The 54,108-nt window shown below is 46.5% G+C and overlaps 1 protein-coding gene across 1 annotated transcript; it reads left to right on the forward strand.

The window, feature by feature from the left end:
- The first annotated feature begins 9,737 nt into the window (after positions 1–9,737).
- Positions 9,738–48,440, forward strand: LOC146337909 (IgGFc-binding protein-like). Its single transcript, XM_084815443.1, has 11 exons — positions 9,738–9,815; positions 12,462–12,515; positions 19,412–20,650; positions 22,004–22,629; positions 27,244–27,808; positions 29,514–30,109; positions 30,689–31,259; positions 33,899–34,098; positions 43,569–43,949; positions 44,406–44,692; positions 47,110–48,440. Exons 2-10 carry the CDS (start codon positions 12,464–12,466, stop codon positions 44,685–44,687), a joined length of 4,512 nt encoding a protein of 1,503 aa, XP_084671569.1. The 5' UTR covers positions 9,738–9,815; positions 12,462–12,463; the 3' UTR covers positions 44,688–44,692; positions 47,110–48,440.
- The last annotated feature ends 5,668 nt before the right edge of the window (positions 48,441–54,108 follow it).

A 54,108-nucleotide genomic window follows, 5' to 3' on the forward strand; every position in this document is an offset into this window, starting at 1 on the left:
AAAGGAAAGGGGGGAAATACATGCTCTGAAGTGTTGAACAGCCTTCCCCAAGCTGGCAGCTTCCAGATGTGTTGCACCAGAGCTCCCATCCAGCATGGTCAGTGAACTGGGGATAATGGGAATTGTAGCCCAACACATCTGGAGGGTGCCAGATTGGGGAAGGTTGGGCTAGAATATATTAGTGCTGTGCTGAAAATGTCTCCCACATTTTTTTGACCATTCTCATTTAATTTGATAGAAGACAAAAAGACAGTCAATGGTGAAGAAATTTCAGAGAAATTCTCATGGGTTGGGCTTGGGGTCCTTGGGCTTACCTTACTTAGGAGGTGGCTGAGGAGTGAGCACAAGTGCCCTGCTTTTCATTGTACGATCATCTCTCTGGCAGCCTGTAGCCTCCTCAGCTTCCCACACCTCAATTAAAGCCCAGTGGAAGGTACCATGAGGTAATTCCTCCCACAGGGCTTTTTCAGATCAGGATGTGCAGGCAGCCTGGGATGCTAGCTGTTATCAGGTAAGCTCAAAAACACAACAAAAATAAATGATAAAACATCCCAGCTGCAGCGTTGGACATTGGAAGCCTCTTTTGTGGGGGGAAGACTTTCAGTAAATTGGAGGACTAACTCCACCTCATCCCTGGAGCTGGACACAACACTGCTTCCACCTGCATTGCAGTGGCTGCAAAGTAGAGGCCAGCCTGCAAGTACAACTGATGCTGTTGCAGCATGAAGACCCCCAAAACCATTAGGAAAAAAGAAAGCAGATGTGCTACAAGCCCTGCGAATGGGGAGTCCTACTGGAGAGAAATTGTGGAGAATTTCTCCTCCCCCTGGATAAATTCGGTGCAATTGTCTCCCAAATTTCTCTGCCCACAAGTTAGGTCAAAAATTTCAAGAGGCTATTTGCTCTAGAATATGTTGTGACAGGAATGCTATCTATTGTACTGGATCTGTCATGATGTTTATTCCAGGACTGTGCACTGCTTCAGCCCACAGCCTGAACCCCGAGTCAAAGCGGGTTGCTTTGGGTCACTTTGTGCCCCTTCTGAGGTGAAGCGGAGGGGGCACAAAGCGACCCAGAGCGGGTTGGGGGCTCACCAAAGCACTCGGTGCACTTCAGAGCTTCAGGACCCGGGCCAGCCCCCCTGCTGCCTCCAGGTCCTTTTCCACCGCCTCTGCCTTCTCCTTACCACACCGCCACCTTCTCCGCCTTCTCCTACTTTTGCCACTGCTGCCGCCTTCGCCACCGCCAGCTCCTGAGGCCTGGACGCGTGGCGACTCTTCTTGCAGGGAGTAACCATTTTTAAAATGGCAACTTCCTGGAACTTCCAGGAGGTTGCCATTTTAAAAATGGCAACTCCCCGGAAGAAGATGAGTCGCCGCACATCCAGGCCTCAGGAGCTGGCAGTGGCAAAGGCAGTGGTGGCGAAGGCAGTGGTGACGGCGGTGAAGGCGGCAGCAGCGCAGCAAAAGAGAAGGCGAGGGCCACGGTGGCAGCAGAGGAGGAGGCAGCCCAGGTAAGGAGATGGGGGGTTGCATGGGGGTGTTGAGGGGACCCAAAGCGGGGTTCGCCATCCATACCCCAAAGCCGCAAAGCCTGCACAGCCCTAATTTATTCCCCTAAGACACTTCCTTCATGGACATTGTGGGTTAGAAGCCACTTGCTTGGCAGCACAGCCCTATCCTTAACATGCCTGCTGGAGTGAGCCTGGGATTGCTGATAAACCGGGGGGTTGAGGGTCCTTGGGGCCCAGCATCATGGATCAACATCGACATTGCACCATGGCAGGACCAGTGTAATAGTATAAAAATATGACATTAGTATGTCGCTGCTGGTGCACGGGGCAAAATGGGTGGAGTTTGGGAAGTGATGGGGAGGGCAAGTAGGATGTTGGGGGCATAGGGATGTCCACTGCTGGGATATCCAGTCCTTTTTGGGCTCAATGGAGTTCTATGGCATACCCGACTTGGTTTGCATTTGCAGGTCGAACAACGGGTTTCCTCCAAACCTGGGGAACTTTCTGCATACTTCTTTTTAATGTCAAGATTTGCACAGAATTTTGTGGCCAGCATTTGTGCAAACTACACACATTTGCACAAAGTTTGGCCCTAATTTGCATAAATTAAAAAAAAAACACGGAAAATCCACTAACTGGCCATGACTTGCTGCAGACTGAGTTGGGCTCCATAGTGGAAAACAGGTCGAAGCCTGGGGGGCCGAACCAATGAAAGCTCATCGAGCTCCACCACCCAAATGGATTCCTCTGCCATCCCTATGAGGGGACAGTGACAAAGACAGCAGGCATAATCACACTCCCCCCCTTGTGCATTCATTGAATATATGGGGAGGGGATCATCTGAATGGCCCTTAACTCTGCTGCTAGTCATGGTACAGCACCAGGGAATGCACATGAAGGCATGTAGCATGGTGGTGCTACATCATTCTATTTTCATGACTAGGGAATGTAATACTACTAGGGAAAAGCTGGTGATGGGAATGGAAAGGCAGCCAGGACAGTCTGAGAGATGGGGAGAGGGATGGCACAGCCACAGTCCCCCAGTACTTCTCGGGGCTGCTTGCCCCACAGCCAGTCACAGCGCTGAGAGAGGGGAGAGGAACTGGGGGACCCTGGGAAACATCAGTCCTGATGAGCAAAACCTGTCCTGTGGACTCACAAGTTCTGGCTGCAGACATGACGCCTAATCCATTTCCGGGGTAGGGGTGTGTGTGTTTCTGTCAAACCATTGTACAGGCGGGAGCCAGCACCAGCTTGAGGTTTCTTCTGAAGAGGGTGAGGGGCACAGAGCAATGTCATTTGGGAAAGAGGACTTGGAATTAGGAATGCCCTTATTCTAGTGCCCTCCCCTCGCATTTGTGAGGGGAGCAGGGAGGCCCAGCTCACAGTCTGCGGTGAGGAGCCAAGCATGGCCCTGCTCACCTCGCAAACCTCAGTGCCCAACGCTACCTCCAATCCCAGCTCCAGGGTTTTGAGGGCCCTTGGGCAAGCCACCTTCCATGGGCCTCCTCCCAGTGGAGGCTGGTGGCTCCAATGTCAGTGGACCTGTGAATCCGCTCTGGGTTTCAGTCAGAACCAGTCAGAACTCTGAAAGAGCTATGAAAAGTGCTAAACCCTATCCACAAAATGGGTTCAACACCTTGGATAGCTCCTTTAGAGTTCTGGCAGGTTCTGACTGAAACCCAGAGCGGATTTACAGCCCCACTGACATCGGAGCCACCAGCCTCCACTGCCTCCTCCCTCAATAAGCCTCAAGGTTTTGTGAATGTGTTCCTCCTGGAATGCTTACAAAAGCTTGACCACTTTGTGGGGGAGCAATGGATACCGGTGCTGCATCTCCAGATCCTGCGTTGTTTGGAGCATTCCCATACCTGCATCTGTGTGAGACTTGAATCTTTCTCCTTAGGGCAGTGTCTCTCTCCAGATGTTTTGGGCTACAGTTCCCATCGGCCCCTTCCAGAATGCCAAATGGTCAGCAGTGATGGGAGTTGTAGTCCAAAACATCTGGAGGGAGCCAGGTTGCGGCAGGTAGGGATGGACGAAAGGGACTTACCTTGTCCCGCAGCTTGCTTCGTGGTGGGGGGGAGGTGCTTCGGTTCTCCCCCCGAAGTTCAGGCGAGGGGGGGAGGCGCCCTGCCTCGCCCAGCCGAAATTCAGGCCCGGGGGGGAGGTGCCCCATCCCTCGCCGGCAAAATTCAGGCTGGGGAGGAGCGCCCCGTCTCCCCGGCCGTGAAAAAAAAAGTAAAAAAACACCCAAACACACACACCCGTGATAGGCTACGTAACGATTTGCGTAGCCTATCATGGCTAGATTTCCAAAGTCAGCCATGACAGGCTATGTAAATCGTCACGTAGCCTATCACGGGTGACTTTGGAAAAAAAAAAAAAGCGCGTACACAAATGGGGCGCCACCATTTGCGTTCCTTATTTTTGCATGTCTAGTCTACGTAAAGATTTATGTAGACTACGGCAAAAATAAGGGCAATGCAAATAGCGTTCCCTTATTTTCGCTGTAGTCTACGTAAATCTTTACATAGACTACCCCTGTCCAAATAAGGAAAGCAAATGGCGGCGCCCATGGGGCGCCGCCATTTACGTACGTGCTTTCCCCCCCCCAAAGTCACCCGTGATAGGCTACGTGACGATTTACGTAGCCTATCACAGCTGACTTTGGAAATCTAGCCGTGATAGGCTACGTAAATCGTCACGTAGCCTATCATGGGTGTGTGTGTGTTTTTTTTTTACTGTACTTTTTTATTTTGTAATGGTGGCAGCGTCAGCCGGTCAGGAGACCGGCCGCCGCCCCTGCCGAACCGCTGCCGAACCGCCGCCGGGACCCACCGCCGAGAGGGACATTCACCGAAGGTAAGTCCCATCCTGGGGGGGGGCCGGCGGAGAATTTCCCCAACACTTTCAGGGGGCTGAATGCGTCGGCACTCGGCCTCCCAAAGATTCATGGAGATATTCTCCGCCATCCCTAGCGGCAGGCTGTCCTAGAGGGTGGGTGATTCTTATATCTATACAGGTTTCCAACTGTTGTGATGCAATCATTAGACTTTGCTTTGTTGTCTCTGGCTCCATCTTGTCCTGGGAAGTGATGCTCTTGGCAGGCTGCTGTTATGTGGACTTCTAGGCAGTGGTGTAGTGGAGTCAGAGGGGCTGCAGGGTTGAAGCCCCAGGACGTTTTGATTAGCAGGGATGCCAACATCATCTACGACCCCACTCGGGCTTCTCTATTTCCCCTTGAGTTTAGCTGCAGTCCTCATACTAGCTAGAATAAAATGGATTTTCCCAGCAAACATATATTGTTGTGAGCTATCCCTATTGTATTGCAAAGAATTTTGTGGGTGGCTTGGTCTTGAATGAGCAACTGAACCCCATTAGCTTCCCCTGATGGAGCAAAAAATGGCCAGAATTGGTTTGTTGACTTTGAGACAAAATTTTCTTCCTGGTGCCGAGGAAAGAAACTCCTAGAAAATCCTAGGCTGGTGGTCTTAGGTTGTTTGGGGACAAGTGGTGTGTCCCTCTCTTTCCCTTTCTCATGCAGTATCAGGTCTGTCCACCCAAAATCTAACATGTTAACCACTACACTCCCCTTTGCCAGCTCAGTGTTGTATGACTGTCAGCTGATCCTAATAAATTGGATGGATGGATAGATAGATAGATAGATAGATAGATAGATCACCACAGCTGCCTGCATTTTGGGAGGGTGCATGGCTATGAGGACTGTCGTGATGATTGCACTACAAAACCTTTCACTATACCACTGCTAGTAGGCAATTGCAGTTTTTGTGCCAGATTACCCACTGATGTGCTCTTCTCTGCTCTGCACCATGGTGCTTGTGCAGGATGGTGGTGCTTGGGTTGCAAGTAGGGATGTTGGAGGAATCCACAATGGAACCAAATGAGTTCAGATTTTCATGAATCCGACTGGCAGATTCCGCAGCGGACCAGCTTTTCCCCTGTCAGGCGGATTCTGCAGACATGTGGTCCGGTTTTCTAACTTCCCCGAATTTTGCACAAATTTTGTTGTAGAAAAATACGCAAAATAAAAAAGGCCCCAAATATGGCCTTTATTCCCCAGTGGCTAAAGTGTGAAAATGCACATTTGGGGGAATTTGTGCATTTTTTGCACTTGTGATTTTGCGCAAATACACATTTGCACAAATTCGGAAACAAAACAACCCCTCCGATTCCATCGATGGGCAGACGATGGAACAAAAGGTGCCTAACAATCCATGAAACACAGACGGAACAGATTTCACACAATCTGTACATCTCTAGTTGCAAGTATGATGCATTGTCTGTATTGCAGAGGGCAACATCATGAAGTTGCTCAGCTGTCACTTACTGGTGCCTTCCATGCATATGTGGTGCGTGTGTGTGTTTGTGTGTGGTGGGGAGGGTGACTTTGTGATTGATTGGTGCATTGTGGCAGAGTTGCCATGGATGCTATGGGAGTGTTTGTCACTGTTGCTATATTATGTCTTGTTTCTATGGGTATTGTTTTGTTTTCTGCTTTATTAGTGGAAGTGCATGGGATGGCAATTATATTATCCCAAGGGTACACCTGCATTGGCTTGTAGGACTGCCCTTCCTATAAACAGTTATCATTTTTGGTGGCTGGTGGCTGCAAGCCTGTGGTGTGGTGGAGGGGAATGCAGAGGAACAGAGCTCCAGGACTTTTTCAGAGCAGAAGCAGTGCTGTCATCTGTAATTGACAGACCCTCCTTGCTCTGGCGAGCGAATGAGGTAATAACAAGGCCTACGAGTTTTACTATTGTTTGTGACTGATTTGCACAGAAGAAGTTAGAGAATGAGGGAAATAATTAAGCAGAGGCCAGATATGTCTTTCCTTTGCTTTGATGGGGTTCCTACCTCACACTAGCAATTCAAATAGTAACACAACTTTCTGAGCTTGTTTGCACATCCAGTTAAAAGCTCACGATTGCATTTAAGATGGCTGATGTTCTTTTGTCAAAGCTCAAAGCGTTTTACAGGTTGGATCTACTCAGTCAGATGAAAGCACCATTGAGTTCAATGGAGCTTACTCTCAGGTAACTATGCATAGGATTGCACTCATGCCTCATGAACATAATTGTGAGATTTTTGTTTGTTTTGCTTTGGATGTCTGTGTTTTATAATGAATTTTTCAACCAGAGTGTTAGGTCCTTTGAATATAAAACAAAGAAAAGGTGTGTGTGTGTGTGTATTATATAGAGGTAGGTGTAAAGGTGAACTGAATAAATAATAAGTGGAACAGCAACCAAGCAATATAGAATAAAATGAGGATGTGACTATGGAATATACTTGAGGGTGTGGCAATTTGGACTGTCTCAAGCTGAGTTCTTTCACTTCAATTTATTATTATTATTATTATTATTATCATCATCATCATCATCATTTCTATACTGCCCCATAGCCAAAGCTCTCTGGGCAGTTTACAAAAGTTAAAACATTAAAATACAATACACAAAGTTTAAAATCCATTTACGGACAGTAAATAAATAAATAAATACGGACAGTATATACAAACAACATATAACTAAAAACAACATTGAACTAAAATATTTTTTTTTAAAAAATCCAACAATAAAACAACACAGCTTAAAAACAGTAAAGAACAGTCAGCAAAAGGAACAAGAGTTCTAAAAAGGGAAGGCCCAGACCTCCCAAAGTTGCCTACCCCACCATAGACCTGACTATTCTGAGGGAAATAAGCACTGGGGGAAGCAAAGGGACTAGGGGAGGAGACAAGGGAGGGGAAGTAACTAGAAAGCATGGCTTAGTAGATGGTTATGCTTGTCCTGAGACTCTGGTGATTGCCTCAACAACACACCGTACATTCTTGTACCATTGCACTCAGAGTCAACAATTCATTTGGCACCAAACTCTGTAAGGCACCAAACTCTGGGCAAGCAGGTCTGCCATATATGGCACCTGGCTGGAGAGACTCAATGGGTGCTTCACCAGGGGGTGGAGTATACAAGGCACCACTGATCTGTCTGGGCAAACAAGGCAGCAAGGTGGCTCAAGTTGAAGGGAGATAGAAAGACCCTGGCCCTGGAATGTGGCTATGGCTGGGCAGGGCTCAGCCTTGTGGCAATTTAGGGTCAAATCCATTTAGCGAAATCAGTAAGTAAGCAAAGGGTCAAAGCACAGGATTTCCAGTCCAGGGGAAAAAAAAGGGAACCCAAAAGCAGGATCTTATCAGCAGTCAGCAGCACAAGAAATCAGTCCAAAAGAAGCAAGGTGTCAAGGGACCGAGAACTGAAAGAAGTCGTTCCAGCAAGCAGCAGGTCTCAACTGAGAGTTTGTAACCAGGAGCTTCCAGAGCTTCCACTGAAGACTCAGTTGTAGCACATCAGAGGCTTCTGGAAGACATCCTCCTTGTGAAGAGAGTCTTATGAGGAGCTTTCCTTTGCAAACAGGGAGCCCTTCTCACAGAGGTTCTTCTGACCTGCCTCTTGAGATGCTTTCAGTCTAAGGAGTTGTTTAGCCTCTGTCTAGAGGCAGAGTTCCCCTCCTCTTTCAGGTATGGACCTGTGGCCATCTCCCCCAAGGGCCCAGGATCCTCCTGGTCTTCTGGCATAGGCTACTCATCAGTGTTGTTTGTCTCCGGGAGCTCTAGCTCCTCCTCTGAAGAGGATTCCTCCCGCAGGGACATGAGATCTAGGCACCAGAGGAAAGCAGGGGTAGTGATGAGAAAGGATCACAAAGGACAGGAGTCAGAGCCAAGTGATCCCAGGCTGACTGTGGAGCTGTGTGACAGCAATTCTGTCCAGGCTGAGTCCCACAGTTGAGAGGAACAAGGACAAGCACTGCTCGTCCAAACTCAAGGGCAGTTATAGACTTCAAAATAAAGAGTACAAAGAGTTCAATGGCTTTGAGGCTGGACTCAGGATGAGATAGAATAGTTTGACTCTGGGGAATGACAGGGGACCTCAGTTCTGGGCTCCTTCACTGAGTTCCTGGCTACTTGACTGAGTTAAAACTAGCTGACAGAGCATTACAAAAGCCAGGCATCTGGAGACAGGTAGAGGCATACAGTCAAAAGGCATCACAAGGGAAGCCCAGGTGGTACTTTCCCCAGCTGATCTATGCTGAGGAGGTGATGCTTCAGTATTGGGCCATGTTACCCACCAAAGCTCTGGACTGGTTAATTTAAAGGTACTGTTGTGGGATATCTGGCTGGGGTGGTGACCTAAACATCAGGTAGGCATTTGCATGCATCTGGAGTTCTATTCGGAGCAGCACCTTTTCATTTAATTTATTCAGGCCTTTTGCTCTTACTGCCTTTCTCAGAACAAAATGGAGTATTTTGCGGTTTTGCCAAGGTGCCAGGGTGATGCAAAACCCATGGCCAGTTGAAGATATTTTGCAGCCTGAGTTGAATGATAAAAGGGTGCCCTCTCTCATTCCACATACAGAAGCAAACCAGAGTGATCACTGAGTCTTGATTCAGCACTGCCAATGGGACAGCCACTAGCCTTGATGGCTCTATGTTGTCTCCAGCATCAGAGGCAGTATGCCTGTGTACGCCAGTTGCTGGGGAACATGGGTGGGAGGCTGCTGTTGCACTCATGCCCTGCTTGTGGGTTTCCTGTGGGCAGCTGGTTGGTCACTGGGTGAACAGAATGTTGGGCTAGATGGACCCTTGGTCTGATCCAGCATGGCTCTTCTTATGCCATGTTCTTATGATAGTGTTCTCCACCACACCTGAGGACAGCAAGCTCGCTTAGGGGGTGCAGGACTGGCTGCATAGCAGCACAATTCTGTCCATCAAGACTTCACTGCCACCCCAGCAAGCATCTGCCACCTGAAGTGGCCTCCTCACTCTGCCTAACGGTAGGGTCGGCCCTGATAAAACCCGAAGGTCATGTGTACAGAAACTGCAGGGAAACCGTTCTTCAAGAGCTCATGGCCAGATGAAATCCTGCTATTTTCAGCAGCAGCAGCAGCTGCAACTGCCTCTGGAAACTGTCAGGTAGGGCCTCAGCTGCTCAAGACAGATGTATAATGCAGCCAGAAGAGCAGGAAGTACAGTGAGATGACTCCTGCTTTTTCCACCCCTTCCAGTAACTCTAGCCGTTCTGGGGCTATTGTGTCTGCTGCCAATAACCCTTGCCTTTTTCTGGAGTGTGATAGGTTCCTGGCCCATTCTAAGGAATTAGTTTGGATTCTTCCATCCTATAAAAGGGGAATAAGCAGCAGAGAGAGAGACAGGGAGAGGGAAAGCACAAGCAGGCTTCCTGGTCCCTCTCCTTCGTCAAGCCAAGATAGGTCTACTAAATAGTCGAAGGTAAGAGACTGCTGCGGACAGCTTTGGCATTCTTATTGTATCTGTTTATTGCATTTGTATCCTAGCTTTCTTCCAAAGAGCCCTGGGTGGTGTACCTCAGGGGTGGGCAGAAGGTAGTTCTGGGTCTACTGGTAGATCTCTAGGAGATTTGCTGTAAACCAGCACGGATTTCTGACTCCCCATTATTGAACCATAACACCTACAAAATGACCCCTGCTCCTGCCCTAAATTGTATTGCAGCCTTTCCCAGCTGAGTGCCTTCCAGAGGTGTTGGACTACAACATGCTGACTGGGGATGGTGGGAATTGTAGTCTAATGTCTCTGGAGGGCACTCAGTTGGGGGAGGGTGTTGCACTGCAGAAATGAAGAAAACTTGGAGATAATCAGGAGGGCATTTTATGTGCGGATGGACTGTGAGCTCCATTCCTTTCCTGGGCTCAGAATTCTTTCATTCTAAGCGTATGCCTTTTCTACAAGGCTCCAGTCAGTGGAGGCTGGTGGCTCCGATGTCAGCAAGGCGGTAAATCCGCTCCACCTTGGAGAGTTCCTTTAGAGTTCTTGCTGGTGCTGACTGTAACCCAGATCAGATTCACCGCCCCGCTGACATCAGAGCCACCAGCCAACACTGGCTCAAATCGGGGGAGCTGGGGGACTTAGTAAAAACAAAAACAAAAGAGATCCCGCAAGCCTGAAGTCTGCCCACCCCTGATGTACGTGGTTTCCCACCACTCCATTTTCTATCCTCACAACAACCCTGTGGGTTGGGTTAGGCAAAGAGAGGGTGACTGGCCCAAAGTCACACACTGAACTTCCTACCTGAGTGGATAGTTGAATCCAGGTCTCCCCAGTTCTAGTTTGACAACCAAGCCACACCACGGCAGTGCTTCCTGACGTCGTGGTCTGATCGGCTGTTCAGTGGCCCAGAGTGCCTTTTTCCAGCTTTGGCTGTGGGCCCAGCTATGCCCCTATCTGAGCAAGGATAACATGGCTTCAGTAGTCTATGCTCTGGTCACCTCCAAGTTAAATTACTGCAAAGTGCTCTGGTTGGGGCTGCCCTTGAAGATGGGTTGGAACTGCAGCTTGTGCAAAATGTGGCAGCCAGATTGATAGCAGAGACCAGAATATCTGAGCACATAACACCAATTCTGGTCTGATTGCACTGGCTGCCTGTATGTTTCCAAGCCCAATTTGAGGTGCTGGCCTTGACCTATAAAGCCTTCCATGCAATACCCGCTGGGGCATCTGTCCCAGAATGAACCTACACATACACTATGATCAGCATCTGATGCCCTCCTCTGAAGGAGGTTCAGAGGACAGCAACAAGGGAGAGGCCCTTCTCAGTGTTGGCCCCCTGACTGTGGAATGCTCTCGCAGTGAGATCCACCTGATGCCAACATTGTCATCTTTTTGGTGGCAGGTTAAGACTTTCCCCTACTCCCAGACATTTGACAGCATATGATGGGGTATTTTAGTTCCTTATCAGGCCCTGGTAGTTTTATTGTCAATTGTTTCTAACTTGTTTTTAAACCATTTTAATATTTTGAATGTCAAAGGTTTATATTGTATTTCATCATGCCATGAACTGCCCAGAGAGTTTTGGCTATTGGGCAGTATAGAGATGTAATAAATGAAATGAAATAGGAGCTGGTGACAATGGTAGTGGGAAGATAGATTTACCGAGGGAGGGGATCCATTAAGGGTGTCTTGCCCAAGGACCCTCCAAAACCTGGAGTCAGCTGTGGTAAACTGAGGCCTGTTTGGCCAGAAAGAGTGCCACAGAATTGTGAAAAGAAATTTAAATAAAAAGGGAGTTGAATGTAGCTTGAGAAAGGTATCGCTTTCCATAGTGTGCACAGATGTTTCTTTGTTGCTTCTTGTCAAACAGGTTTTATGAACAAGACAAAACCTTGCAAAACCAGTTTTCTGAACAAATAAAAGACTGTCTCTAGGCCATACACAAATGTAATGACCCCCCCACCCCCACCCCCTAAACCACAGTGTTGGCCACTCCCTTTTTATAGGACAGAAACTGTGGTCACTGGGACATTTCATATACACATTTTTGCATAAGAATCAAGCTGCTTTAGTTTAGTCTGAAGCCTTAAAGCGGTGGATAGACAAGGTGCTGCACTCAGTTCCAGAGCTCTTGCAAAATCACACTTGAGCTCCGAGAGCCCTCTGGAATACATCCCTGTTCCCCATTGTCTCCTTGAATCCCAAATGAGGGAAACCACCTTTTTGGATAGACAGAAGTTTTCCATCACTGCATCTCCATGCCGCGAAAAGCTTTTCCTGTTGATTTTGGCCTCTTGTGCAGCTCTGAAAAGCCAGGGAGCCTACTTCAACCAAAACAATATTTTCTCAAGAAATTTCTCTCTATCGTTGTATCATTCAAGATGAGAAGGTTTGGGCTAGAAGAGAGGCTTTAGAGGTGACATCAGCCTTCCTCAACCTGGAGCCCTCCAGATGTTTTGGACTACTATTCCCAGCATTCATGACCAGTAGCTATGTTGGATGGGGCTTCTAGGAGTTGGAGTCCAAAACATCTGGAGGGCACCAGGTTGGGGAAGGCCAGGTTATGTTCATATGCAACGAAGAACCAGAAAACTTTTCATGACATTTCTTCCCAAATTCCTTGTTTTGCAGGCATGGCCACAATGAGGATCGTGCTGCTTTTGGCTGGATCAGTGCTACTGAGTGGTGAGTAAGCTGAATAGCTCAAACTCCCCCCTCCCCATTCACTTTCAGGATGGCTGTCTATCTTCTTGTGTGAGTATGTGGCTTTTTAGTGTCCAGCGGGGACTATGCCCACATTATCCCAGTATGGAAGAGGAACTGAAAGATGAGTCAAACCTCCTAATGCTCCATCAAAATGAACCCCTCCCATGAAGAATGATATTCGCTTTTTAAATTGTATATATTAGATTCACTCTAGCCAGGCTGCTTTCAGGTGAGGCTTTTTATCACACTATCACCTGGCTTCATTAACAAAATTTTATAGGAGTCCAGACAATGGCATTTCCCACTTGGGTAACCCTCCCGTGTTTTCCCACTACTTCTTCCATCTTTTTTCTTGGAAAACCCACTAAGGAAGAAAAGACGGCACTAACCATTAGGAGACACAATGCCTCCTAATGGTTAGAACTAAGACTCTTCCTTCTGGAAGCACTCCAGGGAAGCACCCTCCATTACTTTTGAGAAAAAAATGAACCATAAGAAAAAACAAGCCCAGTATTGCACACTATTCCAGCAAAAAGACAATCTATGAAGCTCACTACAAGTAGCAAGAACATGTCTTCCATTGCTTCATAATGGGAAACATAATATTAAATTACATGGAGAACAGTGAATTCCTCCTCCTCCTTCTCTTGTGGAAGGGCCGTGTCTCAGTGGTAAAGCACATACTTAGCATGCAGAAGGTCCCTGCATTGAGCAGGGGGTTGGACTCGATGGCCTTGTAGGTCCCTTTCAACCCTACTATTCTATGATTCTGTGATTCCTAGGTTCGATCCCTGGCATCTCCAGGTAGGGCTGGAAAAATTCCTGCCTGAAAACCCTGGAGAGCCATTGCTGCCAGTCAGTGTCAACAATACTGGGCTAGATGGACCCATGATCTGACCCAGTCTGAGGCAGCTTCCTATGCTATTGTTCTTTCAATCTGTCATTCCAGAGATATAAAATAGGAATCCAACCAACTGAATATAAACAATCTTTTCTTTCCCCCAGTCTGAGCTTAATGGAATGCATTTGTTTAATCATCACAAGAAGAATTTTCCAACCATTATGAAACGAGGCTTCCATGGGAAGCTTTTAAGCAGCTTTCCGGTAATGAAAGTAATCACACTAATGGAACTGTGGAATATGGATTTCAGTTTACCCAGGACCACTCAGTTGATCAGGCTGAGAGGTTTGGGATCTTATGAGGTGGAGAAGAACACACACACAACCAATGTAGATGAAAGAAGATTTATTGAAATAAAATAAATAAGCAAAAGTAGAACCTCCCCAGAGAGTTTCATGCTCTCGGAGGCTTAAGAGGTTGCATGCCTCCTAGGTACAAACTTAATGACAAAGAAATCTGAAAGAGTTTCAGGCTCTCTGAGGCTGAAGAGGTTGCGTGCCTGTTAGGCAAGAGCTTAACACAAAACAAATCCTCAAGAAGTTGCGTCCTTCTTGGTCAAAACTTAGTGCAAATGTAGTGCATTAAATGACTAAATATACAGTTAGCCCCTGTTTGTTGCTCAGCTCCAGATTGGTCTATATTGCAACTGGCCCACTGAGGCAATGGTGGTGATACAGTGTCAGCCAGGCCCAAGCCTAAGACTGTTCTCTTATATCCCAAACCCAAACAGTTAAGTATGTCAGAACAAAGATAACTGCACCTTATCTAAGCCCCAGACAGTAAAATCCTTTCCCTGAATTCTACCCAACACATACTCACCACATACTATCAAGTACTTGGGCAGAGCACTTAATACGTGTCCTGTGGATCGAGGGTCTTGTTGGTGTGTGTGCACATACAAGCGATCCAGATGCACCACGCCCCCCCCCCCGAACCATGGCAGATTCAGGGGTTTTATACCCTTTTTCCTCGTTGGGGCTCATGAGATCAAAGAGGGGTTCAGTATGTTCTTTGTTGATAATACATCATATCCCCAATTTCCAGGACTGACGTTTGTTGAAGACAGACTGCCATCTCCTTCCGACTCCCCAACATTTCTCAAGGTTGCTTCTGTGGTCATAATGTGCCATCCTCCTCTTTTATTGGCCCATTTCCATCTTCTGTAACTGATACTTTGGCAATCTTCAGCACATACCAGAGCACCCCCATTTGGCCTTCCTGAAATGAAGCTATTCATTCTGCATTCACACCTCCCCCTCCTGACCTGGGCTATTCACATGACATGGAATGGTTTATAATGTTAACCTTTTTACATTTCATGGTGTTCTCAATTGACACTTAAATGTTTTGGGTTACAGGGTACATTCAGGATGTTTACAATTCATCTTCTATTCAGGGTCAAACTTTGCATTCTATTTCTACATTTCTAATTGCAAAAGAGAACAAGAGTTCATTGTGGCGCCTGAAGTCTACAAGGTTATCTACTAGGAGCAGGGAGAGAAGTTATAGAGGGAAGCAATCATTACTGACAAAAATCAAGTAAAAGTTGGATTTAGGAAATGAGAGAAATTAATAAAAGTGCTAAGATACTAAAAGTAAGACAAACTTAAACATTTAAGGGAAATATATGTGGATGTGAGGAGATATAGGGAAGAAAAAACATGAAAAAACATGAAAAATAAAATCACGCCATGTTAGAACCACCCAATTCAGCCATAAGCACATGCAGCAGGCTACCCCTGCATGCACAGCTAAGAGAGCATTTGTTAATCACTTCTTTGAGGATGGAGGTGGGGGAAGCAACCACAAGAAAGTATTCAGCCTCCCATCCTCCTTCTTCCTCTAAAGAGGGGACCAACATGGCCACAAACAATGTGCCTGGAGATGGGTATGCAAAGCTTCAGCAATCGGATGAGGTTTTTCGTTTTGTGGTTTAGGGAACTACACACAGAACATCCATTTTGCTTGCTGTTTCTCATGTACTAAGGTTACACATGCTGAAACCTCCTAGCTCATTGGTGTGTGAGTGTTTATATCTTCACCTTAATTTCGAAAAGAAAAATCTTTAAAAATAAAGGCACTAATGATGCTCTTCAGTGCTTCACAGCGTCAAATTATTTTCTGCGAAATGGCATATATCAAGGGCTACCTAATTTCATTTTCCCACTCTGCATTTCATTGTACATATTTATTGTTTGGCAAATGCATCAGTGATCAGATGGGATGATGATTATATTATATCATAATATCAAATCTTCATTAATAATAATAATTATAATTATAATTATAATTATAATTCAAGTTTCAGAAGATAATATTCTCCACCCACAAAACAACCCTCCTGAAACACATTTTGGACCCTAAGGGTGAAATCCTATCCAGATAGGTGGCTGCCTCCAAACTCAAAGCAGGGCAGGAGAAGCACGGAGGGGTTCGTTCCCTCCGCACTTCTCCTGCCCTGCATTTTCGGCTAGACAGCCACTTTCGGCTGTTTAGCTGTGGGACAGCGGAGTGGGGGAGGAGGCTGCTGGATGACACATTGGATGTGTTGTACCAGCATTTCCACCCTCCCTACCCTGGACCGCCCCATTTCGGCCGCTCCGTGCTCCTCTTGTGAGCGTGGAGCCCGGGGCTTTTCTGCGCTGCCTGTGAGGCAGTGCGGAAGGGTAGAAAGGTCAGTTCTCCAGGAACTGACCTCAGAGCATGGGCTCTGAGATGGGTTCCTGGAAAACAAGATATCCTATGGCCATCTAGCCACTGACTAGCAGCCATAGGATTGCTCCCCCCGAAACAGAAACTCTCTTTTTTTTTTTTGTAAATTCAAAATTAGGTAAAATAACTGAGAAAATAGATGAAAACTTTGCTACCACTATAGCACTATATAAATGCAAGGTGGAGTAATGGGCATTGGTTTTTTTTAAAAAATCAGGTTTTATTTAATAGCTTCCTGTCATGCCTTTTTGGATTTGGGTTTTTTAATGGATAAGATTTTATTGTACTTGCTGCTGTTACATATTTTAACTGTATTGTATTGCATTTTGATTGGCTTATTTTAAAATTGATTAAAGGTACTTTAAAGGATAGTATCCTATTGCTGGGAAAACCTGTCAAGCCAGCAAGTACTACTGGCATTGTGCTAGAGATCACTTAGACTACTGCAACATAATTTATATTAGCAGTAGTGTCGAACAGGATAGTGCCCATAATTTGCTGATATGATCTTGAAAGGCAGCTAAGAAACTTTATTTATTTATTTATTTCTATACCACCCAATAGGTGAAGCTGTCTGGGCGGTTCACAAAAATTAGAACCACAAAGCACTGCATATAACAATATAAAATATGAAAGCTTAAAACCATAATACAACAGTACAACCAGAATAAAACCTAGCAGCAATGCAGAGATTTAAAATACAGATTCAAAACACTGAAACCAAAAGACTAGGAAGCTAAAACGCTAAAATACTGGGAGAATAAAAAGGTCTTCACCTGGAGTTGGAAGGGGTACAATGTAGGTGCCAGGCGAATCTCTCTAGGGAGCTCATTCCACAGCCAGAGTGCTGCAGCAGAAAAGGCCCTCTTCTTCCTGGTAGCCACCCGCCTCACTTCCTTTGGCAGGGCCAGAAGGACTGCTGAGGATGATCTTAGGGTCCAGGCAGGCATATATGGGAGGAGGCGATCCTTCAGCTAACCTGGCCCCAAGCCATTTAGGGCTTTGCATGTTAATACCAGCACAATGGACTGGCAGCCACTGCAGCTGGAACAATAATAATAATCAGAGTTCTGGTGAACAGCTGGTAAAGCTTTAGGGTGTTTTCCTTCAGAAAATTACTAAAAGCAAGGATTACAAACACCAAAATATTACATGCCCAATTGGATTTCCTGGGTTCCCTAGTTCCGACCAATAGGACCAGAAGAAAAACAAACAAATTTAGCAAAACTGCTTTCCTTTTCAGTGGAAACAGTGGGGGCTAACACAGGCACTGCATGATTCATCAGGATGGCAGATTTCTGGGAAATCGTGAAAGAATTCAACAGACAAAGTCTCCTTCCTCCATATCTCATTCCCCCTTAATTCCCCCTTATTCTGTCTTGAGGGCAAGCATTATACCCCCAAGGCAGTGTTGATGGAAAGGTAGCAAGACACACAGGTCAGGCAAGGGATTCAGTTCCAAAACAACCTAGAACAGGGGTGGGGAACCTCAGGCCTGGAGGCCAAATCTGGCTCTTGGGTTGGCCTCAGCCCCCTCCCCCCAACGACTGATCATTTGGTGGTTTCCTGGTTTTTGTGCAGCTTTTCCCCATTCTGAATAGTTGAAATGTTTCTCTTAAGTTTCAGTAAATCAGAACTTTAAGCTACAGCATGCTGAATTTTTTTTATTCTTTTTGTCTCCACCCTTTTGCCTCTGGCTCCACCCACTTTGCCTGCAGCCCCGCCTAACACTGGAATGTGCCCCCCCCCCCCGAGCTCCATAATTGAATTTGCCTCTCGGGCTGGAAGAGGTCCTCCCACCCCTGACCTCAAGTCAGAATGGGAAGTGAAAACTATCCTGCATCTCCACCCTTCCCCAAGAGGAAAAGTGCAAGAGTAGCTGCTTTTGCCCTGGATTGTGTCCTCTCTTAGATCCGATTCCTTCATTGTTTGGATATTTGATTGCTATTAGAGCTGTGTGCAAATGGCCTCTCAAAATTCTTCAGCCTATTTGTGGGCAGAGAAATGGTGGGGAGGACAATTTTACCGAATTTCTCCTGGGGGAGAAGCTGGCTGAGGGTGCTGTTCATGATTTCTCTCTCTATTACACATTTTTTCCATTGGTCTGTAGCCTCCCAGGCCACCTGCACTTCCTGAACTGAAAAAGCCCCATGGGAGGAATTGCCTCACAGTGTCTTCCTCCTGATAGCTTTAATTGAAGTGTGGGAAGCTGAGGAGGCTACAGGCTGCCACAGAGATAATTGTACAATGAAAGAAGGACGATCATGCACACTCCATGGCCACGTCATAAGTAAAGTGAGCACAAAACCCCCAAACCCAGCCCATGAGAATTTCTCCAAAATTTCTTCTCCTTCAAATTTCTTTTTGAAAGCAATTTCTTTTGTGAACAGAGACGGGGTAATGAAGAGACAGGCAACAAAGGCTTGGATTGAAATTGGGCCACATTTATTGAAATATCTGCAAAGGGGAAACCTAGGACGGGCCCTGACTGTGCCAGCGGATAGCTGGCACCTTTATGGGAGAAAACACACCCAGGCTAAGGGGTGGCATGTCAGCCTTGCCGCCCCTCTGGACTGCCCCTTATGGGGGAGTTAGACCTTCCCATGTCACCCCCTCCCGGTGCTGCCAAACACCTGGGTGAGTGAGGTGAGTCAGTCTTCCAGGCAATCCTTATCCCCCCGCCGAGCCGCAGAACCCATTCGGGAGGACTCAGGTGTCATCTGTCACCATAAGGTGCCTCTGCATGCGAACCATCCCTAATCTCATTCTCCTCTGCTTGTCCTAGCCGCCAACTGAAATGTGACCTGTAGTGAAACGTGACCTATAGTGAGAAAAGTAGACATTTATCTAAAGGACAAGTCCTGCCCCATTAACAGTGTGAAGTAGGCAAAAAGACACACCATGCCAATCAGACTGTGAGCCAAAAATTCCTACATGGCTCCCAAAAGGGGCAACCAGTTGGTACCCACACTGCTTAAGGGAGGGTGGGAGGGAGCTGCGCGAGTGAGAGATTGCTCTCTGAGGGGCATGGGACATAAAAAGGCTTCCCTGGCCCCTCCCCTTCAAAATGGCACCATGAGGGATGCCAAATGGCATCCTGAGATGCCTTCTCACCCCACCTGCCCACAACGCCCCCCCCCCACAGCCAGGCAATGAGAATGTTCAAAAAACATGAGATAATTTTTCAGCACAGGCACAGCACTAAATGTTATTCTCTGCCAAGTTTTGTTTCTACAAATGTCTTCTGTTCTCCTCCTTTTAGTTGAGGGCAGAGCAGGATTCCAGGGAAAACAATTCATCACAGCCTTCATGGAAAACTTCGAGACGAGATGGCCCTCTGAAACAAGTCTGCAGCTGTTCCTCACTGCTTGCTGTAATTCCACCATGGTAACTGTGACAAAGACCAGATCTTCCACCCGGAAAAGTTTTTCAATCAGAGAAGGTGAAATGTTGCCCGTGCAGATCCCAGTGACAGCCGAGATGGAAGGCAGTAACACGTTTGATGACTCCATTGTGATCCAGGCTGAAAATGACATTTCTGTCGTCTTAATGCACAGGAAGTTATATTCTGTTGCCACCATGACTGTCTACCCAGTCCACGAGCTTGGCACACTGTATTATATCGTAACCCCACCTGGCACCAGGTCAACAATCTACTTAAAAGAATTTGCGGTCATAGCCTGGCAGGCACCAACGGAAGTTGATATTTATCTGAAAGGGGAAGTGACTTTCAAGGGAGTGTTGTATGCTGCAGGGACCAAACTCACCATTAACCTTGGAGTTTTCCAAGCAGCCCAGCTTCAAAGCTCAGATGATCTGACTGGCACCAGAATTCAGGCATCGGCACCAGTGGCAGTCTTGAGCGGGCATGTTTGCGTTCAGCAAAATTATTACTGTGACCATGTTGCTGAACAGCTCCTGCCAGTGTCCAGCTGGGGCACCACCTTCATTGTCCCTCCAGTCTTTCTCCAAACCAATCCTGATCTTGTATATGTGGTTGCTTCCCAAAACACTCGTATTCATTACCAGTCGGGGCAACTAAAAAGCTTCCAAGACATGGTGGCTGGGGAAGTCAGCCAATTTGAGTTCCAGTACCCTCAGGCATTTTACATCTCTGCTAATGTTGGGATTCAAGTCCTTTTGTTCTTCACCGGTGTCAAAATACAGAACACAGGCTACGATCCATTCCTCATCAACATCCCACCCATAACAAGCTATGGCCAATCCTACTACATTGATGGAATGGGCAAGTTTGACAATTATGTTGCCATTATAGCAAAGAGCTCTGAAGCCAGCCACATTACCAGGGACAAGTCAGCCATCAGAGGCTTTCAATGGAGAGAGATCCCTGGGACACAGTACTCATGGAGTGAACGCAAGTGGGATGTGACAACCAGAACCATCTCCCTAGAGCATCCTGACTCAAACTTTGGTGTCTTCATCTTTGGTAACAGAAACTTTGAGGGCTATGGCTTCGCTCCACCGGCATTTGGCTCATTTGGTAATTAGTCTCACATTGTGTATACTATAAATCAAGACTATGGCTCATATTTTCAGGTTCCATACATAATTATTTCTCCTGGGTTCTTGGAATGGGAGGTTTATTATATGATTGTGACATTCCTTGCTTTTATTCATTCATTCATTCCATTTATTTAACAATAGTTATGAATCACTTATATTAAAGACATTTCTAAGTGATGTACAGAAGACAAGGTTACCTTCCTGGGAACAGCTGTTGGAAAAGGAATGTTTTGAATGTTTTTAGTAGGTGCCAAAAACCCAGAAGGATTGGTGCCTTCCTAAGTTGTAGTAGAAAGGAGTTCCAGAGAATGGGCAGTCTGACACTAAAGGCCCAGCTCTGAGCCATGGTGGACTGAACTGCTCCAATCTTGGGTACCACCAGGATGGTATCTACTGGTGAGCAAAACAACCGAGCACAGGGCAGGATCAGGTGATCTCTTAAGTATCCTGGTCCTGAGTTGTTTAAGGATTTGTGAACAAGTACCAGTACCTTTTAAAGCATTCTAGGGCCCAGTCTGGGGCAAGGAGACACAAGATGCCAGCATATCTTTCAGTTGTCCCTCAACTCAGTTTTATTTGAAGTTATTAAACCTATCCTGCCTTTACTTTTTGGAAAGCTGATCTACAAAGTCAGACAGAAATCTCTAAGGGGCCAAAATAGACATGATGATCAGTCACATGAAGCTTTTCCTCAAGGCTTCTGTGGAGGCTGCCATCTGCAGTAGAAGACCTGTCCAGGATGCTTCTTCAGCCATTCCCTTTTGGCAGGCTTTCTGCTAAAGTCACCTAGCCCAAGCTATTTTCCCTTCCAAAGTGGAAAAGGTATGGGCACCCTTGTACACACACGGATTTTGTGGGTGGAAAAGTAGCAGCTAGAAATCAATCTCATAAACTCTGAAAATAGAGCTTTGAATTTATGAAAACACTCAACCTGTGCCACATGTCTCCAATAAGTTACAAAAAAAAAAAGGAGGAAAACCACACAATTAATGATGGCTCTGCAAAGAGCGGCTAGCTTTACCTGTTACCTGTTTATTTCTTAGTGCTCACCCCCATTGGAGAAGAGCTAAGATGACAGGGTGATTCCCAAGCACTGTATTTTCAGTCCTGAAAATCCCGAAGTTTGCAACTTAGTTCCTTGCAACTTGGATCCTTGGAATTCAGATATATGGAGCCCTGCGAGACAAGCATGCCCTGAATTAGCACAGCTTTGGGGCAATAAATTGCGAATGAGCATTACATATATTTATCTCCATTAGGAGATAGGCATCTCGTTAGACTAGTAGACCAGGGAATTCATCTGACTGGTTTTGATCAATGTTTCATTCAGATCCTGCTCCAGTCACGGACCCGGTCCAGTTAACCTGTCCTGAGAACAGCCACTATAAGGCCTGTGGAACCGCCTGCCCAGCTACATGTTCTGACCGATCTGCTCCCACCAAATGCAAACTGCCCTGTATAGAAAGCTGCCAATGCGATGAGGGCTACATCCTCAGCGATGACAAGTGCATCCCAGTGGATAGTTGCAGCTGCACTTATAACGGCAGGACCTACAAGGCAGCGGAGGAGTTCTGGGTTGATGAAAACTGCCGTACTCGCTGCAAGTGTGACTCAAGATCAGGCCAGACTTTGTGCCTCAAGTCTTCCTGCAAGGACAATAAGAAATGCCTCATGGTCCATGGTGTCTGGGATTGTCATGCGGTCAGCTACACCACCTGCACAGCCTTTGGGGAACCTCACTATACCACCTTCGATGGAAAAAGATATGATTTCATGGGAACCTGTGTTTATCAGATGGCAGGGCTCTGCACGGAGAACCCCAGCCTCACCCCATTTTTGGTCAAGGTGGAGAACAACAACCGAGGCAGCAAGGCCGTGTCCTACACGAAGGTGGTAACTCTGGAGGTCTACAATATGACCATCAGCCTGAGCCAAGAGTATCCATCCAAGATCCAGGTACAAATGTTGTTGACCCATCGGGAAGTTTGGGGGAACTTTAAATTAGGTACTTTTCTTTGAGAGGACTGGCTAACATGCTCTGAGGTGCTTCAAGGCCATTGCATATGACACCCCACCTCCCCACACATACACATATATAGGCAGAAATTGTGGATTTCTGTTTTTATAAACAGGCCCGGCCGAAGATGTTTTGCCACCTGAGGTGAAGGACAAGATGGTGCCACACACATTCCACTTACAGAAGCTGACTGGACTGGCAGTTGATTTTTTTTTTCATGGGACATCATGCTTCACCTCACTAGAGGGGCAGTAGGCTAGCCTAGGGGGTGGAGGACAGGCTGCCTGGAACACATAGCTCTGTCCTCCAATTGAATGGCCAGGGGGGCTGCCACCACTGCCCCCTCCACACCACTGAACATCTGCCACCTGAAGTGATTGCCTCACTCTTACTAATGGTAGGGCTGGCCTTATTTGTAAAGCATGAAGGGGAATGTAAGAGCACCTTATATCTACTTTGACCCTGCAAGAATTAGGGCGGAACTAGATGCTACCAAACAGATGGCAGCATTGCCACCATTTTGTGCTCCTCTCTCCCCTTTTCTTGGTAATCTTTTACTGTACATGCAACATGTGATGTTATATCATTTCACTGTATGTTTTCCTGCCCCAGCTGCCACTAGCCAATGATGCAAAGCAGGACTATGGAAACCGACAGTGTGATAAAGTCATGTGTTTTATTATACGTGATATGGGGGAGGGGGGGAGACACACACAAACTATGGAAGCTTTCTGTTACTTGTAAATTCCACTTCTACCCTTTGCTCAAACGTGATGTGGAAACAACAACCCACCATCCTTTTTATGTCACAGAAAAAATCCCTTTTATTACATGGTGATTAGACTCTATGACAAAACAACAACAACCCTGTCCTGTATGGGTAGCCATTTTGTTGCCCATAATTTTCAATATACTCCTTTCCTTCTGAAAGAGGGCTTTTAGCTCCTGGTTGTATATATTCTATTGTGCTTGGTGGCAAAGCCTCTGACACTGACTGGCAGAGCTGGAATGTTCAGAAACATTCCAGCTGCTCTGGGGACCAAAGGTGTCAGAACGTTAGCCTTTGCGTCCTGCTATGACTAGGGATGTACGAAAGTCACTCACCTTTTCACAGCTTGGATTCGCGGTGGGGGGGAGGTGCTCCGTCCCTCCCCCCGGAATCCTCCCTGGGCCGGCTCCGCTCCACAGTGGCTCTGTGGAGCCGCCGGCCAGGACTGTCCACAGCCGGAGTTCCGGCCGCGGACAGGCTGCTGTGGATGCAAATGGCGGCTGCTGTAGCAGCTGCCATTTGCGTCCAGCGAAGCTGCCATGATAGGCTACGTAAGTATTTACGTCGCCTATCACAGCAAGCCAAAAACAAAACAAAACAGCGTATGCAAATGGCGATGGCTATGGCCGCCGCCATTTGCGTTCCCTATTCTTTGCCGTTTTAGCCTACGTAAATATTTACTTAGGCTATTACGGCAGAAAAAAAAGGAATGCAAATAGCGCCCACTACGCTATTTGCATTCCCCTTTTTTTCACCGTAATAGCCTACATAAATATTTATGTAGGCTAAAACAGCTAAAAATAGGGAACGCAAATGGCGGCTGCTGTAGCCACCGCCATTTGCATACGCGTTTTTTTCCCTTTGGCTTGCAGTGATAGGCTACGTAAATACTTACGTAGCCTATCATGGCAGCTTCGCAGGACGCAAATGGCGGCCGCTATGGTGGCCGCCATTTGCGTCCGCAGCAGCCCGTCCGCAGCTGGAACTCCAGCTGCGGACGGCCCTGGCCGGCGGCTCCGCGGAGCTGCCGCGGAGCAGAGCCAGCCAGGGAGGATTCCGGGGGGAGGGATGGAGTGCCTCCCCTCCACCGCGAATCACTTCTGCGAAAAGGTGACTTTCGGTCATCCCTAGGCAAAACTAAGGGTGTAATGAGGTCCAGGAAGAAGTGGGCCATTAAAGATGGGGCGTGTAGGGGGTGGGGGTGGATTTCACTTATTTATTTCAACAGTCAGCCAGTTTTTTGGTCCACGGCTTATAGTTCAACTCAGTTGTGCAAATCAGCACACCCTCCTTTATGGAAAGGTGGTTTTACACAACCAGTTTGCTTGGTGATTCTAATGTGATAGGGTTATTACAGGTGCGCTTTCTGTACCATGGATGGATCCTACTAGGGGTGGACGAAAGGCACTTACCTTTCGTCGAAGCTTGTTCGCGGTGGGGGGGAGGCGCTTCGCTGCTCCCCCCACGAATTTCAGGCCGGGGGGGAGGCCCCGGGCAAAATTCAGGCGTTGCCCTTATTTTCGCTGTAGTCTACGTAAATCTTTACGTAGACTACAGCGACCAAATAAGGAATGGGAATGGCGGCTCCCTATGGGGTCCACCATTATCCGTACGCGCTTTTTCTTTTTTTTTTAAAGTCACCCGTGATAGGCTACGTGACGATTGACGTAGCCTATCACGGCTGACTTTGGAAATCTAGCCGTGATAGGCTACGTTAATTGTCACGTAGCCTATCACGGGGGCGTTTTTTTTTTCTTTTATTGGAATGGCGGTGGCGGCAGCCGGTCAAAAGACCGGCTGCCGCTCCCGCCCCGCTCGAACACCCGCCGAACCGCTGGCTGGACCCGCTCCTGGGAGGGACATTTGGCGAAGGTAAGTCCTGTCCCGGGGGGGGGGGCGTGGGGGGCAGGGGGGGTGCGGAGGATTTCTCCCCGAAACTTGTTTGCGTGGCCGAACATGTTGGCGCTCAGCCCCCCGAAGTTTCGGGGAGAAATTCTCCGCCATCCCTAGATCCTACTCGTATGAGATTGCATCCATAACAGTTGCCCTCTGGTAGAATTTGTCAGTAGTCCGATAATCGCATGATAACTTGCAACTGAAAAACAAACAAACAAACAAACAAAAGGCCTAAGTTGGTCTTAAGTCCTTACAGGAATCCAGAGGAGTCTGGGTAGGCTTGGTGCCAGGTTTAAGTGGGTGCTCAGCTTTCCCCACCCCACAGCACCAACCTTGTTCCTCACTCCATCAGGTCCTTGCCTGGTATTTCCATGAGCACTCATCATCATTTCTCCCTCTCTCATAATACTAGAATCCCGGGGTCATCCCATGAAGCTGATTGGTCGGAGATTTGGGACAGATAAAAGGAAGGACTTCTTCACAAAGCACATAGTTAAGCTTTGGAATTTGCTACCACAAGATGTAGTGATGGCCACCAATTTGGATGGCTTTAAAAGGGGATTGGGCAAATTCCTGGAGGAGATGGCTATCAATGGCTACTAGTCCCGATGGCTATACGCTGCCTCCAGTATCAGAGGCAGTATGCCTATGTACAGCAGTTGCTGGGGAACATGGGTGGGAGGGTGCTGTTGCATTTACTTCCTGCTTGTGGGTTTCCTGTGGGCAGCTGGTTGGCCACTGTGTGAACAGAATGGTGGACTAGATGGACCCTTGGTTTGATCCAGCAGGGCTCTCCATATGTTCTTATGTTCCTGGTGATCCTGCAACCACCGTTCACTCTCCCTTGGATGTTCTTACCTGGTGGCAGTGCTTATAGGATGAGAGCCAAGTGACTGCTGGGCATGAGGGGTAGGGATGTTGGAGAAATCTGCAACAGAACCAAGGAGTCTGGATTTTTATGAATCTGATCCACAGATTCCGCAGCAGACTGGCTTTTCCCCTGTTGGGTGCTTTTTGTGGACTTGCAGACCGTTTTCCTAACCTTTGGGAATTTTGCACAAATTACATCATGAAAAATGCACAAAATTTACAAAAAAAATGGCCAAAAATGTGCATTTCCCCATAGGCTAAAGCATGAAAATGTGAATTGGGGGGGCATTTGTGCATTGGGGGGGATTTGTGCATTTTTGCATGTGCAAATTCATGCAGATTTGGAAACAAAAAAGATCCAATTCTGTTGACAGGTGGACGATGGAATGAAAGGCACCTGACATTGACAATCCACGAAACACAGACAGAACAGATTTATATAATCCGTACATCCCTAATAAGGTGGCTGCCATGTTATATCTCCCATCTGGCTCCCATATAAAAGGACCAAGTCTGCCAGGAATAAACAAAACATCCAAGGGGAGTGGGTGAGTGGCTGGTGACCCTGCAGCTTCCACACTTCTGGGAGTGGGGGAGAAAAGTGGCAATGGGCACCAGCAGAAATGCTGGGTGCATTCCCAGTGGTAGTGGAATCACAGGCAAGGTAGGCATTAGTCTCAGTGGGCCCCAATGGAGTGCATGGATCCTAGCAACTGCCCAAGTATGCTGGCTGCTCCACTAAGCCAGTGGAGAGCACAGTAGATAATTTTGCAAGAGAGGCAGCCAAATCCTCCTAAAACTCAATGGAATGTAGATGCTTTATCCTCATAGGACAAATTCATTTCTGACAATGCCATGTGGTAAGTAACCTTCTCTAGCTTGGGTTACCAGAGGTTAATAAATCTGACAGGGCAACTAATTTACTCTGCACCTAGTCCATTGCTAATTATAATCTAACCAAATCCTTGCTTTCTGAATAACTAAAAACCTTTGATGGTGTCTTCTATGTGTTTTCCAGGTCAATGGAGTTTCTGTGAACCTGCCATTCTACTATGAAAATAAACTGAAGGTTTACATCAGTGGAGTGCATGGCTTCATCAGGACAGATTTTGACCTGAGAATCAGCTTTGACTGGCACAGCCACGCCAGGGTCATTATTCCAAACATTTATGCCGATTCTGTCTGTGGACTCTGCGGCAATGCCAATCAGGATTCCAGTGATGACTTTGACATGAGGGATGGAGTTCAGGCAAGGGATGCATTCCAGTTTGCAAACAGCTGGAAGCTGAGTGAGGTCCCAGGATGCTCAGAAGGATGCACCAATAACTGTCCAGTGTGCAGTCCAGCAGATGAGCAAACATACAAGGGTCAACTTTATTGTGGGATCCTCATCAGAAAGGATGGGCCATTCAAGCAGTGCCATGGGGTCATTGACCCGACATACTACTTTGATGACTGTGTCTTTGATACCTGCCTATACAGGGGTCTCCGTGACAATCTCTGCAGTGCCATCACTGCCTATGTGACTGACTGCCAGGCTAAGGGCATTCAGATTGGGCAGTGGAGATCAATGTCCTTTTGTAGTAAGTGTTACTTCCTGGATCTAGGCCTAATTCAGTATTAGGGTGACAATGACCCTGATCTAACTGCAGTTCTTAATTTGATAAGGCTTCCAGTGTCATGCATAAAACGTGCAATTGTATTAAGTATTGTTTCTAGTACAGGGATATAACTATACAGCAGGGATAGGGAAAAAGTGATCCTCCAGATGTTTTTGGACTGCAGCTCCCATCAGCCCTAGCTGGCATAGCCAATGATGAGGGTTGATGGGAGCTGCAGTCCAACAATATCTGGAGGACCATAAGTTGCCCATTCATGCTATACAGGAGTGGCACCCGAGGTCTGTAATGACACCCCAGTGTTAACTCCAAACTCATGTTCATTTTTATAAACTCCAAATCTTTTTGAGGTACAAGTATAAAAATACTGAATGTTTCACACCATTTTTCTGAATCTGCTGCATGAATATAAAGTAGCTATTATCTTGTTAAATTAGAGTTTTCTCCATGTTGGTGTCATTTGGATCCCCACTACGGTGAACTATTTCACCCGCCCACACACACACATACATTGATTGGGGTCTGAATGATCCCAGGTTTATCACCTGATAGAAGGAAACTTAACTGATAATTTGTATGAATGTTAATTCTGTTCTTATAATACTTGCATACCTCTGTAGAAGGATAAGATATCTGAAGCAAAACATACTTTATTTTTCAACGATACCCCTACTTCCATAGGAAAGAAGAGGCATTCTTCAGAAGAGAAGACATTCTTCTTCCTCCACAGAAGAGGCATTCCATCTCTGGCTAGAGCAGGGTTGAAGAACCTCTTTTAGCCTGAGGGCCAAATTCCATTTTGGAGAAGCTTTTGAGGGCCCCATTCGAGTGGTGGGCAGGACCAAAGGCCAAATGGGTGGGCCACCAAATTACTAGCAAATTTTAACGTAAAGCTCTTACTAGCAGTAACTAAGACTTCAGAGAGGCATTTTGACCTTTCACAAAAGCCAACAAACCACCACACGATTGGTGGTTGAGGGGAAAGGGAATGGGGCCAGAGGAAGGGGTGTGGTCCTCTGGGAAACCTTGAAGGGCTGGAGTTGGCCCCAGGCCTGAGTTCTACACCCTCGAGCTAGAGAGAAGAGGGTGTCAGCTGCCTCTGTCTTTATCCCATTTGTCTGTTCCAGCCACTTAAGACACGTCTCTTCCATATCTGAGATACTAGATGCAGTACTAAGCCAACTGACTTGGAATACATGATACATTTCTGAGTAAACATGCTTAGGATGAGGCTCAGAAATCATAACACCTGCTCTTAAAATATTATGTTAGGATAGAAATAAAAGCTCCCCTTATGTGTTATACACATAGAGAAAACTCTGTGTGTAAAAAGGGAAGCAGGGCCATATCACCCGCCCCACTCCCAAAGTCTCATAATTTGCAATCAGTGTTCCAGAATGCATGGGAAAACCTACACATGCCAGCTTCCCCAGTGCAGATGTCTACATATAATGCGAAGACAAATGGACATGGACACGTCAGGGATGAGGCCAATGGCATGGCCCTGTTGCATGTGGACATCCTTTCATGTGGCTAACACATGGAGGAGCAAACCATGATGCCTCTTCTACCGCTCTAAATACTAAATGTAGAATGTGCTCTCTTGATGACAATATGCACTCGGTGTTATATTGCAGTGGTTGGAAAAATTCTCATTCTCGTCTTCCAGGCTTTTCCTGTCCACGGAATTCCCACTACAAACTTTGTGGAAGTGGCTGCCCTGCCACTTGTCACAGTCTCTCGACGACCCCAGAAACATGCCAGACTCCGTGTGTAGAAGGCTGTTTCTGTGACTCCGGATTCATCCGCAGTGGGGATCAATGCATCCCTCTTACAGAGTGTGGATGCGTGCACGACGGCACATACTACAAGAAGGGAGAGCAGTTCATTCCGTTCTCGTCTTGCCAGGAGATATGTGAATGCACAGATATTGGCACCATCAAGTGCCAGCAGTTCTCCTGCGGAGCTCATGAAGAGTGCAGGGAGGAGAATGGCATCCGGGGCTGCTACCCTGTGGGATACGGAACAACTCTAACATATGACAACCTTCATTATATTTCCTTTGATGGACAAAGTTTTGATTTCCGTGGCTCTGGCACTTACACCTTCGTCCAAGTCTTTAGCGAAGATACCCGGCTAGTGAAGTTCTCTGTGTTGGTGAAACATGAGAAGCTGGATGATGGGACAATCATATTAGAGTCTGTTGTAGTCTACATTAATGGACATACAGTTGTCTTGGAAAGAGGAATGAAATGGAAAGCTATGGTACGTAGGGATGGACAAATCTGTCACCTTCATTTTTGCTCAGTTCCTCGTTTTTTCAACATTAAGTTTCTTCTCTCCCATTTCTCCATTTTTTTTTAAAGGCCATATTAAAACCTGAACACATTTTGTGTGCATTTCTTCTAACATAGACTTTTTTGTACATACTTTGTCCTAATATTCAATATAATAATATACATATAATTTTTTGCAAGCAATCTCCCCGGATGTGATGCATTTTTGTGTGTACCTTTCCTTAACGTATCCATTTCTGTCTGCACTTACACCGAAGATATGCATTTTAAAATAAATAAATAAATAAATAAATAAATAGTGAACTGCATCACAACATTTGGAAAAGTGCAAATATGGTTGTATAACTGCATTCTGGTCCCCCCCCCCCATCCCTAGTGGTATGTGTTTATCATGTTTGATACATGGTATCAAACATATCTTTCTGTGGATCACTAAACAGCATGTATAGAAGTGTGTGTGTGTGTGTGTGTGTGCGCGCACTAGTGTGCATGTGTGACAAGAGCTAATCTCCTACTAATATTCTTTATTCCTTTGTTGTTGGTACAGGTGGATGAAGAATTGTACAGTTTGCCACTGAACAGAGATGATGGGAAACTCTGGATCACCCAAGAAGGAATCAATGTCATTCTCCAATCATCTGAAGGATTCACAGTTTTTTATGACACTGCCTCATATATACGTGTTTCTGTTCCCATCACCTACCAGGGTCATGTAAACGGTCTGGGTGGCAACTTCAATGGTGATAACGCTGATGATTTCATGATGTCCGATGGAACACTCAGTCAAAACGTGGATGAGTTTGGGGCCTCCTGGAATGTCCCTGTGGCTGGTGTCAGTTGCTCTGATGGCTGTGTTGAGGAACGCCCTAACTATAATGCAGACCAGGTGATAATATACACGGATGGGAGTTACTGTGGAATGATGAAGTCTGAAGCAGGCCCATTCAGTGACTGTCACTCATTGGTGAGCCCTACTGTGTACTTTGAGAACTGCCTGTATGACATGTATGTGGCCAATGGAGCCCAAGAATCCCTCTGTCAAAGCCTTCAAGCCTACGTAGTTGCATGCCAGGCAGCTGAAGCTAAGATCGAAGCCTGGAGAACAGCCTCCTTATGTCGTAAGTTTACAAAATGGGGTTCTCTTCTCTACTTTTCTCATAAAGAGCCTCCCTTTAGAAGTGAACTGAGCTATTGATTGAGCTGTGCCAGGCAGGTTTCAATGTTGCTGTGACCATAGGAGCCACACTGGGCAGAATCCCTCTTCTGTGCCATTCCTAAAGGTACAGCATCAATGTTAGGAACTAGATTCTGTATCTAGAAACTCTGTGACCTCTTTGCACTCTAGTCCATAATCCCCAGCTCTCCACATCCCCTTTCTTGTCCACTTTCTTCCTGTAAGATGTGCCAAACTCTCCTATTTCTGAGTCCTCTCTGTGGTTTTGCTCAGTCCTAGTTTCTCCTTGGTGTGTCTTTTATTCAGTTCCATGTCTCCACCATCCATTGTTCCCTCAGATCCTTAAATTTTAGCTCCAAGGCCAAGTGCAAACGAGCAAAGGGCTGGATGCGCCCGATCTTGTCCGATCTCAGAAGCTAAGCAGGGTCAGCCCTGGTTAGTACCTAGATGGGAGACCACCTGGGAATCAGGCTTCCTGCATTGAGCAGTGGGTTGGACTTGATGGTCTTGTAGGCCCCTTCCAACCCTATGATTCTGTGAGGTCAAGCAAAGGGCTAGATGCACCCGATCTTGGAAGCTAAGCAGGGTCAGCCCTGGTTAGTACCTGGATGGGAGACCGCCTGGGAATCAGGCTTCCTGCACTGAGCAGCAGGTTGGACTCGATGGTCTTGTAGGCCCCTTCCAACCCTATGATTCTATGAGGTCGAGCAAAGGGCTAGATGCACCCGATCTCGGAAGCTAAGCAGGGTCAGCCCTGGTTAGTACCTGGATGGGAGACTGCCTGGGAATCAGGCTTCCTGCATTAAGCAGCAGGTTGGACTCGATGGTCTTGTAGGCCCCTTCCAACCCTATGATTCTATGATGGTTCTAAAGCGACTACCTCAGAGAGCAGATGCTGTTGGTGGAAACATTGGCAGCCTCCCTGCTCTTCCTCCTAATCCCCCTGCCATACAACCTGATCTGGACTCCCTGAGCTAGCTTTCTGCCTCAGGTTTTGGGGGGTGCTAACTCATTGTCACTTGTGAAGTAAGGTTCAACTGCCACTCCAGTTGGCTTCTATATATGGACTGGGGAGAGGGGCTCCATCTTGTCATTCACTTCAGTCAGCAAAATGTCTTTGTCCAGCCCACTACCTGCTTCCTTCTGACAGGCCTGTTGATCGGCCTCCCTAGAACTCCTGTTTCCCTTTCCATTTCACATACAGCCTAATCTGATGTTAAGTCCTATAAGGTTTTTTCAGAGAGACCTCACTCATTGTTTCCTTCTTGTTTCAGTTCCCTGCCCTTTTCCTCAAGCTTACACCTACCATTCCATCCTGTCTGTCAGTCCACCATGTACCCTAAAAAGCAGCAGTAGGCAACTTGTGGCCCTCCAGCTTTTTCGCTGACAAGTCCCATCATGCCTCACCATGGGCTATGTTGGCTAGGGTTCATGGGAATGGAGGGCCAAAATATCTGGAGGGTCACAAGGTGCCCACTCCTGTTATAGGATGAAGTAGAGAAGTAAGCTTCAACTGTCAGTTTGGTCAGCTTCTGTAAGTAGAATGGGAGTGGTGCCATCTTGTCCTTCACCTCAGGTAGCAAAATGTCTTGGGCCGGGCCTACTAGAAAACAAGAGCCATTTTGGCAAAACAATTTCTAAAGAAATTGCAGTTTGGGACAGGCTGAGTTACTGTTTTTTTTCATGTTTTCTGCTTCTTCAGAGGTTGAGTGAGGTACGTTTATTTTCTGCAAAAAAAGAAAAGAAAAAAAGTTTTGATCTTTTCCACCCTGGGATTCTCTGAGGAATAAAGTTTTATATAATAATAACTGAATGTATTTGCTATGGCCTTAGGGTATGTTATCACCAGGAAGCTTCAAAAGCTGTAGTCAGTTGAGTACTAATACAAAAGACTACCTATTTAAAGACATGAAGACAGAGAAAAAACATACAAGAACTTGTGTTACAAATCCAACAGCTGGAGCAAAAGGAAACAAGTACACTGTTCTCATGTAGAAAAAGTGCTATCAGCATGTGTTTGAAAAAGGCAATAACCCAGACAAATTATTAGCAGCCCAGTTAAATGGGAAACAATGACAGCATTCAGTAACATAACATCCTTATACGATGGGGACAAAGTAGATTTGGGGATTTATTGAGCTGAAAATATTCATCTATTTTGCTTGCTCATTTCTGAACTGCTTTTTAATTTTGAAGTATGAAATAATCCATTTTCCAATTCCTCTGTCTTGAATTTACCCTTCATAATGACCATTCCATCATATTTGGAGCATGATCTGAATAAAATATTAGGGCCAGTTATGATGTTTTCCTACTATCTGTGTCAGAAAAAGAGAAACAAACAAACAAATTCAATATGAGCATAAGAATGAATAGCAACTGGGGGGGGGAAAAGGATGATTGTTTTCAATGGGATGATAATAATGTCGAGTATCTATTAGAAAGCCTTGTGACTTATTTCTATGAATTCTGAGGTGAGCTGGGGGAAGGCACCCTGCTGTATTGCTACATTTTGTTCAATCCAGCTTTGGGGACATAAGGAGCAAGTTAGGCAACATTGCTTTGTTGGATTCATCTCCTCAGCCCTCACCTGCCCAACCAACAGCCACTATGAGATATGCACCACACTTTGCGATTTCAGCTGTGCAAGTTTGTACACTCCAATCCAGTGCACAAAGAAATGCTTTGAAGGCTGTCAGTGCAACGATGGATACATGTTTGATGGGGATGCCTGTGTGCCTATAGACCAATGCGGCTGTGTGCACAATGGATTCTACCTCAAGGTAAGTCTCTGTATCCCAGTTATGATACTTTTGTTTTAGAGGGGATGTTTTGGCTGGTGAAATATCATGGATACCTGATATACATTGGTGTGCCTACAGCACAAGTGTCTATGCTGGAATTAAAGATCTATTCCAAATCTTGGTTCCTTAATTAAGCATGTAGCATTATTGATCCCCCCCTTCATGGATCACTGCCTTGTTGTGGTGAAGGGGCTTGCGTAACTCAGTGAAACCATAAGCTATGCCGTGCAGGGCCACCCAAGACGGACAGGTCATGGCAGACAGTTCTGACAAAATGTGGTCCACTGGAGAAGGAAATGGCAACCCACTCCAGTATTCTGGCCAAGAAAACCCCATGGAACGTATCACAAGGCTAAAAGAGATGACACCGGAAGATGAGCCCCTCAGGTTGGAAGGTGTCCAATATATTACTGGGGAAGAGCAGAGGGTATTTCCAAGTAGCGCCAGAAAGAGTGAAGCGGCTGGGCCAAAGCCGAAAGGACACTCAGCTGTGGATGTGTCTGGAGGTGAAAAGAAAATCCGATGCTGTAAAGAACAATATTGTTTAGGAACCTGGAATGTCAGATCAATGAATCAAGGTAAGTTGGAGGTGGTCAAACATGAGATGGCAAGATTGAACATTGACATCTTGGGAATCAACGGACTAAAATGGACAGGCATGGGCGAATTTAATTCAGGTGACCACCATATCTACTACTGTGGGCAAGAATCCCTTAGAAGAAATGGAGTAGCACTCATAGTCAACAAAAGGGTGGGAAAAGCAGTACTGGGGTACAATCTTAAAAATGATAGAATGATCTCAGTACAAATCCAAGGCAAACCATTCAATATCACAGTAATTCAAGTCTATGCCCCAACCACTGATGCTGAAGAAGCTGAGGTTGATCGGTTCTATGAAGACCTACAACACCTTCTAGAACTAACACCAAAAAAAGATGTCCTCTGCATCATAGGGGATTGGAATGCTAAAGTAGGAAGTCAAGAAATCACCGGGATAACAGGCAAGCATGGCCTTGGTGTACGAAATGAAGCAGGACAAAGGCTAATAGAGTTTTGCCAAGAGAACATGCTGATCATAGCAAACACTCTTTTCCAACAGCACAAGAGACGACTCTACACATGGACATCACCAGATGGTCAATATCAAAATCAGATTGATTATGTCCTTTGCAGCCAAAGATGGAGAAGATCTATACAGTCTGTAAAAACAAGACCTGGAGCTGACTGTGGCTCAGATCATGAGCTTCTTGTTGCAAAATTTCGGCTTAAATTGAAGAACATAGGGAAAACCACTAAACCATTCAGGTATGACCTAAATCATATCCCTTATGAATACACAGTGGAGGTGAGGAATAGATGTAAGGGATTAGACCTGATAGACAGAGTGCCTGAGGAACTATGGACGGAGGTCCATAACATTGTTCAGGAGGCAGCAACGAAATCCATCCCAAAGAAATAGAAATGCAAGAAAGCCAAGTGGCTGTCTGATGAGGCTTTACAAGTAATTGGGGAAAGAAGGAAAGCGAAAAGCAAGGGAGAAAGGGGAAGATATATCCAACTGAATGCAGAGTTCCAGAGAATAGCAAGGAGAGACAAGAACGCCTTCTTAAATGAACAATACAAAGAAATCGAGGAAAACAACAGAATGGGAAAGACTAGAGATCTCTTCAAGAAAATCGGAGATATCAAGGGAACCTTTTGTGCAAAGACAGGCATGATAAAGGACAAAGAAGGCAGGGATCTAACAGAAGCAGATGAGATTAAGAAGAGGTGGAAAGAATACACAGAAGAACTATACAGGAAAGATCTGAATGTCCCTGATAGCCATGATAGCGCGGTCGCTGAACTTGAGCCAGACATCCTAGAAAGTGAAGTCAAGTGGGCCTTAGGAAGCATTACTAACAACAAAGCTAGCGGAGATGACAGTATTCCAGCTGAGCTTTTTAAAATCCTAAAAGATGATGCTGTTAAAGTGCTGCATATGCCAACAAATTTGGAACACTCAACAATGGCCACAGGACTGGAAAAGGTCAGTTTACACTCCAATTCCAAAGAAGGGCAATGCCAAAGAGTGTTCAAACTACCACACAATTGCGCTCATTTCACATGGCAGCAAGGTTATGCTCAAAATCCTACAAGCTAGGCTTCAGCAGTATGCGAACTGAGAACTACCGGAAGTACAAGCTGGGTTTCGAAGAGGCAGAGGAACTAGAGATCAAATTGCCAACATTCGCTGCATCATGGAGAAAGCAAGAGAATTCCAGCAAAAGTCTGTTTCTGTTTCATTGACTATGCTAAAGCCTTTGATTGTGTGGATCACAACAAACTGTGGCAAATTCTTAAAGTGATGGGAGTACCAGACCACTTTACCTGTCTCCTGAGAAACCTGTATGAGGGTCAAGAAGCAACAGTAAGAACCAGACATGGAACAACCGATTGGTTCAAAATTGGGAAGGGAGTATGACAAGGCTGCATATTGTCACCCTGCTTATTTAACTTATATGTAGAGTACATCATGAGAAATGCCGGGTTGGATGAATCAGAGGTCGGAATTAAGATTGCTGGGAGAATTATCAACAACCTCCGATATGCAGACGATACCACCCTAATGGCAGAAAGTGAAGAGGATCTAAAGAGCCTCTTGTTGAGGGTGAAAGAGGAGAGTGCAAAAGCTGGTTTGAAACTCAACATTAAAAAAACGAAGATCATGGCATCTGGCCCCATCACTTCCTTTCATATAGAAGGGGAAGAAATGGAAGCTGTGACAGATTTTACTTTCTTGGGCTCCAAGATCACCGCAGACGGTGACTGTAGCCATGAAATTAAAAGACGCTTGCTCCTTGGGAGGAAAGCTATGGCCAACCTAGACAGCATAGTAAGAAGCAGAGACATCACCTTGCCGACAAAGGTCCGTATCATCAAAGCTATGGTTTTCCCAGTAGTAATGTATGGCTGTGAGAGCTGGACTATAGGGAAGGTTGAGTGCCGAAGAATTGATGCTTTTGAACTGTGGTGCTGGAGAAGACTCTTACGAGTCCCCTGGACTGCAAGGAGGTCAAATCAGTCCATCCTAAAGGAAATCAACCCTGAGTGCTCATTGGAAGGACAGATCCTGAAGCTGAAGCTCAAATATTTTGGCCACCTAATGCGAAGAGAAAACTCTCTGGAAAAGACCGTGATGCTGGGAAAGACTGAAGGCAAAAGGAGAAGGGGACGGCAGAGGATGAGATGGCTAGATAGCATCACCGATGCAATGAATATGAACTTGAGCACACTCTGGGAGAGAGCGCAGGACAGGAAGGCCTGGCGTGCTATGATCCATGGGGTCATGAAGAGTCGGACATGACTGAACGACTGAACAACAACAATTATTGATCCCTCAAGTGGACTGAGATGATATATCAGAGCTAATAGAATCCAGTAGCAAAATGACTGGGATCTACAACAGAAACAGGGAGAAAGGGGGTGAGGTAAAGGTAGAGATGGCAGAGTCACATGCCTGAGAACTCTGTGTGTGTGTGTTGGGGGGGGTGAGAATACAATCCAGAAAAATCTTTACTGATGGATTTTGCTGATTTTATAAAATTGGCTTTCAGTACTGCTTCAGCTAGGGATGGCGTAGAATTCTGCCACGGACTCCAATGAGGCTGGATTCTAAAGAATCCCCCCCCCCCCGGAGTCTGTGATGGAACAGAACACTTACCTCCACCTCCCTGCGGAATCCTCTTCTCCCGGATCCTTCGGCTCTGGATTGCCAGCGATATGGCCGCCATGTTGTATCACTGGCTGAAGAGGACTGACTGCAGACGCAAATGGCATCTAGGACGCCATTTGTGGCCGTAAAGGTCTTAGTTTGAGGTAAATGCAGCCGAAAATGGCTGCATTTAGTTTAGACTAAGACCTTTACAGACGCAAATGGCATCCCAGACACCATTTGCATCCCTGCTTTTCATTCACATGATTGTTGTTGTTCAGTTGTTCAGTCGTGTCCAACTCTTTGTGACCCCATAGACCATAGCACGCCAGGCCTTCCTAACCTCCGCTCTCTCCCGAAGCGTGCTCAAGTTCATATTCATTGCATCGGTGATGCTATCTAGCCATCTCATCCTCTGCTGTCCCCTTCTCCTTTTGCCTTCAATCTTTCCCAGCATCAGGGTCTTTTCCAGGGAGTTTTCTCTTCGCATTAGGTGGCCAAAATATTTGAGCTTCAGCTTCAGGATCTGTCCTTCCAATACAGTCAGGGTTGATTTCCTTTAGGATGGACTGATTTGACCTCCTTGCAGTCCAGGGGAGTCGTAAGAGTTTTCTCCAGCACCACAGTTCGAAAGCATCAATTCTTCGGCGCTCAGCCTTCCTTATAGTCCAGCTTTCACAGCGATATGTTGCGACTGGGAAAACCATAGCTTTGATTATACGAACCTTTGTCGGCAAGGTGATGTCTCTGCTTCTTACTATGCTGTCTGGGTGAGCCATAGCTTTCCTCCCAAGGAGCAAGCGTCTTTTAATTTCATGGCTACAGTCACTGTCTGCAGTGATCTTGGAGTCCAATAAAGTAAAATCTGTCACTGCTTCCATTTCTTCCCCTTCTATATGCCAGGAAGTGATGGGGCCAGATGCCATGATCTTAGTTTGTTACTTTGTTTAATGTTGAGTTTCAAACCAGCTTTTGCACTCTCCACTTTCACCCTCAACAAGAGGCTCTTTAGATCCTCTTCGCTTTCTGCTATTAGGGTGGTATCGTCTGCATATCTGAGGTTGTTGATCATTCTCCCAGCAATCTTAATTCCGACCTGATTCATCCAACCCGGTGTTTCTCATGATGTACTCTGCATATAAGTTAAATAAGCAGGGTGACAATATACAGCCTTGTCATACTCCTTTCCCAATTTTGAACCAATCGGTTGTTCCATGTCCGGCTCTTACTGTTGCTTCTTGACCCTCGTACAGGTTTCTCAGGAGACAGGTAAGGTGGTCTGGTACTCCCATCACTTCAAGAATTTGCCAGAGCTTGTTGTGATCCACACAGTCAAAGGCTTTAGCATAGTCAGTGAAGCAGAAATAGATGTTTTTCTGGAATTCTCTTGCTTTCTCCTAGGGATGGACGAAAGTCCCTTACCTGTCCTCGAAGCTTGCTTCGCGGTGGGGGGGAGGTGCTTCGGTTCTCCCCCCGAAGTTCATGAGGGGGGGGGAGGCGCCCCACCTCACCCGGCCGAAATTCAGGCTGGGGGGAGGCGCCCCATCCCTCGCTGGCGAAATTCAGGCCGGGTAGAAGTGCCCCGTCTACCCGGCCGCGAAAAAAAAAAGTAAAAAAACACAAAAAAACCACACCCCCATGATAGGCTACGTAACGATTTACGTAGCCTATCACGGCTAGATTTCCAAAGTCAGCCGTGATAGGCTACGTAAATCGTCATGTAGCCTATCATGGGTGACTTCAAAAAAAAAAAAAAAAGTGCGTACGCAAATGGCGGCCCCCATAGGGGGCCGCCATTTGCATTCCTTATTTGGTCCCTGTAGTCTATGTAAAAATTTACGTAGACTACAGCGAAAATAAGGGCAATGCAAATAGCCGGAAGACTGGCCGCCGCCCCCACCCCCGCTGAACTGCCGCCGAACCGCCGCTGGGACCTGCCGCCAAGAGGGACATTCGCATGAGGTAAGTCCCATCCCGGGGGGGGGGTGGCGGGGGGGTGGCGGAGAATTTCACTGCCAATTTCGGGGGGCCGAATGCGTTGGCATTTGGCCTCCCCGAGATTCGTGGAGAAATTCTCCGCCATCCCTACTAGGATGTCCAGCTCAAGTTCGGTGACCACATCATCATGGCTATCAGGGACATTAAGATCTTTCCTGTATAGTTCTTCTGTGTATTCTTGCCACCTCTTCTTAATCTCATCTGCTTCTGCTAGGTCCCTGCTTTCTTTGTCCTTTATCATGCCTATCTTTGCACAAAACGTTCCCTTGATATCTCCAATTTTCTTGAAAAGATCTCTAGTCTTTCCCATTCTATTGTTTTCCTCAATTTCTTTGCATTGTTCATTTAAGAAGGCCTTCTTGTCTCTCCTTGCTATTCTCTGGAACTCTGCATTCAGTTGGGTATATCTTCCCCTTTCTCCCTTGCTTTTCGCTTCCCTTCTTTCCTCAGCTACTTGTAAAGCCTCATCAGACAGCCACTTGGCTTTCTTGCATTTCTATTTCTTTGGGATGGATTGAGTTGCTGCCTCCTGAACAATGTTACAGACCTCCGTCCATAGTTCCTCAGGTGCTCTATCAGGTCTAATCTCTTAAATCTATTCCTCACCTCCACTGTATATTCATAAGGGATATGATTTAGGTCATGCCTGAATGGTTTAGTGGTTTTCCCTATGTTCTTCAATTTAAGCCGACATTTTGCAAGAAGCAGCTCATGATCTGAGCCACAGTCAGCTCCAGGTCTTGTTTTTACTGACCGTATAGAGCTTCTCCATCTTTGGCTGCAAAGGACATAATCAATCTGATTTTGATATTGACCGTCTGGTGATGTCCATGTGTAGAGTTGCCTCTTGTGCTGTTGGAAAAGAGTGTTTGCTATGATCAGCATGTTCTCTTGTCAAAACTATTAGTTTTTGTCCTGCTTCATTTTGTACACCAAGGCCATGGCTGCCTGTTGCTTTCTGATCTGTTGCTTGTTATCCTGATGCTTTCTTGACTTCCTACTTTAGCATACCAATCCCCTATGATGCAGAGGACATCTTTTTTTGGTGTTAGTTCTAGAAGGTGTTGTAGGTCTTCATAGAACCGATCAACCTCAGCTTCTTCAGCCTCAGTGGTTGGGGCATAGACTTGAATTACTGTGATGTTGAATGGTTTGCCTTGGATTCGTACTGAGATCATTCTATCATTTTTAAGATTGTACCCCAGTACTGCTTTTCCCACCCTTTTGTTGACTATGGGTGCTACTCCATTTCTTCTAAGGGATTCTTGCCCACAGTAGTAGATATGGTGGCCACCTGAATTAAATTCGTCCATGCCTGTCCATTTTAGTTCGCTGATTCCCAAGATGTCGATGTTCAATCTTGCCATCTCATGTTTGACCACCTCCAGCTTACCTTGATTCATTGATCTGACATTCCAGGTTCCTAAACAATATTGTTCTTTACATCATCAGACTTTCTTTTCACCACCAGACACATCCACAGCTGAGTGTCGTTTTGGCTTTGGCCCAGCCGCTTCACTCTTTCTGGCGTTACTTGGAAATACCCTCTGCTTTTCCCCAGTAATATATTGGACATCTTCCGCCCTGAGGGGCTCATCTTCCGGCGTCATCTCTTTTAGCCTTGTGATACGTTCCATGGGGTTTTCTTGGCAAGAATACTGGAGTGGGTTGTCATTTCCTTCTCCAGTGGACCACATTTTGTCAGAACTCTCCGCCATGACCCGTCTGTCTTGGGTGGCCCTGCACGGCATAGCTTATGGCTTCACTGAGTTACACAAGCCCCTTTGCCACAACAAGGCAGTGATCCGTGAAGGGGCATTCACATGTTAGGCTATGCAAATTTATTCTGGACTGGTTTTATTCTGGTTGTATTGATTACTGTGGTTTTAATGTTTTATATATTTTGTAGCATTTTATTGTGTGTTCTTTGGTTTTAATTTTTGTGAACCGCCCTTAGAGCTCCGGCTATTGGGCGGTATAAAAATGAAATAAATAAATTAAACAAATAAACTTACGGCTGCATTTACCTTAAACTAAGACCTTTATGGCTGCAAATGGCGTCCTGGACACCATTTGCGTCCGCAGTCCGTCAATACCCCTCCGCCAGCGACATGGCATGGCGACCGTATCGCTGGCACTTCAGAGCCAGCTGGCGGCTCCACGGAATCACCACAGAGCAGAGCTGGCTGAAGAGGATTCCGGGGGGAGGAATGGATCGCCTCCCCCCCCACGGGCAGGATCGCCATGGACCAGCAGGTAGAGAATCCGCCCATCCCTATCTTCAGCATGCTGATCTTTGGCTATATGGGCTTAGGTTCTGACTGCTAGATCTCTTCTCTCGACAATAGGCCCTAAGGTTGCATTGTAGTGCTGAACAAGCTTTCAAGACCTCCACCTGCTATTTCTCTGTTTCCTGAATGGCAAAATGAAGTGATGCATGCTGTGTCACCGCTATGTCATACCATGCAAGCTTATGGTTGCTCATTCAAAATCCCAGCATTTAAGGATGACAGAACAGCTTTGGGCTCTCTACCCAAAATAGACTGGTCTTGCCCTGTATCTCGAAATTTAACAGTGAAGAAGCCAGTGAGGGGTTTCCAATGTCTAGGAGCCAACACTGAGAAGGCCTTATCTTGTGTAGTCATCCATTCATCATACCTCTGATGATAGGGCAGACCCTCCGAAGATGACTGATTTTATCCACAGAGAGCCTCACAAACAGGTTGCTGACAGTTATCGAGGGTCGCTGCTACTCTCTCTTCTTGAAATCAGAATGTGGTAGGCTCCTCACAACTCAAAACAGCTCTACTGGATGGCACCGAATCAATGCGAAGGTGGCAGAAAATTTTCTCCACTACCATAGATTAGGTTGTAGGGCTCTAGTCCATTTTCAGTTAGATTTATCCTGGGAACTATCTACACTAGGATGTGTCTCGGTATTGCAACATCTGGCAGCTGTTCTGTCTTAATTTCTTAATGGATTAAGGGAAACGGCAGGAGATGTGGTTGGAAAACATGGGAGGGTTACAAGTGGAAGCAGTTGTCGTCTGGACACACACATCCCACCATAACATTCTGTGAAAGAGGCAGGGCAGTGGCACTATAAAAGCCTCATCTGGAAACACTCAGGTTTAGCTCATTTTGATTTCTGTGCTGTGTGCATATTTTCTATCATGTCTACCTCTGCTTTATGAGCTCTGGCTGCCTTTGCTTTGTCTGGTATATTTTGTTTTAAAACATAGCTGTATATCTTGACATCCATGTTCCTGTGGGGAAGAAGAAGGAGTGTGGGAGACAGGAGCAGGTGAAGGGAACATCAGGGCCTGCTCCAGTTGGACTGCCCCTCCTTTGGGAGATGAAGCGGGGGGGGGGGGACAGGGCCATCCCACCAGCCCTGCTGACAGTCTACCTAATTCTTTTTTCTCCCTCTTCCCTCCCCATTGCCTTTTCCTTGTGTGTCGTGTCTTTTTTAGATTGTAAGCCTGCAGGCAGGGACGGTCGTCTTTGTTCATTGATTGCAAGCCGCTCTGGGAGACTTTTTTTGGCTGAGGAGCAGGATAAAAATACAAAAAATCAATAAATATTACCTTGATTTTATATAAGCTGCTTTGTGGATATGTTTAGATGGAGCGGCAGCATGTACAGCTTTTAAATTAATTAATTTAAATAAAGAAAAAAAGAGGAAAACATTATTTCAATATTCATACTCCTTTCCAATGGTCGTAACTATATTCTTTCCCTGGGGATTTCCCAACAGGCTGGCGAGAGCATCTTCTTAAGCAACTGCACGGAAAGATGCACCTGTAGGGCCATGGGCCAAGTCACCTGTGAGGAAACAATCTGCAGGGCCGATGAGATCTGCACACTTAAGAATGGTGTGCGTGGCTGTGAGCGCAAGGAAGGCCAGTGCAAAGTCACACCAGGAGCCAAGCTCACATCGTTCGATGGTGCCTCGGGAAAGTACCTTTGCAGTGGGGTCTATGACGTGGCCTCCATATGTGATGAAAGTGCTGCCACCTGGTTCAGGGTGACAGTGAGCATCGGACAGGACAACGATGATGGCCTGGTAGTGGGGAGGGCCGTTTACATCTACGTCCGGGAGGCATCCATCACTGTGAAAAAGAACGATAGGATATGGGTAAGAGGAAGCCAGAAAGAACTGTATGTGAAGTTCCTACAACCATCAATAAAATTCAACATGCATCCACTTAAAAAACATGTTTCACCCTCAAGTCACTTTAACCTTTTCTTTGCTTACATCAGCCTTCCCCACCATGGTGCTTGCCAGATGGGTTGGACTGCAGCTCCCATACTTCCCAGCCAGTATTGGCCATGCTGGCTGGAAATTATGGGAGTTGCATGCATTCCAACACTCCTGGAGTGCACCGGGTTGGGGAAGCTTGGCTTGCATGATCCAGGAGATAATTAGATGGCCTCTGGTGTATACCATGATAGTATGCAGGTGTTTGCTTGCTTGCTTGCCTTTATTGTTCACCCTAGATTGGTCAGTTTGCATTATGAATCTCAGGTTCTTGCTGGCTTCTTAGTCTTCACTCAACAGGGCATCCCATGCCCCAATCTTTCTATGTTCCAGGTAAATGGGCGATCAGTGAGGTTACCATACAAGGTCTCCAAAACTGTGTCTGTGAGCAAGGTTCCAGATGGGATCCTGATTGACCAGGCATCTCAGATGCAGGTTCTCCTTCGTTCTGATGGAGAGTTGACAGTGAAAGTCAAGGTGACCCTTGCAGGGAAGCTCTGTGCCCCATGTGGAAACTTCAACGGGGACAGCTCGGATGACCTGAAGCTGCCCAGTGGGAAGTCTGAAAAGAACACTGCTGAGGTCCTTCATGCTTGGAAGGCCAAGGACCTCTAACCTGAGTAAGTTGCTCTTTCTAACAATACAACAGAAGAACTACAGATCCATCCCTTTTGAAAATCTTGTATGATGTTGAGGTTTAACTGAGGGTCAAACTACATGTGACATTATGCATGGTTTGGTTTTATTTTGTATTTGTACTTTTAGTCTAGCCACTTTCTTTTTGAAGAGAAGGCATATCCTAGCAAAAACATGTTCCTGATACAGAGCATGCCCTCGCACCAAAAAGCTTCCCCCCAAGACTTCTCATTACCCCCAAAGGTGCTGTTTTCCATCAACAATATAGTACCTTGGAAGGGGGTAGCAGCTGGGAAAAGACTATTCATCAGGGGATGGATCCAGACTATGTGATATTCTCCAACAGTTTGTCAAGAGCTCCCAGAAAGAAAATTCACAGCTAATTTCTCCAAAAATTCTTTTCTGAGAAATTTCAGTCCTGGTCCTGGCTGCAATGCAGGGGTGGCCTTCCAATCTGTTTTGGCTGGAAGGGACATGGATGGCCCAGGTATAGTCCATCTTGACATCCGAGAGATCACAGGCTCAGTGCAGTTGTGAAACCCTGAACATGGCCTTCTCTTTTCTTTTTTAATCAATAGGATTAAAAATGGTTTGGAGCAGGTTTGGAGCAGGGGTGTCAAACCTCTTTCAGCCCAAGGGCCAAATTCCTTTTTGGAGAAGCTCTTGGCGGCCGCATTCCAATGGTGAGCTGGGCAAAAGTCAAGAGGGACAGGGCAAAAACACTAGCATATTTTAGCTTGAAGCTTTTACTGCCAGTAACAAAGCCTTAGGAGAAGCATTTCAGCCTTTTAGAACTGGGGGAAAACTGCACAAAAGCTGGGAAATGAGCACACAATTGGGGGAAAGCGGTGGGGGCAAGGGAAGGGGGTGGCTTCCTGGGCAGCCCCAGAGGGCTGGATCGGGCCCCAAAGAGGGTTTGAGGTTCTGCACCCCTGGTTTGGCTTTTGCTTTATTTTTAATTGCAAATATATAGTTTTATTAGTAGTTCTACTATGCACTCTCAATCTAGCTGCCTTTGCATCCATCATGTATAGGAGGAGGATGTTTTATACTCTAGTCCTAGCCATGTTTATTCAGTCATTCATTATTCACATTTATTCAGACTTACTTCCAAATACACCTGCTTAGAGAATCTCTACACCAGCCTAAAATCCCACATTTAAAAGGGGGCTTTCTGCTTCCATTTTAAATGCAGGATCATGACGGACTCCTGTTACACTAGGGCTGGCAGAGAATTCTGCCATGGACCCAAATGAGGCTGGATTCTTTTGAATTCGGCCTCCAGAGTCCACAGTGGAACGAATGACTTACCTCCGCCTCCCTCTGGAATTCTCAGGAACCGACTCCTCTCCACAGCGATTCTGCGGAGCCGCACGCCAGCTCCAATACGGTAATGATGGCCACCATTACCATATCTCTGAGGAATGAACACAGCCACAAATGGCATAGTGGACACCACTTGTGGCCATAAAGCCCTTAATTTAACCTAAATGCAGCCATAAATAGTTGCAATTAGGTTAAACTAAGGGCTTTACAGCCACAAGTGGCATCCGCTATGCCATTTGCAGCTGTATTCATTCCTCAGTGATATGGTAATGGCGGTCTCCATTGCCGTATCGCCATTCACCAACAATAAGGAGCCGGTGTGCGGCTCTGCAGAATCACCACAGAGAGTAGCTGGCTGCTGAGGATTTCGGGGGGAGTATCGGATTGCCTCCCTCCACGGGCAGATTCCCCACGGACCGGAAGGTAGGGAATTTACCCACCCCTATGTTACATGCACTTCCTTCCCCTCTCACAGTTCCCCCCTCCTTCTCCCCCTCATCTGAGTCTTCCCTATATTTCATTATACAGCCACTAGATGGTGTTGTGGTCTAGCCCCTCTTCTTGCGGCTTTTCCTTTTTCACGGAGGGAACTCAAGTGGATGAGAAGTGGAGTAATTTTGATAGCTCATTATCTCTGATCTATTTAAAAAACGGAATTAAGGTCATTTAGTGCAGGAGATACCCTGGAGGTTTACGACATCATCTTAAGAGCCCGCAAACGTCCATGAGTGAGCAATCTGAATTGCAGGATAAAAGCTCCATGTGAAGAAGCCCTTAGGTTATATCCTTGGTTCTACCAGCAGCATACGCTGGTCTATAGGATCAAGCTTTAAACCTCCCACCCCCCGTGCCATCTTCCTTTCCTAGTGACCTCTAACATCACAGCAGCTGAAAACAATTTTCATCCCACTTCCCGCCCACTTCCCTGCAAGGTACCTACTTACTTCCCATCTCAGATAAACAAAAGATTGTACGGAAGCAGAGTAAAGGGCCATCACTTTGTTCGTCATTACCTGCTGTACATCACAGGAACAGTAGATCTACAAACCAATAACCACATTCTTGCTTTCCTCAGACAACATCTTCTTGAAAGATGGCAAATTCTCCTGCAGAACCAGAGAAAATAGAAGCCATAAAGTTCTCAAATTGCTAACTGATAAGCCGTCAAGTGGAACTGATGACTTTGTCTCAAGTGCATCATTTTTGGAACATTTTGGGATATCAACGGCATGGATATAATGAAGGAGAATCATAACCTCCAAACAACAGGAGTGAAAGAGACTGAAGCCATACAACTGTGAATATATCCGAGAGGGTTTTTAGTGTGCAGTTTCACTATGAGACCCCAAGGAGCTTCAGTTACTATGCTTGATTTTCAGCAAAAAATAACCCACCACCACTAATTTCCCTACTAAGCAATGATCACTGCTTGTAAATGGGGACAATGAAAGAAAACCTAGTTGGTTTAATCCCGAATTTTAATTGATGCACTTGATCGGCATCAATAAATTTTGTTCATTGATGATCTGCATCAAATTGCATTTGACTAACAATCAATAACAGAACAAGATATTTGTCTGTCTGTCCATCTGCCTGTCAGTGCCATAGCACCAAAACTGTGAAACCTAGACATCTGAAACCTGGGAGGCATACCAAGGGGGTCCTAGGGGTATGCACATTGGGGCTATTTTGTTTTTAAAACACATTACTTAATCTGCATTAATTTAAATGTGTCCATGTAATTGAAGTCTGCAGTACCATCTTCAACCACTAATGGCAGACTTCTCTAGCCATTACATGGCTCTGTAGTCCATACAGTTTGAAGCTAGGGGAGGTTAGTAAGCTGAGGGACAGAGTTATGCACCTGCTCCCTCTCCCCCTGCTGTGGAGCAACCCCCCCCATCAGGGGGATTGGATGGTCAGACCCCTCCCTCAAGGAGCTATGGGGGTACATAGGGTTGGGCAAACTCCCCCACATTTTGTTTGTGAGTGGCTTGCCAGATTCCCCCCAGGTCCACCCCCTTCTGCACACGTTGCGAGCTGTCTTTTTTCTTTTCTTTTTTACTCGAGCCATGATTTGTGCAAATCTTAACATGCATAAAAATGCCCGTAAAACTCCCGGTCCAGGTGGCACAAAATTGTGCAACATCCGTTCATGTAAATAGTAGGGTTGGCGGAGAATTTCTCCCCGAAACTTCGGGGGGCCGAGCGCCAACGTGTTCGGCCCCCCGAAGAAGTTTCGGGGAGAAATTCTCTGCCCCCCCGCCCCCCGCACCCCCCCCGGGACGGGACTTACCTTTGCCGAATGTCCCTCCCGGCGGCGGGTCCGGCCGGCGGTTCGGCGGGTCTTCGTCCGGGGCGGGAGCGGCAGCTGGTCTTTCAACCGGCTGCTGCCGCCGCCATTCCAATAAAAGAAAAAAAAACAACACCCCCGTGATAGGCTACGTGACGATTAATGTAGCCTATCACGGCTAGATTTGCAAAGTCAGCCGTGATAGGCTACATAAATCGTCACGTAGCCTGTCACGGGTGACTTAAAAAAAAAAAAAAAAAAGCGCGTACGGATAATGGCGGCCCCCATAGGGAGCCGCCATTCCTGTTCCTTATTTGCATTGCCCTTATTTTTGCCGTAGTCTACGTAAAGATTTACGTAGACTACAGCGACCAAATAAGGAACGCGAATGGCGGCTCCCTATGGGGGCCGCCATTTGCTTTTTTTTTTTTTTTAAGTCACCCGTGATAGGCTACGTGACGATTTACATAGCCTATCACGGCTGACTTTGCAGATCTAGCCATGATAGGCTACGTTAATCGTCACGTAGCCTATCACGGGGGCGTTTTTTTTTTTTTACTTTTTAGTTCGTGGCCGGGCGAGGCGAGGCGCCTCCTCCCCGGCCTGAATTTCGGCCGGGCGAGGCGGGAAGCCTCCCCCCCGGCCTGAACTTTGCGGGGGGAGCAGCGAAGTGCCTCCCCCCCACCGCGAAAAGCTTTGAGGACAGGTAAGGGACTTTTGTGCACCCCTAGTAAATAGCACACTTTGCCACAATGCACTACCACAAGATTTAGATGGCGAGCAAGGTTTTCTGTGGAAGTTGGTCCTGCGTTCTGGTCGATTTGCACAAATTTCTGCCCATAATTGCAGAAATAGCAGTATTTGGAATTGGAAAAAGCAGGCAGGCACAGGAAAACCTGCACTCTGCTCAGATATGTCTGTGGGGCTGGTATTTGTGTTGTCGCCAACTTTTGTGTCGGCCGGGGCTAACTAGTCCTGTGTGTAAGCTAACCTGTCACAGAACACAGAGGGACTGTCCCCTTGTGTTCCACTCAGGTTCTTCATCCCACTGTCCTGCATTTATTTCCCCTTGGGTGCCCTGGCTTGCCTGCCCAGTCCCACAGGCCAGGTGACCCTTCAGTAGACTCAGGCAGCCAATGGAAAAAAGAGATGCACCCGTTTCCCCAGTGATATGACCTGTCCTTTTTTAATACAATTTTGACGATGGCAGTGGCCATGCTCAGCAGGCATTGCTTCACTCAGACAGGGTGAGCATGATCTGACAGCTGTGTGAGTTTGCTTGAAGCCTTCATGATATCAAACTAAAGGCTACTCCAACCCATGTGAAGCTGGGTGAATCAGAAGAAAAAAGTGATCTTTTTTGGGGGGGAGGGGGATTCAAATTCACATGGCAAGGAAGAGCTAACCTTCTTTTCTCAGCACCATGCCTCCCAATTGGATTTTCAGATCCCCCTCCTGCACCTGCTTTTACCTTTAGGGGAAAACAACAACAAACATGTAGGTTGTCCTAAAGAGATAATCGTTCAGATCCAGAGAACATCCATTTGCAGAAGAAGTATTCAGCATGTATATCAGGAACCATGCGCATTCATTGGATACTCATTCACATCTGCAGGCATTCTGCTGTACCATGTGACTTACACTGGGATGCCTGTGAGTCAGTGAGTGTGCAGTTCTTACCAATGGATTTGGTTGGGCATCAACATCTAAATGTGCACCACTTTTCCCATCAATTATCTGCTGCATACACACTTGTGCTCCCAACAGTCCTGCTTTTCTTGCCTTCTTCATCAGGCTACACAGCAGCTTTCCCACTGGCCAGGAAATGGACAAAAAGTAGCACTGTGTGAACCCAACCACTGCATTTATTTAACTGAAATATTTATATGTCGCCTTTCAGCAACACTTCCAGAGCAGCTTTCAAAACTGAGTTCAAAGAAGCAAAAATGAGATCCAGAAAGCACCCTGCCTGGTGTGGGCAGTAGATTTTCCACACTTTTTCTGCAAGAGCCATGCTTGAGGTTTCACTTTTTCTCCTGGAGACCATCAAGGGGAGGGATAAAATCTTAGGCCAAACCCTGAAATTTGGCAACCTGAAGCCCTGTGCCAAAGGTGAGCAACTTGCAGCCCTCCAGCTGGTTTGGCCTACAACTCCCATCAGTCCTAGCCAACATAGCCGATGGTGAGGGATGAGGAGAATTATAAGGCAAAACCTCTAGAGGGCCACAAGTTGCCCACTCCTACCTTATACCATCAACCCATATACCCATAGCATCGAGCTCATAGTAGGGGTGGGGTTCCTTGGCCCTTTGGTCAGCAGTGCAGCCCCATTCTCAGTCTACCAGCCATGCACTGAAGGCAGGATGGAAATCGTGATAATTAGATCCCACTTTGCTGCTGGGCTCAGGGCCAGTGCATATTCAAGAGCTATAGTTAAAGGTGAAATGCATCATTGGAAAGGAGGATACCAGTTTGCACAACATTTGCATGTGCTCATTTGTATGTATGGATGCACATTTAGGAAAAAAAATAGCTACAATTTAAATAGAATACAATGTATCTCACTATAGTGGGGGAAACTGTGACCAGGTGAGCAGCATGGCTGCATGCTCTAGACTGAGTCCTGGCTCTTTATAAGCAAATGCAGAGATCTAAGCAGTGGAATGGTCAGTTTGGCAAGCATACGGTTAAGCAGACAGGTGTTCAGTTCAATGAAGTTTAGGCTAAGGCAGGAGCAGTCAAAAATCCAGGCAGAGGTCAGAACTCAGTCAGTCAGACAACAAAGATCAGGCAACAGCAGGAGTGGTCAAGGTAACAAGCAAAAGGCCAAACGTAGTAAAGGCACATTATTTGGCACAGAAATAGGATCAGTAGTGCAGAGCATCTGCATAAGAAACAAGACTGGAACTGGCAGAGACGTTGTTTCCAACAGCTCTCAAGTTACCAGTGAGAGCTGATATAGCTAAAGCTACTAGAACCTCGCCCCCCTTCTCAGCTGCTTCCCATTAGAGGCATGTCAGATGTCCTCCTCATGAGGAGGGCCCAGCTCATAAGAAGTCCTCTTCAGTAGATGAGCACTTCTTCACCTGGTAACCATCCTTTCATGGACCTTAAGATGCTGGCATTCTCAGGGGCTCGGTGGTGTCCCAGCATCTTCCTCTGCCTCAGAAGCCAAACTCTTTGCTTCTCTAGGAAGCAGATTCAGAGGCCTCACCCCTGAGGGTCCTGGACCATCTTGGCTAATGCCAGGGTCTTCTAAAGAGCCAGCTGGCTCTGATAGTTCTGGTTCCTCCTCTGAAGATGACTCCAGTGGTGGCACAACACCTGGGACCATGACAGCCTGCTCAGATGGTTGTCCAGGTGCTAACTGTTGATGGGCAAATTTAAGGCCTCCACTCTCCCTTCTTGTGGTTTAAACTACATCTTTAAACTAGACTTGGACCAGGCAGGTCTTCAAACAGAGGATGCCTGCCCTCTGACAGCTCTTCAAATAGAAGACTGTCATCTCTAAAGTAGGACATTAGGATGACTACTTACACATTGACCAAAAAAATAGGATGCTCCTCACCAAAAAAAGAGGACCAAAGAGGACACCAAGTTGCATAACATTTACACATGCAAATTGATATGTATAGGTGCAAACTGAAAAATAATAAGCATAATTTAAATCAAAGTACAAGACAAAACACCATAGATAGACTAGTGGGCCTGCTCAGTCTGTGATCCAGGTATTAACTGTTGATGGACAGCTTCAAAGCCCCTTCAGGTTGCTCTCCTTCCCTATGGTTCTCTATGACTTTAAACCAGACTTGGCCTGGACAGGCCATCAAATAGAGGAAACCTTCAAATAAAGGACTGTCCTCTGCCAGCTCTCCAAAATAGAGGACTGTACTTGGTAAAGCAGGACACCTGGCCTGCTTAACTAATGCATCTTAGGGAGGTAGTGGGCTCTCCCATACTAGAGGCATTCAAGATGAAGCTGGACAGCCATCTGTCAGGGATGCTTTGACTTGGATTCCTGCATTGAGCGAGGAGTTGGACTCGATGGTCTTAGAGGCCCCTTCCAACCCTACTATTCTATGATTCTATGATCTTACTGGGTCCTTTGACGCAGCTAGAATAGCTTTCTGGATGTTGGACAGTGACAAGAGAGATTTGAGGCCAGTTTCACTTTCTGTTTTCTGTAAAAAAAAAAATAATCCAAAAGGTCAAGTTCTCTTCAGGGACTTGAAGATAAATTTGTCTGGCAGTGGGTTCCGCAACACATTAGGTTTCCATCCAAACAACAAACAAATCCAAGAATCCTTCAGCTTCCTGCACTTTTCACTCTTTTGAAATCTCTGCAGATTAACTTCGCTAATGGGGAAAAGCTTGCCAAGTTCTTTGGTGCAATGATACTAACAAGATACATCTGCAGAGCAGAAGGGAGTTTTGACTACCTAAAGGAAAATCATAGCCTGCCTGAGGCAGAATTGGAATGCTGAAGAGTGCTCAGTATGGCAAATTCCAGCCCATCTGACCCATACTCATTTCCTCTGTCTCCAGGAACATGGAGGATTGGCTAAGACAGGGCTGTCAGCAAGGGTAGGCATGGCTGGGCATCTGCCAAGGGCTCACAGCCTAGCAGGGGCCCACTGGCAAGATCCCCCTGGAGTTGCTCCTCCTCCTCACCTTTGGAACCTGTTTGCTCACCTGTCTCTCACTCTGACCCAGACAATAGTGGTGCTGAGGAGGAGGACCAGTAGATGTGTATGCCCTGGCCGTGGGCTGCCAGGTTTTGGAGGTGCCAACATAGTGATAAGCCAGATGTTCTTTTTTTTTTTTTAAAGTCAGCTGTGATAGGCTATGTGAACATTTATGTAGCCTATCACAGCTGACTGCAGGGACGCAAACGGCAGCAGCTATGGCCGCTGCCATTTGCGTCCCTGCTAGCCAGCAGCTGGATGTCTGGCTGCTGGCGGAGCCGGCCGGCAGCTCCGCAGAATCCCTGCGGAGCACAGCCGGCTGGCCAGGATTCAGAGGCGGGAGGAATGGAGCGCCTCCCCCCCCCGTCCAGGATTCCGGGGGGAGGGACGAAACACCTTCCCCCCCACCATCAGCATAATCCACGAAAGGTAAGTGATTTTCGTACATCCCTAGGTTTGCTTACAAGGAGACTTTATTGAGTACTTACAGCACACAGGTGTACCTAATGGTTGGATCAGACAGCTTCTCTGAACCCAGAGCCAAGGGGTAAAATGTGTTTTATACCATACATGTTAGCAGTGAGGCAGCCTGACAGAAGAAAGCATTAATCAGTGTTCATCTGCAACTTTCTCAGTATAGACTAACAGTGCTTGGTGAGGAGGAAAGCAATCCGAACTTTCGCAGCATAGACACCTGTAGCTTAGCGCAAACAGAGCTCCACTTCCCAGGCACATCCTAGGCCCTGATAAGATAAACGGTTCAGAGCTCATTAGCATGGAATGTGCTGAGGCGGCAATATTGACCTTTGACTCATCTTACCAGCCAAGAGGCCCACTAGCAAATGACTTGCACTAATAAAGCATTATGGATCTCTAGGCCCCTCTAAAACTACTGGTGATTTGGTTACAGGCCTGGGGCCATTACAAGATGCTACTGCCTAGTTGCTCACTGACTCTCTGCTTGGCAAGGAAGGAGATGGAAAAAAGATATGAGGAGGAAGAACAGCAGCAGTGGCAGCAACTGGCTACAATGCTAGTAAGAAAGTAGCCTTGCTGAGGGAGCCCCCCACCACTGAGAGTGTCTTGCCCACAGTTC

The sequence above is a fragment of the Heloderma suspectum genome, chromosome 10 (genome assembly GCF_057233095.1).
Source record: "Heloderma suspectum isolate Gila_16-S chromosome 10, 16-S_ref, whole genome shotgun sequence".
NCBI classification, from domain to species: domain Eukaryota; kingdom Metazoa; phylum Chordata; class Lepidosauria; order Squamata; family Helodermatidae; genus Heloderma; species Heloderma suspectum.

Excerpts from the sequence above, each read along its gene's own strand:
- LOC146337909 (XM_084815443.1), top strand. The coding sequence starts at position 12,464 with ATGGCCACAATGAGGATCGTGCTGCTTTTGGCTGGATCAGTGCTACTG. Across the intron at positions 22,630-27,243 it reads AGTATCCATCCAAGATCCAG|GTCAATGGAGTTTCTGTGAA; the intron begins GTACAAATGTTG and ends TGTGTTTTCCAG. Across the intron at positions 31,260-33,898 it reads GAGAACAGCCTCCTTATGTC|CCCTCACCTGCCCAACCAAC; the intron begins GTAAGTTTACAA and ends TCATCTCCTCAG.